Raw genomic sequence first — 72,089 nt, 5'->3', positions numbered from 1 at the left:
GTAAGCATCTATTATGTATCAAGCATTAGGGACTCAAAAACAAAAATAAAAGCTTCTGCTTTCAAAAAGCATACATTCTGCCTTAGGGAGACAATATATTCACAGATAAATATACCCAACAGTTATAAGCATACAAAAGTAAACTTGTGTATAAACATATATATAATATACATACAAGTATACATAAGCATAAAAAAAATAGGTACATGATAATTGCATGGAAGACTGGAAGCAGGGTGAACACAATACAAAGAAATGGTGGAATCAGAAGATAGAATTAGACTCAAGAAATGGCAGCAGTCATTTGAAGTAGATGGTATTTGAGAGATCCTTAAAGGAAGTTGAGAATTTCAAGTGACAATTATCATCGATCACTGCCTTTGACCAGAAAATTGTTGCTTCTCCGTGATGGTTTTATTTATATGGTCATTCTTTTGTTTTTGAAACTGTTTTGCTTACTATTTCATTCAAGTTTCTGAGTTCTTCATCTTATAGAGTGGTAATAATACTTTATTATATTGGTAAAACAGAATTTGTTCTGTCATGTGCTCGTTTATTAGGATATATTTTGTCTCTGGCTTTTTTTTTATTGATTATAAAATCATTGATTTAGAGAAACTTTAGAAACTATGAAGTCTAGAAGTTATTATAAACATTTTTATACATATGGATCTTGTATTACTCTCAATAACCCACTGGCAGAATATTTAAATCAAGTAGTAATAAACTTTCTTTGCTCTGCTCATTCTTCAGACATTTATGAAAGACCTATTGATGGAGGGAGGCAAATCCAAGATGGCTGAATGAAATCATCAAATTTGTTGAGATCTCCTAGTCTACCCCTCTATATAACCTTAAAAAGCATGTCAAACTGAATTCTGGGCAACAAAACCAACAAAAAGTCACATTGGGTTATTTTCCCCATGACAACAACTTAGGAAAACAGAAAGAAAGGTCTTTGGACAATGGGATGGGGGCTGGCCTGGGGCACAGCATGGCAGAAGTGGCAAACCTCCAGACCTTGGAGATGGTCACAACATAGCATCTAATGCCAGTGGTCAATGAGGAGAATGAACATATGCTCAGAAAGAGATTACAGGCAGACCCCTGTGCAGTACTGGTTAGTACCCAGTACACAGTTGCAGTTTTAGGGTGAAAAGAAGTGGTTATAGTTACAAGGAAGCAAAGATCCTAACTTGAGTAGGTCTAGAGTATTAACTAGGAAGGCAATGGCCAGATTAAGTCCTGAATCGCACCACTTTGGAAGCATTAAAAACGTACAGGCCCCCAGACTTATATGTAAAAACAGCAGAACATAAAAGCTTGAAGCTCAGGTCAGTTATCCTCTCTCAGAGGTGAAGAAAGCCCAATTCTAACATAAAGTCTAAAGTTAAGAAATAGGCTGGAAAAATGAACAAACTACAACAAAAAAAGAACCTGACCATGATAAACTAGCATGGTGATGGGAAGTTCAAGCCACAAACTCAGAAGACAATGTCTTGAAAACATCTATTAAATACCTATTTGTTTAAGTCACAGTGTTATGTCCTACAAGGTATACATAAGAGCCAAAGTCTTTGCCTTCAAAGAGTTTCAATCTATTGAACAATAAAAGGTTGAAACCAGAAAGAAAAAAAAATCTTTATTCAGATGCAATATGAAGAGATCATTATATTTTGTATTAATTTTTTCTCAGTGACTGTAAAGGAGAAACTTGCAAATACTTCTGAACATGACTAAAAGACAGACAACCAATTTCATTATTTTATAGACTCCCCTTGAAGGCAGAATCCTCTCACTATATTTTATAGATATGACTGGAGAGTGCACTGGCACATTCTATTATGAATTACCATTGGTCATTCTCTTTTCCTCTGGGGAAATAAATGTTCCCAACCAAAGGCTGTTAAAGGAACAACTTCTCAGCAAGTTTCTGCTATCTCTGTGATCATGAAGAAGTCACTGCAATTCTTTAAAGCATTCTCCTCTGCCAGATCAAAGAGCTGGAATTCAAAGATCCTTGCATTTTAAATGTCCAAGTGACAATCATATCATTTTTTACCACTTGAGCAAAAGGCAAGCAATGAGTCAAAATTTTTGAGATCTAACTCTACCCAGTCCCAAACTTCTTCTGTGACCACAAGCCTCTGTTCTCCCTGAGGGTAGTGTTCCTTTACTCATCACTTTTCTATGAGTAACATGTAAATTAAACAATTAAGGATCCTAATAAAGCTCCTGAGCTTTATTATTAAACTTAATGCTTCCTGGATGACAATTGGTCATTAGTATCTTTCTAGGAACACAAACTCAAAATATCCATATGTGTACATTACAGAAAACAAGAAATTTTATGTAGTTTTTAAGTTCAATGATTTTCTTTGGTATAGATCTACAATTTCATCAATATCACAAATTAATGGTTCCATGTCAGCGCTGGGAAACTTGAAAAGTTTTGGTGACCCATGATCACACAATAAGGACTCAAAGAAAGGATTTGAAGACAGGTCTTCTTGATTCTAATAATAGCCTTCTATCTACTTTCCATAATGCTTCTAAGGTATAATATCAACTCATGTTTATATAACTATTCTAAAGTTCTATAAACACTTGTTCTATATAATCCTGGAGATAAATAGGGCAAGATAGGACCTGGGCCTGTGCCTTCAGTTTAGGCTACTCCCAGATGAGGAAATTCTCCACCAAATATGTTAGCATCTTCTCTGAAACTTGTCTCAGAGTTGGTTAGAATTACATAGAGTCATATGCAGAGGCAAAACTTCCATCCTAGACTCTCTACCCATTATCACATCCTCTCTCATCAAGGATCATAACCTTTGTTTATCAAAGGAGGAAACAAAGTCAGGGAGATTAAGTTAATTGTCCATGATTACAAAGGGAGAAACAGAGCTAATACTTCAATATAGATTGCTTGATTCCTAAATCCTATGCCCTTTCCATTATGCTTTCTTTTCAACTACTACAAGGAAGCCTTAGTGTGATTTTTTTTATTAATATTTTCACTGTAGGATTATAAAATGAAATCTGTTTAAATCTAACTCTCCCATTATAGTATATTTGTTTCAGTGGAGGAAAAAAAAAAAACAACAGCTGTACCTCTATTAAACACACCCTAGGTAATTTGTTTTACTTGTTCAGTTTTGTGGTACACACATGACCCTGGGCACTGAAAGGCTGCCACTTGAATGCAAGCTCTGGAAAAGCTTCCAGTACAGGTACTGAAATATACTCTCTGGAGTCCCACACATCCCCAAGCTAAGCTAGAAAAGTTTATCACCAGGATGTTTGATGAATTTTTTGATCATGGAAATTCTTAAAGACCACCTGCCAAATCACATTGGTTTGTAGCAGAAAAAAAAAGTACCCATACTGGTAGTAAGAAGGTTTTAAATATTGCTGCTGATTTTTTTTTTTTTTTGGTAGCTGTCATAACTTTTTTTGAACCTGGGTCTCAAAGATGAAGCAGATTCTCCTTGAAAAAAAAATCATTTGTTGTTTTCAAAAAGCATGTCAAACTGAATTCTGAGCAACAAAACCAACAAAAAGTCACATTGAGGTATTTTTCCCACGACAACAATTTAGGAAATAGATCAATATTACACTTTAGAAAGAATACTCTTGTTCTTATTAGATTAGAAAATTAGAGACTAAAGGTAGATAAACTAGGAGTTTACTTAAAGATTGTCCAAGTTAAAGCTAATGAACACGCAACCTTTAGAATTGATGACCATGGATGTAAAGGGAGGATATAAGGCCCTGCAGAAATAAAACATGATATGATAATGGGAGAGAGAATGTAAAAAATTACTCCAAGGCTTTTATCCTGAATAAATGTAAAAATAGTTTTATGATTATTTTTTTTTTAAAGGGAAATCAGGACAGCTAGGTGGTGCAGTGGTTAGAGCACCAGCCCTGAAGTCAGGAGGACCTGAGTAGGACCTGAGTTCAAATCTGGTCTCAGACACTTAACACTTCCTAGTTGTGTGACCCTGGGCAAGTCACTTAACCCCAATTGCCTCAGGAAAAAAAGAGAAAAGAAAAGAAAAGAAAATCAGGAGGAAATTTTGAAAGGAATATTGGACATTCTGACTTGGAGTAACTTAGCTATGAACTAAATAAAAGTGTCCAATAAGTAGTCGAAGTAATTGGGAAAGATTAGGGCTGGAGATAATACAGTGAAAATTATTCACACACTGTGATATTTAAAGCCATAGGAGATGAGATTGGAAAGGAAGAGAGTATAGAGAAACAATAGAGGGTAGAGGAAAGGTTTGTGGGGGTACACCCTGATTTAGGGGATAGGCTTTTATTCTCTTAGAGAAAAATAGCTGGAGAAAGAAAGAATAGATGTAGTAGGAGAAGAAAAAGGAGTACAATGTCACAAAAGCCAAGAAGGGAGTTTCAAGAAGAACAGGGAATTCAAAAGGCTGCAGAGACTGAAGAAAATGAGAACAAAGAAAAGGACATTGGAACTGTCAACTAAGCCTTTGGTGACTTTTTAAGAAAGAAGTTTCAGTATAATGGTAATAACTAAAATAAGACTGAAAGGGGATAACCTAGAACATTGTAAAAAAGAGAGAGAGAGAGAGAGAGAGAGAGAGAGAGAGAGAGAGAGAGAGAGAGAGAGAGAGAGAGAGAGATAGAGAGAGATAAAATAGTAGTTTAAATTGTAACAGGTAGGGGATGTATTTGCTCTTTAATTATAAAGGAAGGGAACAGATAGGTGGCCCAGTGGATAGAGCACCAGCCTTGGAACAAAGACCTGAGTTCTAATTTGGCCTCAGATACTTGACACTTACTAGCTTTGTGACACTGGGTAAGTCACTTAACCCCTGATTGCCTCATAAAAAAGAATAAAGTAAGAGAAGCAGCCTGTTATTTTGGGAAAATTACTAGATCTGGAATCAGAAGAATTAGGGTAGACTTGCACATTAAATAGAGTAAGTCTGGGCATATTTGTTGGGCCAAAGAGAGTGACCATTAATTAGAGAGAAATTAAACATTTAAGAGAGAGAAACTAATGAACTGATGAAGCAATTGGATATTGGATGGACTAATAAAGCAAGAATGGGATGAAGAATACAGGGAGGATATTGTGTAAGGAGTTGGAAAAAAGAAGAGATAATTCTTCCTCTGAAAGATCAGGGAAATAATGGAAAAGATAGTATAATTGATAGAGTGTTTGACTTTGATTTGAAATCAATTAGATGAGACCTGGATTTGAGGATCAAAAACATATGTAAAATATTTTATACATACTAAAGCTATCAATTTTTTGAGAAATTATTTTTAATTTTCCCAATATGTTGAGACCACCAAAGTTGACAATGTGGGGTAGAGGAATAGAGGTGCTAACAGTAAAGGCTGTGAGCACTTTGCTGTCTTCCCCAGTAGGAATCCCAGCAAACTCTGGAAAATCATATGACTATAGCATCCAGTTTCAAGTCTCTGACCTTATTTGACCTATATTTCTACCATTAACCCACTTTTATTGAGCACTAATTTACTACATACAGAGCATTGTACTAAGTATACACAGAAGGTAAGCTGCTTATGTTATTTTTTTTTCACTAACATGTGTACTTTTTACGTGACCCATACTTGCAATAACTAATCTCCCAAAGCAGTAATAGATTTTGCAGTGGTCTCAATTGCACAACCAAGGTCTTGTCACTGGTTTTCATATAGTAGAAGAAATGCTAATATTTTATTGAGTGCTTCTGTCAATAGGACCATAGCCCAGGATAATATATGACTGACCACTGCACGTCCATTGGTCTGCACAGCCTTCTAGCAGTTACAAACACAACAGAACTGTTAAGAACAATTATGTTAGTTTTCTGTCTTGGTTGGATGAGATGCAGGAAGACAGAGAATTCATTCTCTTTAAGTCATAACTAAAGAAAACCTAATGGTGTAAATTTTTCTGCATCAAAAACTTTCATTTTCCATCCATCAGCAAACATTTATTAAGCACATACCAGGAACTGTAAAAATAAACTTTCAATAACTCATGCCCTCAAAGAGCTTTCATTCTACCTAGAGCTTACATTTCTATACTGCGATAGTAGGATGTTAGGAAACTGCTCACAGGTATTGGTGGTAGAGAGCTATAGTCATTAAGACTGAGTTGATATGAATCAAGTGTGATAGGTGTAAGCTCTTTCTTTGCAAAAGTTAGTACTCTTTAATGTTGTCTTCTTCAGGCTTGGCTAGTCCAGCCCAATCTAAGGAAGAACATAAGAGTTTTCCTTAAACATGAATACCAAAAGCAGAACTATTCTGAAGGGAAAACAAAATCAAGAAATTTGACTTTTAAAACAAAGAGGAGATGATCATAACAGTTTTGGATTTTTGAAAAAGCATTCATTCTTATTTAAGCATAATGGCCCCATTAATTCTATCCTCTGAATTTCTTCCAGGAGATACATACCAGTATTAAGATTTGGATCTAATGTAAACTGGACGAGGGAATGAAATAGAAAATTTTATTAAAACCATGTTGAGGAAGTATTTAAATACAAACAATTTGCTTTCCTCACAATCATCCTGAGAGGTGGGTAGTACAAATATCATTCTCCCTCCTTTTTGTATATCCTTGTACTCAGCAAACTAACAATTTTAGTTTCTTTTTAAGTGGTGTGTCAGAGTAGAAATACAATATGTTATTTAAAATATTTTAAGTAACCAAGGGAGTTTTATCTTGACTTCTCTATCCCCCCCCCAAATTCAAATTCTCCCTAAATTTTAAGACCCAGCCAGATCAGGTCTCAGCTTGATGAAGCCTGTTATGACTATTCCAGGTAAAATTGAATGCTTCCCCCAAGCAATGATCACATGTAATCCTTATTTAGCACTCACCAACTGCCTTGAATTGTTTGTTGTTGTTGCTGTTTTCAGATGAATTTGTCATCAATCCTTCTTCCCTGTCTAGCTGCTTAAAGGCAAGGAGTAATATTCAGTCTAGTTTCAGAGATCATTTTTATGGCATAGGGCTTACAATTAGTGTGGACTTGAATATTTGAACTGGCTAATTCAAGGGATCCCAAGTTTTAGGGTTAGCAGAACTTTCATACACATTAACCCAAAGCCTTTGGCCTTCAACATCATTTTCCAAGCCTGTGAAAACAAAGGATTTTCAAAGGACTTGATTATGAGAATCTCTGCTCTACCCTATCTTTTACCCTATCAAATTCTCTAAAAGGCTTTGCTTAATATGACTACAACTTTTATGTTTGAAAGACACAAAATACCCACATATATGGGGCATGTCACAAAAACCACACTGCCAAAGATGACCCAAGGTGAGGGAATATATAGGCAAGCTTTGGAGGGGAGTCCACACTCCCTGGCATATGAGCTATTTTACACATGTTGTCCTGTCCTGTTTTTCTAGGGGATGATAAACCTCCACCAATATCCTTCTCTGATGTCTCACTGTACGAGGTTTCTTTTTTCTTTCCTTTTTTTTTTAAAAGCTTTTTATTTTTAAAACATATACAAAGATAATTTGACATCGACCCTTGTATGATCTTGTGTTTCAGATATTTTCCTCCTCCCCTCACCAAGATGGCAAACAATCTAATATATGTTAAAATATATATTAAATCTAATATGTACTGATTTATACAATTCTCTTGCTACACAAGAAAAATCAGATCAAAAAAAGAAAGTAAGAAAACAAAATTGTGTAAGATTTCTTGATGAAACTTTGGATTCTCAAAGATTACGCCAATATAGCATGTAATCTGTATAGTTGTACCAGGTTGGAAAGGTATCAGCTATTGCTGGGAAACAAATTCTGTACCTGCAATAGGAGGACCTGTAGCCTAAGTTCCAAGGCTCATCACCAGAAAGCTAGTCACCAGGTATTTTATTTTTGTTCAGTGACTCATGAAAACCCACTAAAATATAAGAAGAGTTATAATCTTAATGGAGATAGGTACATTCTGATGAAATCCTGTATCTCAGCAATAAGTACTGAAAACATCTAGGTTTATTTGTATTTAGCTGGCTGAGATGTTAAGTGCCCAACTCACTTTGACCCCAACATCTCAAAATTGAATTAGTCATCAATAGATGACTTTGACATATCACCTTTGACATAAAAGGGGTTTCTTATGCTACTTTCTTCACAAAGGTTGAACAAAAGAAAATTAAAAAAAAATAGAATAGGATACAAGATAAATTCTGGCATCTTTCACCACTTCACCTTAACTTCATTGTCCAGATATCAGATAGGCAATCTCAGAAAGATGCTTTGCAACTCTCTGACTTGCTATCAACATTGGTTATGATGCTATCTTTGAAAATGCAAGCAACCAAAACTAATTTCTGAGTGAGTTCTCTATGAAGTAGGTACCATCCAGGACACAAGTTTCTTACTTTTAAGAAGTTCAGGATCTAATTAAGAAAGAAGATCATAAAAAGAAATAAATGAGTATCAAATGAATGGTCCCAAAAAGTTAAAAGAGACACACTTTCAAATGGCATGATCAAAAGTCAGTTTGATCTGTAATTTGGAAAATAGCATGACCTTTTCTGTGAAAAGAATGGCATGAAGAAGGGCAAAGATGTAGTACTATAAAGCATTCTTTATACAATTGAATGGTGCAGTGTCCCAATGGAATTAGAGACATAGACAGATTTGGGGATATAGAGTGCCATGACTGAACTTCATCCTTTATGTCACAAGGCACTTTTTAGGATTATTAACCAAAAGAGAAACAAAATTTTAAAAAATGCTTTGGCAATGTTAATCTGGTAGCAGAATGCAGGAAAGGTTGGGAGATGAGACTTGGAGAGATCAATTAGGAAGAAGCTACTATAATATTCCAGGAATTTAAAAAAATTTTGAATATTTCATTTCCCCCCAATTACATGTAAAGACAATTTTAGCATTCTTTTTAATATTTTATTTTCCCTATTACAAGTAAAATAATTTTTAAATTTTATTTTTAAAACGTTGAGTTCCAGATTTTCTTCCTTTGTTCCTTTCCAGCCCTAGCCTTCCTCCCCAGCATTGAGAAGGCACATGTGAAATCATTAACATTTTTTCCCAAATTTTGAGCCCCAATTTTTCTCTCTCTGTCCTTTGCCTTCCTCTCCCAGAGATAATAATACAATTTGACATGTACAATCAAGCAAAATATATTACCATATTAGTCATGGTTTGAAAGAAGATAGGCCTAAAGCGAAAAAAAAAAATCAGAGTGAAAAATAGTATACTTCAATTTGCATTCAGATTCCATCAATTCTTTCTCTGGAGGTGGATACCATTTTTCATCACTTGGAATTATCTTGGATCATTGTATTGCTGAGAAGTTAAATCATTCATAGTTGATCATGTTGCTGTTACTGTGTACAATGTTTTCCTGGTTCTGTTCAATTCACTTTGAATCAGTTCTTTCCAGGGTTTTTCAAAAGCATCCTGCTTATCATTTCTTATAGCACAGTAATATTCCATTACAATCACATACTATAGCTTGTTCAGCCATTCCTCAATTGATAGGCATCCCTTCAATTTCAAATTCTTTGCCACTACAAAAAAAAATCCTGCTATAAATATTTTTGTATAAATAGGTCTTTTCCCATTTGGGGATGGGTGGGAAGAATCTCTGTGGGATACAGAAGTAATAGCAGTATTGCTGAATAAAGGGTATGTACAGTTTATAGTCTTTCAGTGCAGTTCCAAATTATACTCCAGAATGGTTGGATCACTTTTTACAATTCCAACAACAGTATGTTAGTGTCCCAATTTTTTTACATCCTCTTCCTTCCTTTTCTGTCACATTATATGGCATGAAGTTGTACCTCAGTTGCTTTAATTTGTGTTTCTCTAATTAATATGATTTAGGGAACTTTTTCATTAATTTTATATATTTTTCACATAGCTTTGATTTCATCTGAAAATTGTCTGTTCATACCCTTTGACAATGGTCAATTGGGGAATGACTTTTATTCTCATAAATTTGACTCATTTCCCTATATATTTGAAAAATGAGACCTTTATCAGAGATACTTGCTGTAAAAATGATGTCCTGACTTTCTGCTTTTTTTCTAATCTTGGTTGTATTAGTTTTGTTTATGCAGAACCTTAATATAATCAAGATTGTACATTTTGCATCTAGTAATGCTCTTATTTCATTTGATCACAAATCTTCCCTTCTCCATGCATCTGACAGATAAACTATTACATGCTCTCCTAATTTGTTTATGGTATTACCCTTTATGTTTAAATCATTTTGATCTTTTCTTAGTATATGGTGTAAGATGTTGGCTATACCTAATTTCTGCAATACTGTTCTCTACTTTTTCCAGTGGTTTTTGTCAAATTATAAGTTCTTATTCCAAAAATTGGGGTCTTTGGGTTTACTAAACCCTAGTAAACAAAACCCTATTTGGGTAATTTACTACTGAGTTCTGTGTATCTAATCTATTCCACTGATCCACCACACTATTTTTTAGCCAATACTAAATAGTTTTGATGATTACCACTTCATGATACAATGTGAGAATTGGTATGGATATGCCATTGTCCTTCATATGATTTCATTAATTCCCTTGATATTCTTGACCTTTTGTTCTTCCAGATGAATTTTTTTTGAATTCTATAAAATAATTTTTGTAGTTTGATTGGTTTGTCACTGAATAAGTAAATTAAGGTAAAATGTCATTTTTATTATACTGGCTAAACCTATTCATGAACAATTAATATTTTCCCACTTGTTTAGATCTTTGTATGAAAACTGTTTTATAATTGTATTCATTTAGTTTCTTGGTTTGTTTTAGTAGACTGCCAATTATTTTATATTGTCCAGTTATTTTAAAAGAAATTTCTCTGTCACTAGCTGTTGGACTTATTAGTAATATAATGCTGATAATGTGGGTTTGTTTTTATATCCTGAAAAATTTATTATAAGTTATTATTTCAAGTAATTTTTAGTTGATTCTTTAGAATTCTTTAAGTATATCATTATATCATCTGCAAAAAGTTAATTTTGTTTTCTTGTGGCCTTTTTCTGTTATGGGCCAGAACTTGAAACAAGGTGCTAAGTCATTGGAATTGATAGATACAATGCTTATGTACTTAGTTCACACCTTTACAGAGCATATATAAACTAGGAGCCTCAACTGGGATTGACTTCAGGAGATTCACAAGTCAGAAACCCACAAGCCCACTCTCTCTGAGGTGGAGTCAGATTCATTCCATTATCCCCCTTTGTGCTGGCTGGAGGCTGAAATTGGCAGAGACAAAGGACTAGTGGCAAGAGCTCTTGGAACCAAGGAGGGAGATAGGCCTCTATTAAAGCTAACCAGGCCCCAATAAAAGAGAGAAGAATTAAAAGGAACAATCAAGGATTTGGACTTTAACTGCTGGCTGCATTTGGGGTAATTATTGAAACTGAAATGAAAGAAAGGCTGCTCCCAGAAGCCCCCCAAGAAACCTGCCCTTAGAGAACATTATATTTTAATGACCAGCAGGATGAATACAGAGAGGATTGGAGAGAACATGAACTGATACTGAGTGAAATGAGCAGAACCAGGAGGTCATTATACACTTCAACAACAATACTGTATGAGGATGTATTCTGATGGAAATGGATAGCTTCAACAAGAGAAGATCTAATTCAGTTCCAATTGATCAATGATGGACAGAATCAGCTATACCCAGAGAAGGAACACTGGGAAATGAGTGTGAACTGTTTGCACTTTTGTTTTTCTTCCCAGGTTATTTTTACCTTCTGAATCCAATTCTTCCTGTGCAACAAGAAATTTGGTTCTGCACACATATATTGTATCTAGGATATACTACAACACATTTAACATGTATGGGACTGCCTGCCATCTAGGGGAGGGGGTGAAGAGGAGGGAAAATTCGGAATAGAAGTGAGTGCAAGGGATAATGTTGTAAAAAATTACCCATGCATATGTACTGTCAAAAAAAAAAAGTTATAATTATAAAATTAATTTTAAAAATGTAAAAAAAAAAAGAAAAAAACACTATTATATTCTAGAGAAGAACATTATATTTTTCAATCCATTTTCCCTCCTCTCATTGCTATAAGTTAGTATTTCTAGTACAATACTGAATATGTGATGAAAATATTTCACCCTTGATCTCAGTGGTATCATTATAAATTATTTATTGATGGCTTTAGATAGATAGTAGTCATGATTTTAAAGAAAGCTCAATTTATTCCTATGCTTTCTGCTGTTAACAGGAATGGGTGCTGCATTTTGTCAAAAGCTTTCTCTATATCTGTTGAGATAACTATAGGATTTTTGTTGTTTTTGTTATTTATATAGTCATTTATACTGATAGTTTTCCTAAATATTCTAGGAACGAAGATGAAAAAGGACCAAACCAGAGTAGCTGGTGAAATTGTGAAGAAAAACCCTAAATATTTGAGAATTAGAAAACAAAGAGTTAAACTTCTCCAAATTTAGATGACTAAGAAAATGAGTTATAGACATTTTGGAGGTACCATCAACAGGTCTAGGTGGATCAGAAGGGGAAAAGAAATCTAGGGAAGCACAACCTCTTCTATAACCTATTGGTGCTTTTGGGCACAGTGGTATGAAGGTTAGAATTGTAGCATACTTACCTGATTTCAAATTCTGGCTCTGCCAATGATCATTTGTAATTCTGAGTAGTTCCTTTAATATTTTTAATATTGACTTTTCTCAGTTGTAAAATTAGGGGATTAGACTAGATGACCTCTAATGTCCAATGCACCTCTATCTATGTTCCTATTTTAAAGATATTAATTTTTAAACCATTTAATGTAGCATCTAATTTTCTTCAAGGAATCTGGGCTCCTATTCCTAAATCAGAAAGCCTTGATAACACTTTCCCCTGAAGTGCAATGGATCCCAATCCTGGTCACTCTGCCTACAATAGAGCAGTTTTCTACCTCTTGATATACTCCCTGCAAGGAGATGAGACTTGGAAACTGTACTGAGACTTCCATCTTTTTTGTGCACTCACTATTCTGTCTCAGCATATAATTAGAATATTTGCCTGCAATTCATTTGCAGTTTGAATTGTAGTCCACCTGTTGGTGCACACTAGTGTCATGACTAGAGGAAAGGTCTCATGTTTCTGCTCTTTCCCTTGCAGCTGTGAGTAGTTAATTTTAGGTAGTTAATGCTTCACATACTGTTTTCCTAATCTGTCTTGTTTCCTCACCTCACTTTATATATATATATGTACACACACACACACACACACACACACACATATATATATATTCATGAAGTGAGATATCCAATTCAAAATAAAACACTTTATCTTCCATTATGTGGACAAATTATATCAATTCCATAGTTTCCTTTCCATATGCAGATTAAAAACTATTATATATTTTACTTTTCTTAAATTACTCTTATTTAACATTTTTATTGAATGCATATTTACTATTATGGTAGAAAAATCTCAACTAGTCACTGGAATTCAGTTACAGTTCAGAATCCTGTTCTTTATTAAAGCCTTTAATATATCTTTAATCGGGTTTGGAAAAGATTTTTTAAAAATTACATTTAATTTTCCTACTCTCAAAAAGGTAATGCATTATATGAAAATGTTTTTTTATAATATTGTCATTGTACATGGTTGATGAAATGACATAGATTTTATATGACTAATAGGTATTAACAGGCAAAGTTTATTTTAACTAGGTGGAGAAAAAGTTTAATTCATATTCAGTCTAAATCACAACATTCACATCATATTTAATGTACTTCTATTTAGAATTTAAAATATACTCAGTCTCAGTGAGAACAAAACTGTAATTCTCATATTAGGCTCTCAGATACTGCCATCACTAACATTAGCTTTCCCTTACAAAGGTACATGACACTCCCCCCAAATGCTTAGTGATTTATTAGACAAATACTTATTAGTCAACCAAAGGGTAACAAGTGTTTCTAAACTTTTCTTGGCAAGTTTCACATTTCTCTTCACAGTTCAGAGATGATCCTTGCAGAGCTTTGAACTTGCATAAGGCTCCTGGGCAGAGAGAGCAGGAAGACTCCAAACCCCATGGAGGGAAAGGAAGGCCGGAGGGAAGAAGGTTCTGCAAAAAGTGCCCGATGGTCTCGCTGGGCTTCATGCAAGACCTGCTGTGGGAGCCTGAGAGCAGTGAATGAGATGAGGAGTGAGACAAATCCAGACACACTGAGAAACCTCCAAGTGAAGCCCAGGGAGGTGCCTGGAAACCGCTGTTTTGTGCCTTAGGCCACAGTGGGGGTTCATACAAGTTGAGTATATCCAAAAATTAGGTCGCAATGCTCGGGTGAGAGAGTAGTTCAAAGCTTGAAATGAAATTTGTTACTTCTGTGGGTTTACTCAGATTCTTAATATGTTATACATATGGGGCAGCTAGGGGGCATAGTGAATACAGCACCAGCCCTGAAGTCAAGAGGACCTAAGTTCAAATCTAGCCATAAACACTTCCTGGCTGTGTGAGCCTGGGCAAGTCACTTAGCCCCATTTGCCTTTCCTGATGTTATGGTCCAAACTCCAGGGTTAGATATTAAACTTCGTCTGGATATATTCTATGGAAATGCAGTTCTTGGGAGGGCTAAGATTCCACTTTCTTTTGAATTATTAAAAAGAAAAATGGAAATTCCCTTTTGTAGGCATGTATGCCCTTATATGACCAACTATGCATAGTACTGCATCTTTAATGAATTTCTAGGAAGGTTATTTTAGAGGTTTAAAAATAAGCGCAGTTTCATCCAAGATAGATGAAGGTGCATAGTTACTTTTATACTAACCACACCCAGAGAGGGGGTACTTCTGGTATATGGATTTACCTGATGTTTTGGAATACCATCTCCGGTCGTGGAGCATCCATTCTAAAATGCCCAAGTTGAAAAAATAAAACAAAATAAAATGCCCAAGTCGCTGATTCCTGGAATTGGGGGGAAAGTATTTTTAATAGTCCTGGCTTGTTTCCTCAGAGGCAGATGCTTCTCATATCCTGTGTGTATAAGGATAACTTTCCTTCTCCCTTGACCCCATCTTCATCTTTCCCATCAAGGTCTCCCTTGGATGTCATAATCTCTTCAAAGTCTTCCTAGGTGTCCCCATATGTCATTGGTGCGTCCTCATGTGAGCTAGATGATCCAGTGGTTAAAGCCCTAGACTAGAAGCAGGAACGTTTGACTCTCATTTATGTCTCAGATGCCTACTAGCTGGGTAATAAGTCACACAGGAAGAAGTTATTTCATCTCTGCTTGCTTCAGTTTCCACATCAGTAAAATGGGAATAATAAAAACACCTGCCTCACAATTGTGGTGAGGATCAAATGAGATAACATGTGGAAAGCACTGTGTTAACATTAAAGTGCTACATAAATGTTAGTTATCATTATTATTGTAGGCTTTTAGCTTTTACTGGTCATAAAATTAACCTTCAGGTTAAAGGAAATATAATTTTCTATCATTAAAAATATTTTAATTTATAAAAAAGTTTAACACCATCTTCAATGTATGCTGTTAACTTTTACCACCTTCAATGTACTCTACAATGTACTACTACCTTAGATAGCTATACACAGCAGCTACTCTTTGAATAATTAAAATATCTGTGACTTCATTAGTCAGAGTATCTCTTTTCTCACTGATAAATCCTAAGCTCACAGAATCACATATTTAGAGTGGAAGGGCATTAGAAGACATCTACTAGAAAGCCTTCATTTTACAGATAAGGAAACTGAGGTTGAGAGGAATCAAGGGACTTGTCCAAGGTCATACAGTAATAAGTGGAATTTGAACCTGAAATTTTGGATTCCAAAATTATGATTTGTATCATTATACAAATATGCAATATTCAAGTTGAAAACTAGATGGCTCAGTGAATAGAACCCAAAGTCTGAAGACCTAAGTTCAAGTCCAGACATTTACTAGCTGTGTGATCTTAGGCAAGTCATTGAACCTGTTTGCTTTCATCCACTGGAGAAGGAAATGGAAAATTACTCCTATCTTTATCAAGAAAACATCATGGATGTTATAGACAATGGGGTCACGAATATCTGGCCAGGACTGAACAAAACAATGACAATAAATATTCAGTGGGTATGTGGTTACTTCTAACAAAAAGCTAGGGTAAAAATCAGCATATTTGCTAAACATTCTATTGAATCCAGTGTAGAGTATTGAAAAAAATACTGGGTTTTTAAGTCTGGAGACTGAGATTAAAATTCTAGCTATTGCTCTTACTTCCTGCGTGATTTTAGGCAAGTCATCTTCTCATATCTGGGAATCAGTTTTCTCATCTGTAAAATGAGTTACTTGTATTAGATGACCTCTAAGACTGTTCCCAACTCTAAATCTATGATCCTATGTTCATAGATTTTCCATTTTACTATCTTCCCAAATTAAATGAAATATGGAAAGACAAAACAGATACAGAATAATACTATGTCCTATTCAGTTTCAAGTGTTAGTGAATAAACAGGATAGTAGTTATGCATGTGTAACAGCAGAAAAGAACCCTGAAATGCCTTTGAAATTCTCAGCTCTGGTATGAAGCAGTGATTTGAATTGTGTAATCAGAATTCTTCTAGGGCATGTTCTCAGAGGGAAAACTCCCTAGTTAGATGCCTGTTCCAACAGGTCAGTCTATGCTTGTAAAACTTGTAATATCCAGGGATATGTGAGGGAGAACCACTAACAACAACTTTACATATCTTTTAAAATAATCTGTCCTGGTCCTAACATATCAAACACTATTTGTCTCTGGTTTCCATAAGACATGGGGTAGGGAGAACGTGAATTCTACTGGGTAATTTTGAGCATATGTAAATTAAGAAATGTGACTAACTTCAAATGTAATTTCAGTTTTCTCACCTGTAGACTCACCTATATTATTTTAAGTATGTTTAGATTATGGGCTGAGAAACATTTCATCATAGGAATTTACTTTCTTCTTCTGTAGCAAGGTAGTCAAAAAAAATTAGGGTGTACATACAAAGAGGAAAATTTGAGAAAAGCAGGGTACACTAAATTGGGACACGAATTAATTCTGGGTCTACCAGTGTTAGCCTTGTATATCTAGGCAAATCAATTAGATTCTTTAGGCCACAAAATCTTCAGAGTTGGGCCTAAGAACTTAAAAATCTACCTAATCAGAAATCCCCTCTACAACAGTCTTAAGAAGTAAGGCATTTCAGGCAATTCAGCCTCTACTTGAAGTATTACATGCAAAGGGAAACTCGGGATATATATGTTGAAGCAATTTGCCCCACAACTCTATTAGATTCAGAAAATTCTTTCTGATGGCAAATGGATCAACTAGAATTTATTAAGCATGTACTATATATCCAGGTGTGGAGACACAAAATCCATACTGTCAAAGATTTTAATGAGGGAAGACAACATATATAGATGTATGTAAAACACAAAAGTTGATATATTTGAAATCTGCCTTTTTGTAGCTTCTTTTCTCATAGGATCAAGTAAAATAAGTCCAATCCCTCCTCTAATGCCAGTTCTTTAAATATTTGAAAACAATCATTATCTGCCCAGCCAAGAATTCTCTTCTATAATCTCTTTGTTAACGTATTCAAACAATTATGGCTGCTTTCCTCTAAACATAATTCAGATCATTTGTGATTTTAAGGATTTCCAATTATTTTTTGATTTGTTCAGTAGCTTTATGCTATATGAAATAGGTTTAGGTAAAGTTTGTCTTCTTCCTTAAATTCTACAATCTTTTAATGTATTTGAGTATTTTAAAATTTTATAATCCTTTAATGTATTTGGGAATTTTTTGAATAACCTGTTTTGTTTTTGTCCTTGTAAACCCAGAGTTTATTATAGTGCTTTGCTACAAAGTACTTAAATTCATGCTCAACAGAAACTTAAGAGCAAATACTGCATGTTTTGTACAGTGTCTAGCATCCATGAGAACACAGCAAATAATTTGTGGGAGCCAGATTACTATCATTACCAACAGCTGATATATGACTAAATGCCAGATACACCCTGCCCAGGGGCATCTCAAAACAATGCTACCCAGCAGATGGCTAGCTTCACTATTTGTATTCTCTAAAGTAAAGTTAACCCCGTTAATTTTTTATTTAAAAAATTGTCAAGGAAATTACTCAAAAGAGATAATGGCTAGTTCCCTTCTTTGGAAGAAAAGGTATGATTTCAAGGCATTATGTAAAAGGAAAGGAAAGGAAAAAAGCAAGTTTGAATCACTCTATAGAGCTGTGTGTGTGTGTGTGTGTGTGTGTGTGTGTGTGTGTGTGTGTGTGTGTGTGTGAAGCAATTGGGCTTAAGTGACTTGCCTAGAATCACAGTCAGTAAGTGTCTCAGGTCCTCCTGACTTCAGTGCCAATCCTCTATCCATTGCATCATCTAGATGTTCCTGAATCACTCAATTCCAATTTATTTGGTGGAGGAGAGGGAAATCCATGATTTTACTTTAATTCATTTCAATTCAATTTTAATTTTCTTACAAAACTATACTCATTAACAGTTTGCGAAAACAAGTATCCCCAAAAACTAGAACTAGAATAAAGATCCATAGTTTTAGAACTAAAAGGGAGCTGAGAGATCATCTATTTCAACCTCTCCTTTTACAGAAGAGGAAATTATCACAAAGGTCAAAAGTTCCTCAAAATCCCATGCTGAAGAACCTGGAATCCAACTCCAAAAGCATGGTTCTTTCCACTGTACTCACCCAACTCATGTTCTTTGGCTCCCTTGTAACTCACACTGATTAGGTGTACATTTTCTAGATTATAATGCCTACTTGTACCTCTTTATAACTTAATCATATCACCGCAGGTAGGCATTATGTGTGTGGATGTTTACACACACAAGTTTAAAACTACTATTAAAGAGATAAAATTTTTCATTCTGTCTAGATAGCTGTTACTCTTTAAAAAAAAAAAAAAAGTCACAGAAATACTATTTATGGCAAGGACATGATGAGATAAATATGTTGAAAAAGAAACCTAAATCATATGTGATCTTATTAAAGACTGAACAAACTAGTGCTATGATCTTTGTATTTTATTTCAGATAACAGGTAATTTCTAATGTAAATATTAACCTGGCAGACAACTACAAAACTATGACAATAATAGTAATGTCCTGTCTTTTAAAGGTAAAGCCTAAATCAGTTTAAATTTGAACTTAAATATCAGTTTACTAAATAACTATTGTTTTCCAAAGGTTTCATGATGAAAAATGCTATCCATTTCCAGAGAGAGAACTAATGAACTCTGAATACAAATTCAAGAATAATTTTTTTTCACTTTTTCTTGTTTTTAGCCTAATGGATAATATGGAAATAAGATTTGCATAATTTCACATGTAGAAATAATATATTGTTTGTTTTCTGCTAACAAAAAAAAAAAAAAAAAAAAGTTATTCCTGCCAGGAAAAATATGATACACATTGTAATTTTGGTTTTTCTATTCCTTCAAAAACTTTCCATTACTGCTTTTGTTTTGTGTTCAGTGAATTACACTATGTAGCTGATTTTGTAATCATCTGTTAAATAATTGAAAAAAAAAATACCATCTCATCAAAATATTTTATGGCAATACAAGGTTTCTGAGCAACTATAGCAAACTTTTGCTAGGAAATAAACAATAGCCTACATGTAGATTTAACAGTTTTTATAATGCAGAACATAAAAAAATTTTTTTAATCTGTAGGGAATTTGGCAATGCAATAATGGTCGAACAAGCAATATTTTTAAAAAGACAGGCAGTTGTGTAATCATGAACAAACATTATTGAATAACATGTTTAGTACCTGTTAAATTAATTTTAGTTGATTCTCCTATTATTCTTGTAAAGAACAGTTTCACAGACTAGAATTTGGGGGTGCCTTTAATAATACTGTGCTTTTTTTTTGTATTTTGAGAAATATGCATTTTTCCTTTAATGAAAAAGCTTATAAGTGAAATAAAAACACAAAATTAAAAAATAATTCATTGAAAGTCAAGCATAAGCATGCAATAGTTCTGCAATGACCTTTTTGATTGATAAAAAAGAGAAGCTGAATGAGGCGATTTAAGGCAATTTCAATAGATTTGTGATAGAAAGTGCCATCTAGAAAAAGAACTGTGGAGACTGAATGTAGATCAAAACAGTACTTTCACTTTTTTTGGTAGTTGTTTATTTTTTCCCTTTTTGAACTGTTTTTTCTTGCACAGCATGACAAATATAGAAATATATGTATAGAAGAACTGCACATATTTAACCTATATTAGATTGCTTGCTATATTGAGGAAGGATGAGATGGGTAGATGTAAAGAAAAATTTGGAATACAATATTTTGCAAAAGTAAATGCTGAAAACTATCTTTGTGTGTATTTAGAAAAAATAAAATACTATTTAAAAATGAGAGAAGCTGAGACTATAGAGGTTAAAATTAAAATAGATTAAAACAAACAGTACCACCAATTAATTTGTAGAATACAGTTTTATTGCTGATATTGTAAGGTCATTTAAATACTTTTGTTTTAAACAAAGCCAATGTAAACCATGGGCCTTATTATATGAGTTTGCTAAGGGGTCCTCTATCCATTTTTTGCTGTAAAGTAACACTGTAGGGGAAAAAAAACACTATGATTTCAAGATACATTTTATAGAATATCATTCTACTTTCTGTTTTGAAAGCCTGTGCATACAAAAACACAAGCTTTTACTCAAGATAAACATGAACAGAAATGGCCAAGATCTATTTTAAAATCAATTTCTACTTGGAATAATCGTTTAACAATATTCAATTTGTAAAGTCATCAAAACTTACTACAAAATCATATTATCATTTGAGTTTGTTCATGAAGACTTCCTAAAAAAGAAAAAAAAGCTGGCCAGGAAATAAAATGGTTAATTGGCTTTTCTGCCTCCTCTGCCAAGAATTGGGGCTACAATCTTTACATCTTTGTTTCTGTTTGTTCTGAAGCATGAGAATTCCTATAACTTTTGGTCCAGATACAACTAGAAGAAACTCTTTCCCCTACCCCCTCCAGAAACCTTGTGGAAATGGTTACATTTTGCTTTAATTGAAAAGGGAGAAAAATCTTAATATTTGAGTATAAAAGTAAACTGCTATTATAAGGTTCTTGTAAAATATATTTAATAATAACCAGGACAGACTCAATTAGTTTAACATATTAAGAGTTAAAATTATAAAATATCTTGCATTGGTCTCTCTTTCCAAAGCATGATGGTATGATGTTATCACATTCTGTTCCCAACCCTACATACTCACTTATCTCAATTACTTGATTCAAGTTTTGCAAATAATGAAAATAACTATTCTACTGATTCAGAAAATGATCTCTGATGTTTGAAGAAAAGTCACTTCATTAAATTGGAAAGCTGCCTCCAAATATTTCCAATTAAAAAAGAAAAATCCCCAAAAGACTGATGTTTCTTCTCCAAATATCAAAACAATCACTATATGCTATCTTACTGCTAATGGTTTTTACTTCAGTATTTAGCAATTCTTAAAGAAAATGGATTCCTAGATTGTGAATTGTTTCAAATTATTCCTCAAACCATTCTTTTTCATACTCTTCCTTTTTTTTTTTCTTGCAGATCTGTAGACAATTCATGTTCAATTTTTTTCTTCTCACCTTTTCTGTTTTCAGTCAAAAAAGTGTGAAATATCATTTCACATAAATCTCTGGATTGTGTTTAGATCAAATTGAGGCAGGTATAGAAAACATAACAAAGGCAGTCCTCAGTTTGGAGATAGTTCATATACTTTATATGAAAAGCAAACAAATCCAAATGTAACAATAACCTGTAGGAAAATACTGTTACTTCAACTGACTTCTGCAAAAGCATGAAAACATAGTACAACAAAATCTACCTGCCTTAGTACAAAACAAACAAACAAACAAAAAAATCAAAAAGAAGGAATAATAATATCTTCATTCCAGACTATAACAATTTGGCTCCTTTGTCACACATCTCTATGGAATATTAAAAATCTATTTCCTTGTATAATGCTCCCAAAAGGCATGTGAAATCCTTAAAGGACAAAGTCCAAATGAAAACACAATTGTGATACTGAATTCTAGAAATGTTAAACACAGTATTTCAGTTTATATTTTTCATAATCAAGGTGAAGGAATAAAATACTGAAAAAACTAAGAAACAGAAGGTAGGTATCTGAGGTCTGACTGGCAGTGGGAGGAAAGAAAACAAGAAAATGGAGTAGCAGAAAGATAACAGGAAGCTAGATTTTTACACAGCACCTTCACACAGAAAACAGAAAGCAGCTCCTGCTTACACGGAAGTTTTGGCAGGAAACTAATTGTGGATCAGGCTGAGAAAAGAAGCAAGTAAAAGTCATAAGACCAAGAGTCAAAGATACAACAATAACAAAGACTTAAGGATTTTTGATTTATTAAGGAAAGAGGGCAAAAAAGCATTTTACATTGATTTGTAGAGAATGTGCTATAGTTTAATTTCTGCCAGTGAAATGTAGCAGCAATAAAGTGCACAATAAATTGCTTGATCTTCCTCCTACAGAAGATGAAGAGGCTGAAGAACTCTTTATATTCTAAATCACTAAGGAAAATAAATTATTGCTTGATTAAAAAGATGCTTAAAAGGGAAAATCAAGAGGAGAAAAAAAATCTACAGAAGAATTCTGAGCTGTACTGGAAAGCCAAAACAATGAAAACATGAAGCAAAAAGGAAAAATTACTAAACTGTTGGCACTAAGAATAGCTTTATGAAACTTCCAAAGAAAGATAAAAATTACAAATGTTTTTAGGCAGGAAGAGCTTCTCATGTCACAGAAAGGTCTCAAGAATCTAGAAATGTTTTGAATATAGTAGACACTTAATATTAGTTGAATAAATAGGATTTTTCACAAGTGCTGCCAGGAACAGTTCATATTCTAGTCAAAGGAAGAAGTGAAGTATAGGGACTGGGGGAGGGGTATGTGTGCTAAGACAGTCATTTCTACACTTGGTACAAATAAAGAGAGAAGTATGCCATTTTTCAAGGGGTTATGCCAAGAATTCAAGTCGGGAATTTAATATAAAATCTCCCAACATCTGTCAAACACAGTTAATTGTTATGCCCTACTGGTAATTCAGGTGAGATAAAGCATACCACCAAAGAAACCTAGAAAAAACATTCTTGGGATAATCAAATTTTGTGTGAGAAATTTAAGAACTTAGGGACATTAAGTGGTATTCTCATTACCATTGCCAATTGAAAATAGGGACTTTAAAAGAAAAAGGTAAAATTGGGAATGGTCTCCGATTAACATGATTTGGATCCTGGAACCTGGCTTTATGAAAATGATCAGCTCTTTGCCAGGCCAAGAACAGACACAAATAGGACTGGCAAAATATTAAGTTGGTTTTTTTTTTTTTTTTTGAAGACTTGCACATACAAGCAAGAAAACTTTAAATAGAAAATAAAAGATAAAAGGAAAACCAGCCATATCTTTATTTGAATTAATATCGTATACTATCTTTCTTTCAAAAGTAAAATATGACCTCCTTTATCACATACTCCATTAGTGTCCCGAACTATTATATCATATAGATTTAGATATTTCTTTAAAGTTTGCAAAGTATTTTGCATGCATTGTTTAATTTAATCCTCACAATGGGAACCTGTGAAGAAGGTGCTATTATTAGCTCCATCTTACAGCTAAGGAAATTAAAACAACTAATAATATAAGACAGCACATAACTAATAAGTATCAGAGATATGTGAACCCTGCTCTTGTTGAAGAACAAGTCTAGCACTCTGTTAAGAAGGTAGTGACAGAGAATTGTACACCAATATGTACTCATGTAACTAAATCCATGAATCAAAGTGGGGAGTTAGTTATGTGTTAATAAACATTGGTTAAGGATCCAATAAGATATTTAATAGGGATTTAAAAAAACCAACTACCACATAAGTACAAAATGGGAAAGACATAATTATGCTAATTTATGTGAAAAAATATTCAAGGGTTTTTAGTGGATTTGAAGTTGAGTTACTAATGTAACAGCAGACAGAAAATTTAACAGTCTTATGCTGCATTAAAAAAGGCATAGTATTATAACAAAGGAGATAACTAACAGTCTACATTTTCCACTGATGATAGCATAAAAAGAATGTTTTTTTTATTAAGCACTTACTATGTGCTAGCAACTATGCTAAGCTCTAGAATTACAAAGAAACACAAAACAGTCCCTATGTTCAAGGTGCTTACATTCTAAAGAGAGACCTGTACACATACAAGTCTATACAGAATATATATAAATATATATGTATATATTTATATAAAGAGGTATATATACACATTGTGTGTGTGTGTACACATGTATACACTCACACACATATTTATATATGTCAATCCATTTTAGTTTGAAAGGAATCCTAGAAAGGCTTCATGGAGAAGGGGGCAATGTATCTGAGTCTTGAAAGAAAGCAGGGATTTCAAAATCCAGAAGTGAGGAGGGAGTACACTGCAGGCATTTAGGAGTGGGGGTTTAGAGGAGGATAAACTTGTAAAGGCACAAAGCCTAGAGATAGTTGCACCAGTGGAATAATAGGTAGGCCAATGTATCTAAATCAGCTATGTTGGATATATATGAGGATAGAAGTAAAACATTACCAAACAGGAAAGGGAGGGGACCAGGTTATGAAAATCTTAAACATTGGCATTTACATTGAATGTAAGAGATAATGGGGAGCCATTGAAGTTTGAGTTGGGGGGAAAAAGTTAATATGATCAGACCTGGACTTTAAGAAAAGTGCTTTGTTGGATGTGTGCATGGACTGGAGTAGACAAAGACTTAAGTCACCAAGACCAGGGCTCTTGTAGTAGTACAGGTGAACTACGATGAGGCTCTGAACAAGGTGAGGGATTGTGTGAATAGAGAGGAGGGTAAGTATGTCAAAGATGCAGTAGAGAAAGAAACAAAAGGATTTGGCAATTTACTGGCTATGCAGTATGAAGCAGAAGAGCAAACCTGGATGCTTTTGAGTGTGACAGAGAAATCTGGAAGAGGTCTGGGAGAAAGCAGAAGGTGAGGAAGCTAAATATGTTTTGGACCTAGTAAGTTGAAGTACTTATGAAATGTCACTTCTAGATGCCACATTTTAATAAAAACATTGACAAAATTGGGCAGAGGCAGGAGAACAGTATAGTAAAGGAATTACAGACCTTACCAGAAAATTCAGCTAAAGGAAATGGGGATGACTAGTGTAGACAGAAAAAATAAAATGGAGGAGGGGTCTGGGACGGGGTGGGCAGTGTACAAACTACTGTCTGTCTATTTTAAGAACTGTCATGAACATGAAGGCTGTGACTTTTGCATGGACAGAAAAGTATGAGGAAGCAGCTTTTGGCTTGATACAAAGAAAAACAATTATAGCTATCCAGAAGTGACTGCTGCAGACCTTGGAAGTAGTACAAACTGAAGACCCACAATTTCTCAGTTTTTCAGCTATGATTCCCTGGGAAATTTGAAAAAGTTACTTTAAGAATAGAAGAGATCTTACAGGGTAGAACTAGGAACAATGGGTGAATGTAACTCAAAGGCTCATTGATAGAAGGAAAAACTTTGCCTTGATTAGAGCTATTTAAAAATAGAGGGCCACTGAAGGTAGTGTTTTTTAAGAAATAATAAAACTACTTCTCAGAGGTGCTCTTGAATGAATTTCTTTCTACAATTTGTGTTAGATTGTCTCTGAAGTCTTCCTTCAGCATTCAAATCTGAGTTTCTATGACTCATTTCCAAGATAGAAAGTAGGTGCTGATTAGAGTCCCTTTCCACTTAAAGCAAAAGAGAAATGGAATGCCAGCTTCAAACCTCCGATATGAATTAAGTCCTTCTTATAAGTACCAACTTCACTACTATACTGAGATTCTACCGCAATGATATATATAGGGGCTAAGATATGGCAGATCATGCTGTGAAATGAAATTCTTGAATCAATAATGTAGCATAATAGATGATAAATTTAAGGTCATCTACTCTTAAGTGCTACTAATTATATAGCCCATGTGTAAAAGTTTGTCTATGGTCTAGCTTTCAGGATAGATTCCTAATGATCTCAAGTCAGATTCTGGACTAGTTAATGACCTATTATATTCATATTAATTAGAGCAATACAGTGCTGTTAACCAAAAAGCTGCTGTACATCATATAATCATTAAAAGTTTGGAGATGTTCTCTTCAATCCAAAATTATAAGGTATTAAGCTTCTTTAGATCATGCTACAAGAAAAAAAAAAAAAAAAAAAAGGCTTTATAATAATGATCAAATTAGCATGAAGCTTGCTAGAGAAAAAAGAATAGTAAATCCCTACTAGCAGATGTTCAGCAAAACTATTTCTAGCCAAAGTAACCCACAAGGCAAAAATCTATTTTGAAATGGATCAGACTAGTTGAGTCAGCTGCTTAAGTTGTATTTATTATTTCTTAACTGACAGTGGCATCTGATATTATCATAATTTTAAATGAGAAGAAAGCAACTGGTTTGGAAAGATTAAACTTTAATGCAGTGCTATCAGATTTTAATGAAAACTTTCTTCTATTTGTGGCTCTGAGATTGATTTAAGTATCTAAGCAAAAAACTAAGAATGCTGATAATGTGAATTATGCTTAAAGAGCACAATAATTTAACCTGTATTTCCGTAACATATTATTTATTTTCTCAACAGTTTTCCAAATGTAAAAATATTCTAAAGTAAGATTATTATTTTAATAACAAAAGATTCCGTAACAAATTAAGCAGCAGTTCTTTATAGAACTTAGCAGAAGTTTGTTTCAACTAACATCTAGGCTAACTTTTCAGTAGTCTCAATGTTTGGTTGCAAAAATTTATCATCTTCCCAAAAGGAATATAGGTAGCACATATGCAAACTATTATAAATCTCAGGAATCTCTATAATTTTTAATATGTAAACAGGGTCCTACTAACATTAGACCATTTTTCTTAGCCATTATATTCCCTGCCTTATAACTTTTCATGCGATTCTCATAATGATCAACTCTTCATGACATAATCTACCCAAATGAACATGATAATGGTAAATCTTTAAATTTCTAGTCCCAATGACTTGCTGTAAAATTAAGAAGAAAATTTTAAAAGATGGAAATTTGGCCCCTAAATAGGGAGGAATCTTGTGTAGTCCCTAAATTCTGTATAAGATATAGCCAATCTGCTAACATTGATGGTGTTCAACAAATGGGCAACAAATACACAATTGTCCAAATTTAGGTCAAACAATGTTTGAACTATTTATAACTACCAGAATACTTTGCAAACACTTTCTTTGGCTCCTTCTGGAATACACTTTTCTAATTAAAATTACTGAAGCTGCACAGAACTTAACACCACCAGAAGTATTTAATTATACTTGTTTATCTAATACCTTTCTTTCAGCAAATTTCAATATCTGAGAGGTAGATTCTGAAATAAAAAAATGGAGTGTGGGCTACTCAACAGTTTTTACTTATAAGATCTTCCGGCTGCCTAGACAGCTTAGAGTGTTTAAAGTGGAGTGGTAACACTGGCATTCAAAAAGTCTGAGTTCAGGAATAAGAGCTCTCATCTTTTTTCTTTGGGGGGGGGGGGGGGAGAGGAGGGCCAGTAATTACATTTTTTAAAATTTTGTATATTGTCTTAGAGATAATATACACAATCTTATTTTTACTTAAGATCAATTAAATAACATCTATTAAAAAAGGAAAATACAATTAAAAAATACTTTGTTCCAAGCAAGGATCAACATGGCAATTGTTTTAATAAAAGTAGTATTCACAAAGTGCTGTCTTTGGTATCCAAAGACACTACTGACTCCTTAGAGAATATATACTTTTGAATTATTTTTCCAGAAATGACTGCTTTATGCTGAGCTATCCAAAACTGGTACCTCTTGTTAACAAGTTTACCAATTTTGGAAGACTGGCAGGGGGGCACTCAATCCAGTTATCCTTCTGTTAAGCTAACTATTCTAAAAAAGGATCAAATCTCCATTCTCTAAATCTCATAAGTATTAAGTTCCAATCAACTGACTAGTTATCTCAGATTATTTGTTCAACCAAAACAATAATTACAAGGGTAATAAATAAGAAATATAGGAAATTAATATTTTCTTATCTCAAATGTGTAGATTATTAATATTTACTTCCTTCTCACATCTTGGGGGAAATTTTTCCTTTTAACATTGCAGAATTTGAGTAAATGTGGAATATTTCTAAGTTAAAGACTCAACAAAAGCAATGATCACAACAGATTATCTACATTGTGTATATGTGTATGTGACATAACTGCACAATAAAAGCATCCAGAGTCAGTGAAATCTTACCCTTTAAAGTAAGAAAGATGCACATTCAATGTTCACATCAGTAGTTGATTGGGCAAGTGCTACAGATTTATATTCATGTCCATGAGGGGACATTTCAGAAAAAAATGATTTCCCAAAACTATTTGGCCAGTTCACTATTAGGCTTATTCTGAGTTGGTGGTATATAAATTTTCCTATCCCTACCTAATGGTAATATAAAACACAATGACATGTCATGGAGTCTTAACACATACCACTGTTAAATCATATCAAAAATGAGTTTGTACACACCAAGAATATATATGAACCCCATTTCAAAGCAACCATTAGAGGAGGTAGTATATCAATTATTTGGATGGAGAATATAAGATCAACTTTAGCTGTAAACATTTCTAAAACATTAGACACTACTATCCAAAACACAAATGATTAGAATTTAGAAGACGTATGAAATTATGTGAATTAAAAAAACAACAACAAAAAAGAGAAACATTTAGTATATTTACTCAAATAAAAGGAGTTTAAATGATTCAGAACTGAAAATAATAGAAATCCAAATATAATTTTTTAAAAGTGAATATAAATTAACTAATTCCAAGGACATTTCCAGTTAAGCATTCATCCAATTAATAGTCAGCTTTTTATATTCACACACACATACACACACACGCACACACACGCACACGCACACACACACACACACACATGCTGGCAAAAATCAGAGAAAAATATCCTCAAGTTTTTCAAACTATATGAATTAGGTTCCAAAACCAATATTCTACATGAGTGTAAAACCCCTGATTTCATGCCTGTATGCATGGCTGTTTTAAAAGATATAAGTAACATAATACATTGGCTTCTTCAAACATACTAATAATTAAGGCATCTTGCTTTACACAGTATCTCAGTGTGAAAAAATTGTCCATCATTTGCTATGTTGTTTTAAACATCTTTAAAGTCTTTTCAATATGATCACAAAGTAGCTGCACACATTTTAGTGGTTTGTTTTTTGCTTTAAAAAAAAAAAAAAAACACAATCTTAAAAAATATATATTAATGGTGATTGGTCTTCGTGGTTCTTAGCAAAATGTCTTGCCCATTTTATCTTTTCACGTCAGTATAAATTACATTTTTATGCAATATGAAGGACTGCAATAAGACACAGAAGCATTTAAACAACTTTTCCCCAAATAACCATACAAATCCTAAACGCAGCAAAGGCGTACAATTTTCGTAGTGCACTTTCACCTCATTGAAGTCAAAGATGCTCCGTGTGGTTATTTTTCCACTTCAATGTGAAGTAGATTGTTAGGATTTCACTAGTGGTTTAATTAAATGGCATTTTTGGAAGATTTCACTTCCCTCCTTGGTTCATAGTTCTCAGAAGAGACCTCTTTCTGGAAGCTACAAAATCCAGGAATATTCTGAACAAGAATGTCCTCTTCAGGTGGTAGTACTTCTCAATGTAATTGTAATAAATAAGCATCTACGTCCTTAAAGAATAAAATAAAACTATTAGTCAATATTTAGCACCCCTCCATTTCTGTTTACATATACATATCCCTTCATTTAACTCAAGTACTTACTTCTAATTAAGAACTTAATAAATTAACTTTCTGCTTAACTAACAAATGTGACAGCTATCCTTTGTGCTTCATCTACATTACTGTATATCATTCAAAATATATTATATAAAATATAAATTTTTTAAACTTATTCTGGATATTACAGAGCTTTAAAATGACAATTCTGAATATCAATTCTCATAGCACACAGCTATACATACTGTGATATAAAAGGAGTAAGAGATAAGGGGAATGACTTGGACCCAGAAAAGATTTTAGAAATAATTTCTATTAAACTTTTATTTGTCTCATAAAAGTAAATAAAAAATATCAACTGCATGATTTCTATGCTCTCTGAATGCTCTTTCCCTTCCTTTCCCCTTTGCCTCCTCCATATGTCTTAGTCTCCTCTAGCTTTTATTTTCCAATTCTTACAGACTTTGTTTTTGTAGTTTCCTGGGTCATTTGGCCAACCAATCATGATATTTCTTGAACTCTGTTTGAGGTTTTCCACCCTCAAAAAAAAAAAAAGGTCAATTATTTTAGATTTTTGATGGTTGGGGTGTTTAGGGTTAGTTTTATTAAAGCATTTTCCCATAAAGAAACTTGAGAATTATACATATAACTTCAAAACTAAATCAGTATTATTTTCAACAATAAAGATAACATCTCTGGCCAAATTAAAACTAAAACTTCTCTGATTTTTATAAATGTCCTATGAATTGTTGCCCACAAATTTTCGAAAATATAATACAATATAAATACATATTCTAAATTATAACATGTCATTTTCTAAAATCTATACTTCACCATGATAAATGAGAAAACATTTTGAAAAAGTTTTGATAGCAATATATTATAAAAATTCTATATGCTGCTTTAATTGTTTAAATGTACACTAAATCATTTTACCTTTCTTGAAGAAATGTGAGAAATTCTAACAGTAAGATTTTTTTGTTAAAATTGAAGGTAACCTTAGACTATATTGTAACACATGTAAAATGTATGGGATTGCCTGTCATTGGGGGGAGGGAATAAAGGGAGGGGGAGTAATTTGGAAAAATGAATACAAGGGATAATATTATAAAAAAATATATATATAAAAAAAAAAATAAAAAAAAAATTGAAGGTAACTTAATTCCCAGCTAATGTCGTCAGATATTAGGCAAATTTTTTTAAAGTGGCAACACTCCCAACAACAAGGTGCTTTTAAGAATTTTCTTTAAGGCAGGCAAGCTTTTTAGATGAATGTTTTTCTAGAGTTTAAAGAATATATTATCCCAAATTGCAGCTTTTGTTTTCATTTAAGAACATAATAAAAATCAATGTTAAAGATCAATTCTGGTGATAAGCTCATTTTATAGTTTAATTGCATATTTTTCTCAGGAGGCACAAAAGAAACACTTGGAAAATTATACAGGTTTGTCATTGCAGGGTTTGTTAAACTGTAACTAGTGTAATTTTTATCTAGTATCAAGTTTGTGGTTTCTATAACCTTTACAAAGACATCTTTGCATCTTAGAATTTCTAACTAAAAATGCCATCTTCCCCCTTTGGGGAAATATAAATAAATCAATATTGCTTGTTAGAGAATTTATAAAAGCATACAAGATCTATACATATTTGCATTAATAATTAAAGCTTCTTTTCACGATACTTCTTTTTTTGCCACAGAATTTATGCTATTATGTGAGACAAAGAATCCCAAAGAAAAAAGTAACAGGATCTTATACATAAAGTCTTTGATTCTCATTTGAGAAAACAGACCAAGACCATTTTCCTGGAACTTTTCCTAAACTCTCTGGGAAGATTCATACTCATGTCTATTTGCTAGTATTGTGGTTTTTTGCTTTCTTTTGCTTTTACTCTTATTAAAACCAGTCTGGAAGTTTTCTTCTTTCCTCAATTTAACTTCAAAAATAAGTGTTCAACTGGGCCCAAATGACCACAAAGAACCAAATATATAGATAAGGTCCTCCATATTCCCCATTAGTTAAAAATAATCAGGAGTAAATCAGGAAACACTAATTTTACATTTTTATTCTTTTCAATTTATTACTATATCTGATTCATATCTGGAAGCAAAGGCAGCAGATAATGCTTTGCTATGCACCAATCACCATCCTGCAACTCGAAAAAGGAAGGAATATTTCTAATATATCAGAAATTTGACTTTTATTATACAAAAAGAGAAGGCTGGTAGATTATCTTTATAGCTTGACAGGCCAGCATCTTAATCTTAATGTTGCATTAGCACTCTCATTCTACTCCTTTATCCAGATAGAGGAGTGAGTCAATAATTAATAAATTTCTTTTGGACACAATTATTGTGTCTGGATTTCTCTAATGCAATTGCTGAATTAACACATAATCCTTCATTTGGAGAGGCATCTGTCACTAAATAAAAGATTTAAATGGCTATGAGAAACTGATTGTTTCCTTATCATTTTTAAAACTCTTCATACTTACAATAACATCCTTAAGACTACTATCTTTTAAAGAGCATCTGAAAGACATCCAATGGGCTTTGCTCCCTGACACACAATGAAATGTTATACCTATACCCAGAGTATTCTGGCACTTTAGGAGGTATACTTGCTTTCAGAACATTATAATATCATTTACTTAACTAGCTAAATCAATTACTGACTTGTTTAGCAGTTCTACTTTTACAAATCCATCAGACTAGATTATTAGATATTTTGAACATCTAAAGTCAAACATTTGATAACTTTGGTTATACACATACCTTAGCTATATTACCAGTGTATCCTGGGACCAAAGTAAGATGATTTTCTTGTTTCCACAATCCACTTAATTGTTGTTTTAAAATATGAACATTTCTTAAGTTTAAAAAAAAAAAAAAAAAAAAAAAGAATTTAAGCAAAAATTTATTTGACTGTTTATATATAGTCCAGTGTAATACACATACATTCAGAGAAAGATAATTGAATAAATTTTAATATCTAAGAATTTATCCTTAAGCAACATGATAGTGTAACTCAAATGAATTATTTATAATCATGTGTCAGTTATTCATAGAGATTATAGGTTGCTCAATTACCACAACTGCTTAAAAACAGTACCTATACAATATATGGAACAGCTGAGTCTAAGAGTCTTCTAATTCCTTAGGAGAAAGTTAGAAGTTACTCAAGATTATTAGTTTCAATCTGTAGAATAATGTATATATTTCCAAAACACACCACACACACTGAAATCTCAATAAGCTGGCTACTAAAAGTCCATAATATGTCCTCATTCTCACCCCAAAAATCTGCAACTTCAGAATGCCTGATTATAGTATTGTTATCCCTGTCTTCTCTGCAAAATTCCAGAAAAAGAGGTGACTAGTTCTGAAATTCTACATATGAAGTATATTGTTATGTCTACATATGAAGTATATTGTTAAGCAGTCACTTAAATAAACTAAATCTATTAAAAATTAAATTTTTAAGCAATTATCTTAGAATTTTTTTTCATAAAGACGTCACAGTACCTTAATAATAGCAGCTTACATTTGTTATTTTTAAGATTTACGTAAAATAGTTCATATTTGATCCTTAGAAAGTAGATAGCCTAAATATATTGTTATCCCTTTTAAAGATGAAGGAACACATTGGACAAATAATTTCTGAGTCCCAGTCACACAAGTAATAAGCAACAGATAAAATTTTAACTCACATCTTCTAGTTCCAGGTTAACTGCATGCACTAGGTTGCCTTCAAAGTTTTTTCTATAAATTTATAATGAGTATAACATTTCCTTAAATCCTCCCCTATTAAGAAAGGGAGTGAATGACATGTTATAGTCACATAGATGAGAAGCAACCTCACCTGGGAGATGCTTCTGCTCCTGCACCCTCTCTTCTAATTGGTGAATCCTTAAAAGAACCACCATTTCATGAATTGCTCAGGCCATCCATACTCAGTTCTCTCCTGGCTCCATTCCTCACTCTCTGTAGCTTTCTCATCTTGAAGATATCTTTGCTTTTGCACCATTTCTTCTGATTGCCAAGTCCCTAGCTAGTCCCCACGTCATGGAATGCCTCCGTCATTCATGTTCACAGTCCTCCTGGATCTCTTGACTTTCCTAACTCCTTACCAGCAGGTTTGTCCATTGTTCTCCAACTCCACCCTTGCTCCTTTTCTAATTCCCTTTTCTAAATTGTCTTCCCTTATTAAAATGCAATTTTCCTTGAGTACAGGGAACATCTTATTTCCTTACATTTGTATTCCTAGTGCTTAGTGCAGTGTTTGACACATAAATAAAAGCTTAATAAATTCTTTTTCTCTCTATTTTTCTATCTGCTTCTATCCTGATAATACAATTTTTACCAGCATAGTAGTATATTTGCAAAATATAGAAATTCTAATACTTACCCATCTTTTGCAATTTCTGTATTAGCAGACAGTTCTGACCACCATCTTTTTATGACTGCTTGAAGCCAGTTCAAACCAACTATCACATAGCTGAAATAAAATTTTGTGTAAAAACATCATGCTTTTCCTCACAAAAAAACTTTACTGATTAAATACAAACTTCTTCCATTTGCTTTTAATTTTTTCTCAGCACTTGACAATACCATTAGAGTTGCTGACAAGATATCATTTCAATTTTCCCCAGTTATTTCACATATGTAAAACTTATTTCCCCAACTAAATTGATCTTATCTGCCATAGAGCCTAATTCTGTACTATGTATATAATAAAACCTCAATAAATGTTGATGAAAATGAAAAATAAAAATTCACATAGATACTTACTCTTCAAATTTGCTTTTAAGTAGTGATTTTACTAGAGGCAACAGATCTACACAGCAGCCAAGTGAAATGTACTGCTTTTCTTCCTGTAAACTAAAATATACATTTGATTACAAAAACTTGGAAATCATGATTTCTAATCTTCTTATTAAAAAAAAAAAAAAAAAAAAAAAAAGTTCTCTTTTTACCTGCTGGTGAGCACAGGAAGGCAATCTACCACTACTCCAAGATCTTCTATCCTATATAATATTAAGAGAAGCAAAGGTTAAGTAGCTAGCTATTTTCATATAAGTCAGGAAGATGATTAACACAATTAGTTTTCCCCCAAAATCAACAGATCATCTATAATTTCCTTTTTAGATATGAGGATTTGAGTTGTAGAGATTATCAAGTTCAAAATCATACAGTAAGTAAAGATAAAACTAATGACTCTGGATTTTAGTTAACAAACCTATGTGACACTAACTTTGGACATTATTATTCTTATTAAAATTAGGTATAGGGAATTAAAATTTTCTGGTCAGCAACATTATCACAAATTGAAAAGCTAATCCTAGACTGCTATTCCTGAAGTTGGATGCTATAGTTTTGCAAAACTAAGAATGGGAAAAAATTATGATTTACCTCACCAAATAGGCTACCAGTTCACTTATACTTCGCTTTCTCCAAAAAGTTAAAGCTACATTCAACCTCAGATTTCTACTGAAAAGAACTTGTGCCATTGTCTCATGGTCCTGAGAAACCTGAAAGCAAAAAAAACAATATTTAAAATTGGAAGGCATCAGAGATATTATTTAATCCAAAGTTTCATTTTATATATGATGAAAATGATGTTTCAGGAGGTGAAAAGAACAGACCAAAGTTGGGTTGCTGGCAGAAACAAGACAAAAATCTTCTGACTATCAAGTCCAAAGTACTTTACATTTGAATCACAAATGCATATCTTTGACAAACAGCAAACTAATTAGTTAAAGGCCACACTGAAGGGGAAAAAAATAAAAGAGATCTGAAGCAGTTATTCAAATAGATCAGATCAATGTAGACAGATTAATTTTAACTTATACAACAATGCTAGTCCCTTTTCCCAAAATTAAAAATCCTTATCAGCTTCATTCATAATTTAGAATAATAAAGCATTTGAAGAAAATAAGTATCAAGCAGTCTGAAGCATCAGTATCCTTTCCTCAACTATTACTACTCTTTCTTGTTGTATGAGAATAAAGTCAGAAAAGAAAATATTTTACTAGACCAAGCTTCTCTCTTCAACGTTTTGGCATCAATTTAAAATTTTTTAGGATTAAAAAAGCCAATTAAAATTAAGTATGAGTAAAGTAAGATAAGTTAGTAAGTTAGCCCTTTAACAATAAAGCATTAATCAATAAACTTTTGCAAATTACAGGGGAGATGAGACCCAGAGAAATAAGCATTCCTTAAGAAAGAGGTTTAACTATGAAGATGCAAAAGGAAAGGAGAAGAGATTGTGTAGTCTTTTACAATATAGCAACAACTAAACTGTATTCTACCTAAATAACCACATGTGAGCCTTTAGTTTATACTTGGGTCATCAGTTGTTATAAACTATATCACTGTCATCCCTCAAAAAACCAGTACCTCTATAATGGAGATAGTTACATTTTTCTCACATTCATTAAAAAGAAATACAGTCTTATTTCATCCATTCTCTAATTCTTATGCTGAATGACTGTTATTTCATAAAGAATTAAAAAAAAATTTTTTTAACTTCCCACCAGTCTCCCAGAAACCTTGTTTCTATTTTTCTTCCCTGTCATGATTTTTGTCTAATATCGATTTATTTTCTGTTTCTCTAGAACTTCTATTCATTATTTTCCAAGGAAAAAGTGAAAGAATCTTGCTAAATAATTCCATTATCATTTCAAGTACCCTCTGTGAGACATCCTGTGTTTCCATAATCCAAGATCTCTTTCTAATAATTCTGAATACTTGTAATCATTCTCTTAACCATCACATTGATCTTCTATCATCTATGCTACCTTAAATTAATTACTTCTTGAAAGTAATTCTATAGGAGCTGTTTTTTAGAAACAAGACACAAATTTACTATATCATTCCTCAAATGACCACTTTGGGCTAAGTTATTCTACAGTATTATAGACAATACCTACCACACTAGAGTAATTAAATCTTTAGGACTCCACTGAACTACAGGACACAAGAGAACTCTGATTCCTGTGTCTAAACAGAATAGCTCAATTTTAAGATCTGATCTTTTCTCTCTCCCTGCTTCCTCCAATCTCCACCTGTCAATGTGTGAATCTGGATCCTGCAGGAGATAATAATACGTTAAATCTATTCTACTTATATGGAAAAATACAAACTTTAAAAATTGGACATAACAACCATTTCAAGTTTGCTTGATTTGATTATAAGAAGGCACCATTCAAGAAATTCCATAGACAAAAGGATAAGAAGTACTCTGAAGATTGAAGAGAACATCAAAAGAAAAAAAAATATAATCATACTAGATAAAAAAATTACCTTGTAGAGTGACCTACCTCAGTAAAAAATCCACTATATTTTGATGATGGGCTTTCTGTCTGTGAAGAACTAGAATCACTGGCATTAAGTAAAAATGTACGACCATCATGGCGTAATTTTTCAGGCAGGTGGCCTGCACATGCCAATTCATTTTCTTTATTTGCCATGTCACAGCTCCTGCTTCTAGGAAACTGTTTTCTTCTGTAACAAGGATTTGGAAAATAATGATGAACTTTCTTTCTATAATATACTTCTTTGTGCAGTTTGTCTGGACTTTTCACAACGTATCCAACTGTTCTGTAAAAACGATTAGCTCATTTAAGTAAAAAAGGAAATAAAATCTTATGCTATAATAAACAAATAATAAATTTTTAAAAAAATATTAAAGGTTAAGGCTCCATTCTGCAGTAAAATTCTGGTCATCTGCTATCCATCCAACCAATTCTTAAGTACTATATATACATTTAAGTTTACATATTTCTGACAACATAATTTCAGGACTGAGGAAGGAAATACACACCACAGATTTGTCATAAAAGCAATAACTGATCTTTCAAAGAATGTAAAATCAAACACAGGATCCAATAATTTGGATAAAATTATATATAACTGTCTAACCTCATTTTACAGATAACATGTTTAATATACTTTCCTATTTTTAGCCATCCCTTGCTTTCAAGATTTATTGCTTCCCCCAAATTTCAAAATATCTCTTACCTATTTGTATAAGCAGCCAAATGTTTTGGAGATTTCTTTCCCTATCAATAAAAGCAGAAAATTATTGTTACCCAAGAACAGTATATCTAGATAAAAGTTTCTACTAACAGAATTGTAAATAAACTAAAATAACTGTAATGGAATTATAAATAAACTAAAATAAGCGAGTGACATCAACAAATCTACAATTCTTTGTTGTTCTTATTGTTTGGAGGTGAGGGAAAGATTAGAACTCTATTTTTATTCAGCATTCTCCTATTATTAAATTCTAAGATTTTCCTACTTTCATCTTTAATAGTCCAAGTGATTTCATTGGTATATGGCAATCTATCAATCTCCACTCTCATTTAGAATGTATTTTATATTTTAGAATATATTGACTAATTTTTTTTTTTTGTTTCCTAATCATTATGATCTAGGAGAAACTATGCCATGGCTATTAGCATTGTGTATAGAGAACACTTTTTTGTATGCTAAATCATTACCCTCCTATTGTGTAAAAAGTTAACCAACACTCACTAACACTACAAAAAGTTTAGATTCTGTGACATTTTATCTGTTACATGTTATTTAAGAAATTTACAAAAACATTAACATACCTCCTTCATGTTCTTATTAGTGAAATGAGAGCTCCTTTTCCTAGGAAGATCAATGGAATGGCCCTCAATATGCAAAAAGTTCCGTTTTCTATCATTGTGAGCTTCAGATGCCATAATCTCTTAAATCCCTAGTTGGCAAAATTTGAAAAAATTAGTTTTGACTACACATAGTAAAATACTGTCATTATTTCTATAACACACACACACATATACACATACACAATCCTATTCTACTTCATTCACAAAATAAATTCTACTTTGTTATTTACAAAGCCTTAAATAGTGAGAGCATATCAGACAGAAAAATCAAGAAAAGTAACTGAGAATCAAATCATTAGACCAATGGAAATATATAATAGTTACTTTTAAGTTGTGTAAAATCAGGAAAGACAAAGGCATATGAGATAGAGAAATCAAGAAAAGTAACTGAGAATCAAATCATCAGACCAATGGCATTATATGATAGCTAGTTTTAAGTTGTGTAAAATCAGGGATGACAAGAAGTCAATAAGATTTCCTAGTGGTACAACTCTGGCTCTCTCTTACTCTCTCACATTCACCAGACTTTAAATTGGAATTAGAATTTGATGCCAGTGAAGTCATTGGTCATAAACATAGTAAGAAAGGGAGATTTTTCCTCTTATTTGCCATCTTTTACAATAAAATTCTATAATCCATATTTGCAAATAACAGTGCTCCTCACTTATGAAGACAGTCAGGCCTCAAGCTATCTGTCTCTGAATTAATTCTCCTAATAATCTCCAACCCACGCTATACAATGCTACTTGATTAATTTCCCTAATGCACAGCTGTCATAAAGGTTACCAATCTGTCACACCTTATTCCAAATAAGCTCAAATACTTTGATATTTAAGGCCCAAATATAGATTTGGTCTGAATTTGTCTCGCCAGTTACTGCCTTTCATGCATCCCACAAATCAGCTATTTCTTACTTCCCCACTTCTACACCTTTGGGGACAATTATTTCTTTATTTGGATTGCTCTCTTTCATGTTCTCACTGCCCATCTTTCCCCAATAAAGTCCTACCCCAGCTTCAAGGGCTAATTCAAATCCATCCATTCTCTTCAATGAATTCTTTTCTGATATCCTAGTTGAATGTAATCTCTCAGAACTCCCACATTCTCTCACTGCACTTCCATATTCTACTTTGTATTGTATTTTTACCTATGCCGCCTCATCTTTATCATGCTATATGCAGGGATCATGCTCTAATCATCATTATCCTCCCACAGCAGCTAGCATTGCACCAGGAAGAGTACCCAATCATTGTCATTCAGTGAATATTAACTTCCTTACACTCTGATTTTTCCAAATCCAAATTGTGTATTTGGAAAGTAGTGGATTTATTTCACAATCACTCAATCAAAAAGTATTTATTAAGCCCTTACAAAATGTAAATACTGGAGATCCAAAGACAAAGTCCCCTGATTCAAGAAGCTTATGTTCTACTGGGGAGACAATATCTATATAAGTAGATATATAGCAAAAGTACTCCCGTTGAATTTAAAAACAAAAACAAAACAAAACAAAACCCACAATGTGGAAGGGGAGGCAACTGCAAGTGGAAGCCCCCTGCAAGAAGTCGTGTTTGAACTATATATTAAAGGAGAGCAAGGAGATTCCAGGAGATTCCAGGAGATGGAGGGAATACATTCCAGAGATGGGGTAGAAGTGAGGAAAGCGGGAACTAACCAATATAAAGGCAGTGATAGAGGAAATGAATTATCATGTGAAGAACAGAAAGTAGGCCTAGATAGCTGTATTGGAAATACTGTAACAATGGATAGGTAGACTTCATACTTCTTAGATTGGCTAAGATGACAGGAAAAGATAATGATAAATGTGGAGGGGCTGTGGGAAGACTGGACACTAATGCATTGCTGGTGGAGTTGAGAAATGACACAATCATTCTGGAGACCAATTTGGAACTCTGCCCAAAGGGTTATCACATTCCGATCCAGCAGTGTTTCAACTGGGCTTATATCCCAAAGAGATCTTAAAGGAGGGAAAGGAACCCACATGTGCAAAATTGTTTGTGGCAACCCTTTTTGCAGTGGCTAGAAACTGGAAACTGAATGGCTGCCCATCAGTTGGAGAATGGTTGCCCATCAGTTGAGAGAATGGCTGAATAATTTATAGAATATGACTGTAATGAATTATTATTGCTCTATAACATTGTACACAGCAACAAGAAGATTACGGTATGGTCAATTGTGATGGACTTGGCTGTTTTTAACAATGAGGTGATTCAAAGCAATTTCAGTAGATTTGAGATGGAAAATACCATCTGCATCTAGGGAGAAAATTAAGAAGACTGAATATGGATATTCTCACTTTTTTGGTTTGTTTTCTTTCTCGTGGATTTATTCCCTTTTGATCTGATTTTTCTTATAAGTGGAAGTATTGTTTAAAAGAATTGCACAGAGGTCATTCAGACCAGTTTCAATGATTTTGTGATGGAGAGAGCCAGTGGAGACTGAGTGTGGATCACATCATTTTATTTTTACTTTGTTGTTTGGTTGCATTTTGTTTTCTCTCTCATAAGAGATTTTTTATTTGATTTTTCTTGTGCAGCATGATAATTGTGGAAATATGTATAAAAGAATTGCACATGTTTAACATAAGTTGGATTACTTGGCGTCTGGGGAAGGGATGGGGGGAAGCAAGAAAAAATTTGGAACACAAGGTTTTACAAAGATGAATTTGAAAACTATGCATGTTTTGAAAATAAAAGGCTTTTTTTAAAAAAAGAATTCCATATATTTAACGTATTTCAGATTACTTGCTGTCTTGGGGAGGAGCGAGGGAAGTGAGGGAGGGGGAAAATTTTGGAACACAAAGTTTTACAAAAATGAATGTTGAAACAAGATTATATATGATGATCAATTCTGATGGGCATGGCGCTTTTCATCAGTGAGATGATTCAGACCAGATGATCTTGTGATGAAAAGAGCCATATCTACACCTAGAGAGAGGACTGGGGGAATTGAGTATGGATCACAACATACCATTTTTGCTCTTTTTGTTGTTGTTTGCTTGCATTTTATTTTCTTTCTCATTTTTTTCCCTGTTTGACTTGATTTTTCTTGTGTAGCAAGATAATTGTATAAATATGTATGCATATACTAGATTTAACATATATTTCTACCACATTATCATATATTGGATTACTTGCCATTTAGGGGAGGAGGGATGGAGAAAAGGAAAGGAAAATTGGAACATAAAATTTTGCAAGGGTTAATGTTGAAAAATTATCCATGCATATGTTGTGAAAATTAAAAGCTTTAATTTAAAAAAATGAATGTTGAAAACTATCTTTACAAGTACTGGGAAAAATAAAATACTACTGAAAATAAAAGAAAGAAAGGATAGGTAGGAAGAGGCCAAGTTACAAAGAACTTTAAATGGCAAATACAGAAGTTTATATTTGATCACACAAGTAATAAAAAGCTAATTGAGTTTACTATGGGGAAAGGAAAAAAGGAGTTTTACATAATTATAGTCAGGACACACCTATACCTGTGTTTTTAAGAAAATCACTTTGAGATGGACTGAAGTGGGAAGAGGTTTGAGGCATGGAGAATAAAGAGGAATGTATTACAATAATACAAGTGTGGGTTATGGGAGCCTGAGCTAGAGTGGTGGCTGTGTAGGAAGATGATGACATGTGAGAAATGCTATGGCAATAGAAAAGACTAGATATGGCAACTGACTGAAATGTGCAATTAAATCAAGACACCAAATTACTTCACTGACTGGAAACTACAATATTAGGTAAGTGCTGGGAAAATGGGGAGGGGTTGGGAAGAAAGCTGTAGATTCTATTTTGAATATAATGAATTTGAAATGCATGTAGTATATTGTCTGAAATGCAGGTTTGATGCTTTCAGTTTGAAAAGTCATTTGTGATACAAGACTCTAGGTAAGCAAAAGCATCTCTATATTTGAACTGGAGAAGCTGGTTCAATTCTAACATTAAAAAATACTAAATAGTTACTAATTTTTAGGCTGTACTAACATTTGACCTGTTTTTCAAAAGTGGAACTTTGAATTTTTATTGGATTTTACTAGTACTCATACTACTTTGCTTATAAATTAATTTTTTGATTTTCAGCACCTTCAATATAATGGATGTTTAACATTTACTCAATTGGAGTTCAAAGATTACAAATGTGTTAGCAAGAGTTTAGGTTAAATAAGTAAACTAATTTGTAAAAGAACTGAAAAACAGAACTAAATCTAAATGGTAACTTCCATTTAACTCAATTCTGATCCTCTTAAAAGGAATCACTTTTAGCACAAAAATTTATAACTGAAAAGGCTTTTCAGATTATCTAGTCCAGCTCAGTCATTTTACAGATGGGGAAACTGAAAGCCAAAGGAATTACATGGCTTCCCTAAATTCTTAGGTATTAAGTAGCAGAGCTGGGATTCAAATCTAGGTTCTCTAACCCTAAATTCAAGAATTTCCCTACTACAACACATTGCTTCTATCAATTTATATGGTATAGAAGTTCACTGAGAGATTGTATTTACTTGAACATATTTGAATACATTTCAACAGATCTTTGTCATTTAACTTGCCACAATAATATGTCTTAACAATGTCTGGTACATGTTCAAAATCCACTGTATTTTGTTCTTTCTTCCTGAAAGCTGATACAAAGCAAAATAAACAGTCTATGGAATATTGCATGATGTCAGATTTTTCATGTATCAGTTTGACTAAATTTTTCCTTTTTTATTCTTTGTTATGAGGATTGGCTCTCTGGGAGATTTTAGAGCAAAAGATATATTGATAAATATTGGTGATATTAAAAAAAGATAAAAAATATTTTTTAAAAACATAATGGTTTGGGCATTCAGTAGATTCTTAACTAAAGTGTCTCAATGTAACTGGGTCATACATTGAAACTCTACGGGCAAAAATATCTTATTCTTTTCCTTATTCATCTACATATTCTAATAAATTTGACATGATAGATGTGAATCTTTTTAAAAAATTAAATAAATAGCTCTCAACACATGAGTAAATATAGAATAGTTTCTCCTTCCATGCAAAGTGAAAATATCTATAGTAACCTAATTGAAGATAAACTGGTCTTAGTTATTTTTGAAAAAGCTTTCTTGTATTCCTTTTTAGGTTTAAATTTGATAAATTGTGAATGATTAACCTAAGCTGACAACAGTCTTAATTTCCTAGCACTTAATTAAACTGATTGAAAATCATGGCCTAAACCTTTTAGATATAAGGGGGTAGAAAACAGCTTACTCTTAAAATGGCCTAGGAAATCTTTTGCTGAGGCAACCACAGGTGATAAGCTGAAAGCTAGATACAACCATCTTCCACTGCTTGAGTTCTAGACGTATGGCCCACAAATGATGTTATAAATATCCAAATGGCCTTTGGCAGGGGGCAGCTAGGTGGCGCAGTGGATAGAGCACCAGCCCTGAATTCAGGAGGACCCGAGTTCAAATTTGGATTCAGACACTTAACACTTCCTAGCTGTGTGACCCTGGGCAAGTCACTTAACCCCAACCTCAGGAAAAACAAACAAACAAATGGCCTTTGGCAGAAAAAAATGATTCCTCATCCTTGTTTTAGATCAACATTTTTCTAAAACTAATTTGCTCAAGGAATAATTTTAGACCTGAAATATACTCATGGAACTCCAAAATGCTAGATTCAATCAATGTGGGGGGATTGAGGAAAAAAGATGGGAAACAGGATATTTTAGAGTGAAATAGAAACAAAATTTTTTAAAAATAAAAACATAGTTACACAGGGAATAATCTTGAAATTGTCACAAAATTCTAATTTAACACACAAAAATAAAGTTTGTATGGAACAACTTATGAATGACTATTCCATACAATTTTTGGTATACCTTTCAGTTGTATACATAGAATTATAACTACAAGTGATGAGAAAGACCATTTAATTCAACTGCTTCATGTTATGCATGAGAAAACTGGGCCTCTGGCATTAGTGACCTGCCCCAGTCACATGGCTCCTATGTGTTAGAGGAAGAATTTAAACACAGATCTTCCTGGCTTCTAGTCCTAGTGCTTTATTCAGTATTCCACAGTGCCTCTCATTAACCTACAATTTCGTTTATGGCCACTATATCATTAGTTTTATTTAACTGCTTTACTATGTTACAAGGGACTTCTCACTAAGTGGGAGTACTTTGCAGATTAAAAAAAATTGCATAGAACTTAAACTTTATAGACCCACTAATATATAGATAGATCAAACTGAAACAGTCTAAAACAAAAGCCTCCTTTATAGCTGGAAAACCTGCATCTCACAAATATTTGTAAGTCTTAATTTAAATTAGTTAAGCAAATAATCAGCTTTAGATTAAAAACCAAACAGACTAATTTTCTTGAGGTAGAATTGCTGATCCTGGTATATATAATAGCTGATATATATTCAAATAGATCTATGACTACATTAATTTGGCAAAGCTCTCCAAGTGATGCAAATTGCAAACCATCCATGCATGTTCATCCCACATGGCTCACATAGAGAAATCTGCCACAGAAGGTGTACTCAATGTGGTAGGCAGGGCCACTTTTTGTAATGTCCCATAGCTAAAAATGGTTAATACATTTTTAAAAATAAAGTTTACTGTATTTAAAAATGGAAAGATCATTTTAAAGTTTACCACAGGCCCTAGCTTCTTATCTGAGATTTCTTTACTTTCTCCTATCACAAGTGATAGCAGTGTAACATTCTAGCTGTCCACCTGTCAGCCCTCCCCTTTACCATGTGACCAGTCATATAGACATCTTTTATACCAGTTCTTCACATTTCATAATTATTTATATCCTGCAGTCTGCTCACACACACTGCTGGACCGTTCTATTGCCTTTTATAGGTGGTAGAGTAAGTAAAAAACCAGACCTGAAGTCAGGAAGGCTACTCTAACAAAATTTAAATCTGGCCACAGAAACTAGCCATATGATCCTGATCAAAAACAAAACAAAACAAAAAAAAAAAAAAAAAAAAACAAAAAACACCATTTGCCTTAGTTTCCTCATCTGTAAAATGAGCTGGGAAAAAAAATAGCAAGCCAGTTCAGTATGCCTGCCAAGAAAACCCCAAAATGGGACATGAAAAGTTGAACATGAATAAACAAGATTGCCCTTTATGTCAATAGTAGTTTTAAAGATTGTTTTATTCCATAGCTCTTCCATATAGCAACATCATTAGAATATTAGTATTAACAATACAGATTTTGCTTTCATGGGAAACAAGGTCATTAAAGGAGTTCTAGACTTTTCCAAAAGTAATAAAGCCTCTTCTCTTTCTTCTGTTCAATTTACTGTCCAGTTGTATTTTATCAGACACAGAAAATGAAAAACAAACTCTATAGGATGTCCATCCTATAGAGTCCATATGTTGAAATCAGGGAAATGATGAATAGCATCTATGCACTTGAATCTTTCCTGGGTAGTGTTAAGATTAAATTCTTGAATTCTGATCACTTCAAAAAGCCTTGATGCAATTAGCTGTCATCTACACACAAAAAACCTGGAATATGTCACCATCTACAAGATAGTCTCTTAAACTTGAACTCTTTACTAGACATTTTTCATTATTGTTTTTATTGATTTGAATAAAATTTTTCCTGATGTTTTATCTGTCATGGAATCTTAAATGATATATAGGAAACACTTTGCTAAAAAAAAGCAAATAAAAAAAACTATAAAGTAGCATTTTGTTTTGCTGAATAAAAGATTTTTCATAATCAATAATTTATATGGCATCTTATATTTTCTTTCCATTAGTTGTGAAGTAGTAAAAATATTTAAGTTTTACTTGCAAAAGCCTGCTATTTTCCTTAATAATAACTATTATCAAGGGTTCCTTCATTTTATGCAGAGATGATTCCCAAAAAATTTTGTATAGAATGGAAAATATATATGACAGTAGTTACTGATATCTTTTCAGGTGCCTTTTTTTGGTATTAATAATGTCAGAAATTTCCCCCCTACGCTTTTGGTATCTTTCTCTCCTAAAGATACAGCCATAATACCCTCACAATTGTGTCAATAAGCCAATAAGTATTTATTAAAACCTTATTATGCAATAGAAACTATGCTAATATCTGGGGATACAAAAACAGAAGTGAACCAGTTCCTGCCATATAGTTTTTTACATTTCCAGTGGAAAAGATGATGTCTACATCCAAGGAAATTTACACAGAACATATAAAAAATGAATACAGAGCAGTTTTGGGAGAGAATTCATTAGCAGTTGGGGGAACTAGGAAAAAACTGCATAAAGTGGCACTTATGCTGAATCTTGAAAGAAACCAGGGATTAAAAAGAGTCAATGTATTGCAGGCATAGGATTTATCTAGTATATACAAAAGGCATAGAGATTAGAGATGGAGCATTATACGCACAGCATGGTATAGGTCAGTATAACTGGTGCACAAAGTGGAAGGAGCAGAGCCAAGTAGAAGAAGATTTAAACTTTTGGACAGGGCCAAGTTGTGAAAAAATTTACTAAGTAATGAAGTAACATGATCGGATTTACACTTTAGGAAAATCACTCTGGAAGTGTATGAAGAATGGCTAGAATGAGGAGATGCTAGAAGTATGGGAATCAAAGAGGAAGCAACTACAATAATCCAAATGAGATATTATGAACACCTGAACCAGGCTAGTAGTTGAGTGAGTGGAGAGGGAGGGACTATGTGGTAAATGTAAAAAAGGAACAAATGCTATTGGCAATTGACTGTATGGGTATGAGAGAAATTTAAGATACCAAATTTTTAAACTTTGGTGACTGAAAGGATAATGGTGTCTTCAAGACTAGCAGAAAAGTTTGGAAGAATAGTGGTTTTGGTGAAAGATAAGTTGCTGAAGAATCAGAAGAACACTGTACACAAGAATAGCAATATTGTATGATGAAGAACTGTGAATGACTTGGCTCATCTTAACAATATAATGATCCAAGCCAATCCCAAAAGATTCACAATGAAAAATGCTCTTTACCTCCAAAGAACGAACTGATGGCATCTGAATATTGACCGAAGCACATTATTTTTCCACTTCCTTTATTTATTTTGAGGTTTTTTTTGCACCAAATGACTGCTATGGAAATGTTTTTTATGTGATTGTACATGTATAAACCTACATCAGATTGCTTGCCATCTCAGGGAGGTGAGAGTAGAAGGGAGAGATAGAATATAGAAGTCAAAACTAAAAACAAAGGCAACAAATGTTTTTACGTGTAATTGGGGTGGGGGGAATAAAATAAATATTTTTTAAAAAGCAAGATAAATTGCTGAATTTCAGATGACCGCAGGACATTTAGCTGGAGATGTCCAGTAGTTGCAGAACTGTAGTTACTAGGATTTCATGTAATAGGAATCAGATACACAGATACACAGATGTAAATAAATGCACAGGAGCTGATGAGGACACCAACAAGTTGATATAGAGAGAAATGAAAGAGGGCTTTGGGAACATAACATGGATGATGAATCAACCAACTCAGAAGGAAAAGTAAGGCAGGTAAGGAAGACAACAGAAGAGAACAGTCATGAACTTAGAGAGAAGAGTGAATTCAGAAGACAGGCAACAGTATCAGATATTGAAGAAAAGGCAAGAATAACTACTTACAAGAGTCCATTACATCTACGGAATCTAGCATGGACCTTCTCCATACATATTTGGTTTAATCTGTCTGTTTTTCTTGTCTTTGTTCTCGTTAGTGACATTTCTACCATCTCTATAAACACATCTAAACATATTGGTTTCACTATCCTTGATGAGGAGTGGAGTTTGTTATAATGATTTTTACAAATCTTCCTTTTTTCTTCAGCTTGTTGCCTTAATTCCATTTATCTATAATGTCCTTAGGATGTCCTAGTGTTGTATATCTTGTTAGGCTTTCTTTAAATTGACTTTACCTTCTAATGTTCCTACCTTTTTTATGAGATATTACTCATTATGATCCATCATTCTTCTTTGTAAGATTTTACAAACAAGCTTGTATTATACCCTGATGTTGACTGTGGAAGCTGTCTGTCTTGACTGGCAAGTCAGTGAGCTATTTGCTGATTAATATGCTTTCTGAGATCTTTTGGCTTTCTTGTAGCAATTAATTTATGCTGGTTAAACTCTTACAAAATTATTATGGTCTTTGCCATTCTATTGTCCATTTCTCATTTATTATTGTAAAGTAGTTTTTAAGATCGAAAGGTTAAGTTGTTTCAATTGTATGATCTCTATTTTTCTTCTTATTTTTGTTAATTCTGATTTTAGCTCAATGGTATGGCTGTACACAAACAAATGACTTGGGGAAAACTCCCACATCAATAACAAGCCTTTTTGCTATGTTAAAATAGAATATAATTCATTCTTTAAAGCATTACTTTATGCTTCCCTTACACAAACTTTTAATAAATGCTAAACAAATTAGCAAGGAACAGGTTTATCATATTCTTGAGAAAAGGCCACGCACAAACTCATCAACTAAATAAGCCTATATAAAGCATTTGACAATAAATTATTTTACATTCACAATCAATATTTGCATAGAACTTTCAAGGTTTTACATATTATACATACATACATACATACATGATTTCATTTAAGACTCATAACAGCTTTGCAAGATCGATATTACAAGTTATCTCTTTACAGATGAGAAAATCTCTTTGGGGAGTTTAAGTTGCTCATTAAGGTTATTTGGCTAGTAATTTTTTTTTTAATTCTTTTTTTGGTGTGTGAGGCAACTGGGGTTAAGTGACTTGTCCAAGGTCATACAGCTAATATGTGTTAAGTGGTTGAGGCTGGATTTGAACTTCAGCCACCCTGACTTGGGGAAGAAGGGAAAGCCTCTATCCACTGCACCCCCTAGCTGCCTCGCTAGAAATTGTTGGAGGCAAATTTAAACTCAGATCTTTATGACTCCAACCATTAGCCCTCTTTCCACTAAATAATTCACATAAATCTTAATACTAGGTTCGTGAAGGCTCTGCCAGTTGACTTCAATCACTGGAAGATTTTACAAGTAGACAACTTAAATTCAAAGTTTAACTCATGAATCTAAAACTGAATTCATTATTTTCCCTCTAATGTCTACCTCTAGAGTTTACTATTTCACACCGTCATTAAAATGTTTTAGCATTATAATCCTCACAATGTTTTAAACTCTTCACTCTCACTACTCACTTCTGTCACACACAGGACTAGTCACATGCCAGGTCTAGATATCTACAAAGGTTCCATGCTTCCCTAAATAGAAATCTAACATTCTGTTATTTGACCATTGCCTCATTTTATTACACTTCTCCCTATGCTTCACCCCATCCCTTCCTCATCTATTCTTTGCCCTAAGAAACTTTCATTCCTTTCCCTCCCCTCAGAATTTCTGCAGGCTTCTACCACTTCTCTGTTACCTTTCTTCCTTCTCTAACCTCAACCTTATAGTCACCCATTTCAACTCAGTTCAGTCCTTTGCTCTTGAAGGCCTTGCTCATTTGTCTTATTGCTGTTTCTCTTACAAACTAAATACAAGATTACTCCCGCCATCTACCTCTACTACCCCTAACTCATTAGCTGCTGCCTTTAACTGGAAAAGTTTCACAACCATGCTGACTGGTACATAACAAATTCTTTTATCCAACATCAACTGGTCCCTCATTCCGACAAGGCAGTCTTTTAGTCTTCCCTTACTAATTCCCTATTTTACTTTTCAAAGAAGTTATTCTAAATCCCTCTTAATTATACTACACACCTCCTACTTTCTTTTAGTTGAAAATCTTGTCTTTTTACTTAAAATAAAATAAAATAAATTTTCAATTTGAGCTCCCTCTTCTAGTCTCTTCATTTCATTTGATAATAAAGATGGAGATAATCACATCACCATCCTTCCAATCTCTCAGGTTCACAATCTCAACATTATCATTAACTTTTCACTCTTCTTCAACCCATATATACAACCAGTTTCCAAATCTTACTGTTTCAACATCAATACCACCTCTCACATTTGACCTTTTCAATCCACTCATATAACTAATACCTTAAGTCAGGCCCTCCTCACCTCTCACAAATATTGCTGCTCAGTTACCAAAACCATTTTGTACTGGCTAAGAAACAGACTAGTTGATCAGTGAAATAGGTTAGGTTCAAAGGACAAAATAGCCAATAATGTTAATAATCTAGTGTTTGACAAACCCAAAGATCCCAGCTTTTGGAATAAGAACTCAGTTTGACAAAAATTGCTGGGAAAATTGGACATTAGTATGGCAGAAAGTAGGCATTGACCCACACTTAACACCATACACCAACATAAGGTCAAAATGGGTTCATGACCTAGGCATAAAGAATGAGATTATAAATAAATTAGAAAAGTATAGGATAGTTTACCTCTCAGACCTGTGGAAGAGAAAAGAATTCATGACCAAAGAACTAGAGATCATTATTGATCACAAAATAGAAAATTTTGATTATATCAAATTGAAAAGTTTTTGAACAAACAAAACTAATGCAGACAAGATTAGAAGGTAAGCAATAAACTAGGAAAACATTTTTATAGTCAAAGGTTCTAATAAAGGCCTCATTTCCAAAATATATAGAGAATTGACTCTATAAGAAATCAAGCCATTCTGCAATTGATAAATGGTCAAAGGATATGCACAGACAATTCTCAGATGAAGAAATTGAAATTATTTCTAGATTCTCCAAGTCATTATTAATCAGAGAAATGCAAATTAAGACAACTCTGAGATACCATTACACACCTGTCAGATTGGCTAGAATGACAGGGAAAGACAATGCAGAATGTTGGAGAGGATGTGGGAAAACTGGAACATCGATACATTGTTGATGGAATTGTGAATACATCAAGCCATTCTGGAGAGCGATTTGGAACTATGCTCAAAAAGTTATCAAACTTTGCATACCCTTTGATCCAGCAGTGTTTCTACTGTACTTATATCCCAAAAAGATTTTAAAGAAGAGAAAGGGACCTGCATGTGCAAGAATGTTTCTGGCAGCTCTCTTTGTAGTGTCCAGAAACTGGAAACTAAGTGGATGCCCATCAATTGGAGAATGGCTGAATAAATTGTGGTATATGAATATTATTGTTCTGTAAGAAATGACCAACAGGATGATTTCAGAAAGGCCTGGAGAGACTTACATGAACTGATGCTGAGTGAAATGAGCAGGACCAGAAGATCATTATATACTTCAACAACAATACTATATGATGATCAATTCTGATGGACGTGGCCCTCTTTAACAATGAGATGAACCAAATCAATTCCAGTAGAGCAGTAATGAACTGAACCAGCTACACCTAGGGAAAGAACTCTGGGAGATGACTATGAACCACTACATAGAATTCCCAGTACCTCTCTTTTTGTCTGCCTGCATTTTTTATTTCCTTCACAGGCTAATTGTACACTATTTCAAAGTCTGATTCTTTTTGTACAGCAAAACAACTATTTAGGCATGTATACATATATTGTATTTAATTTATACTTTCACATATTTAACATGTATTGGTCAACCTGCCATCTGGGGGAAGGAGGGGAAAAGTTGGAACAAAAGGTTTTGCAATTGTCAATGCTGAAAAATTACCTATGCATATATCTTGTAAATAAAAAGCTATTAAAAAAAACAACAACAACAAATATTCTGCTACTACTTTTTGATTGTTCTCCCTGACTCAATCTCTCCATTCCAGCATATACTACACAAGTTTGCCAAAATAATTTTCCTTAAATGTAGATCTAATAATGTAACTCTTCTACCATCAAGTTCAACTTCCTATTACCTTTAGAATTAAATATAAACATAAATTCCTTTACTTAACTTTTAAAGGTCTAGTGAGAACCTAGTTCCAACCTACTTTTCCAGACATTACTCTGGACATTATTATCCTTCCTTTGTTTTGAATTCAGCTGAAATAGCCTCTCCCACATGACACTCCTGTCTCCAATAGTATTTGCTATTTCCCATGTCTGGAGTGCACACTCCTTTCTTGCCTCCTCCTCAGAGCTCCTCTCTTTCTTTAGGCTGTTCGTTTGATCTTTCACATGAAATTTTCCTGTTCACCCCAACCATTAATGCCCTCCATGACAAGAAGTTTTTATTTAAAAAGAGGAAGACAAAACAAAACAAAAAGGCAGGGAGGGGTAGCTGTGAGAGAGCAAGTCAGTTGGTATATAGTATGGAAAGTAAATTGAGCTGAGAGTATAGTGAGGAGCACTTCCTCCCAGAAATAGTGATCCCAGCCAGGAACTAACCAATTGATATAAGAGGGATTAGAACAGGGTCATCCAAAGTGAGTATAGTAGCTGGTGAGGAAGCAGAGGGACAATCAGGTAAGTGAACTGAAAAAGAAGTAAAGTGGAAATAGAAATTGTTGCATTTTTAATACTTTTATCTTTAATACCAAGTACAGTGCCAGACACATGGCAGATGCCAATAAATAAGCAATGCAATAAAATTCTAACTAAAACTAATATTCCTATAGTTTACTGTCCTTCAAAGAAAGTTTTATTGCTCTTCAATACTTTAACAGAAACATCCTAACTAGTTCACAGCTGTTACATGCAAATTCTCTTGAATGAATTCAAAGGCTTTTTGAAATTTCTATAGATTCTAGAGTAAAGTGACTCATTTAATAATTCTCACTTATAACCGAAACACAAAAGAACTAAAAATTTCCAAGCAGAATTAAAACTGGTGCCTGACTTTTCAACCATAGTCCCTTATTTCCAAATGTCTGTGAACTATCCATTATCCTTCCAAAACTTAAAATTAAATATTTGAAAAATTGAGTTAATTTATCTTCCCTTCCTCAAATTCTCTAAGAGATTCAGAATGAAACAAGAAGAATGAAGTTCTGCAGTGACAAGCATAAGGTACCACACCTGGGGGAAAAGAAATACTGTTTAAGCTAGAATAAATGATCAGTAAATGCATGAAATGACAGAAAAACTGTCAGGGCTGGTGCCATAGATTTGACAATCTCTGCCAAGAATGCTACAGGGGAATAAAGTTTGTCATTATTGAGTATTATTCATTTCCCCCAAAATCAGCAATCTTTTTATCTTTAAAATTTAAAGTTCATAAAAATTTGATTGATCTAATTTACATTATTCCACCACTGATTCTTCTAAATTTTTATTTATTTTTTTTTATTTTATTTTTTCAGGCTGGGGTTAAGTGACTTGCCCAGGATCACACAGCTAGGAAGTGTTAAGTGTCTGAGACCACATTTGAACTCAGGTCCTCCTGAATTCAAGGCTGGTGCTCTATCCACTGTGCCACCTACCTGCCCCTCTTCCAAATTTTTAGACTCTAAATCAGTGGAAAACTTCTAATAAACTGTTGGTGATATATGACTTGAGCTCAGGAGAGAGAATAAGATGGGTATATAGATCTGGGAGTCATTTCAGAGATAACTGAACCCACTTTAGTTAATAAGATCACCAAAAGAGAGAGAGAGAGAAAAGAGAAAAATCAAAGGCAAAATTCTGAGGTATATCCAGTTAGAAACTGTGACATTAATGATCTAGCAAAGAAGAAAGTGGCCAAACAGGTAGAAAGAAAACCAAGAGAGACAGTATCATAAAAAATCAGAGACAAGAGGGAATATAAAATGTTGCAGAGGCCACAAATGTTGAATAGTAATGAGAAAAGATAATTGGATTTAGTTATTAGAAGATCAGTGATTACAGCAGTAAGATAATAATGTAATATAATAATATAGTAGTAAGAAAAATAATATAAATGTACTACAAGGAAATAAATATTTGGGAGTCAATCTATCGATGCACACTTGCCTTGCATTTATCAGGTTTCCAGCAAGTTATATAATGGACTTGACTCTCATGATGTTCTTTATAGAGGTGAGAATGCTGCACAAACTTTCAGAGTTTACTAGTTTTATTTAATTATTTTTGTTTTGTTATGAGAGACTTAAGAAAATAGGAGTTACCTATAAATGTTTATAATATAAAAACAAAAGACATCAATAAAATGGAAAGAAGCCCTCTCCTCACTAATCATCTCCCAGTCAAGCAATATATTCAATAAAGTGGTGAAATGATGGAAAATCTTTATCTCAGAAGAACCCAAACTATAAGCAACACAGAGACAATGGCAAAGACTGCCATTGGTGAGCTTTTCATAGTTCCTGCCTGACAATAAACACTAAAATTCAGATTAAGAGGTCTTGGGTCTATCTCCCCATAAGGACACCTTGCAACTTTTACACATAATGGTGTCATGGCTGTTTCTGTTTCCCTTATATTTTCCAGCTTTTAGATGAAGGAGATTGGAAATGGTTATAACCATAGTTCAGGAGAGCAAGCTACTAATAATCTGGGAGTGGAATCCATTCTGGAATTTGTGGGAACAGTGGTAGTAAGGAACCAAATCCCGAATGGCCTCCTTTGTCCAGTCCAACAATAAGCTGAGATACAAGCTCATCCACCAATAAGCCATGCTGCATTTGCAAATGAACTTGGTGGGTTGAGCATTATGTACAAATTGAAATCTGCCTGCTCTCAGCTGCAACGGCAGTGATACAGAGGAAAATGTACCCCTAGGTTTTTGAGGGCTACCATCCTGATAAACCTTGGTAGTAAATATCCCTATGTAGAAGCTAACTAATTATTGTTAAATAAATTGGAATGCTAATCACTGGCAGCTAATGGAAGGGATATTACAAAAAGAGATCTTTAAGCATAAAGTATTAGAAAAGACATCTCAACTAGAACTTTGCTAAGGAAAAATCTACTACTTTGTTCTCAGAGTATTACTATTAATAAACTTTATTAAAATTTTTAATTAAATTTTAAAAATAAAGCTGTATGGCAGGGATACATATATGTGTAAGACAATATTATCAAGGATAAATTTACAAAAGTATAACTTTAAGGATTTTTACAAATGGCAAACGAGGTTGTCTGAAAAAAGAATTAGAGAAGACATAATAGCCTTTGTACTACACTGATAACTTCTAAAAATAAAAAGAACTAAAAAAAAGATCTGCACATTTCTTGGGTAAGGAAACTTGGAAATTACAAGACATAGACAAGAATTTCAAAGAATAAGAAGGCATCATGAGATTGATTCAGAAGTTATCTGTGTGACCTTCTGCAAATAAGTCATTAAGTAGGAATCATGACTAGCAAAGTAGGGTCCTCAACATAGGGATAGGTGTATGTGAGTTTGGACAATGTAGGAATAGGTGTGTGTGTGTACATGTACCTTCATGTATGAAAGAGAGCATTTTGTTTTATTTTGTTTATATTTATATTTTTGTTAATTTTATAATTATAATTTTTTGGACAGTACTTATGCATGGGTAATTTTTTTTTTTACATTATCCCTTGTATTCCTTTTCCAAATTTTCCCCTCCCTCCCTCTACTCTCTCCCCTAGATGACAGGCAATCCCATACATGTTAAATGTGTTACAGTATATCCTAGACACAATATATGTGTGTAAAACCAAATTTCTTATTGCATGATAAGAATTGGATTCCGAAGGTATAAGTAACCTGGGTAGAAAGACAATAGTGAAATATTTTACACTCAATTCCCAGTGTTCCTTCTCTGGGTATAGCTGTTTCTGTCCATCCTTGATCAAGTGGAACTGAATTAGATCTTCTTTATGTTGAAGATATCCACTTCATCTTCAACATAGAGAAGAGCCAATCCAATTCCAATTGATCAATGATGGACAGAATCAGCTATACCCAGAGAAGGAACACTGGGAAATGAGTGTAAACTGTTAGCATTTTTTGTTTTTCTCCCCAGGTTATTTTTACCTTCAGAATCCAATTCTTCCTTTGCAGCAGCAGCAACAACAACAACAACAACAACAACAACAACAACAACAACAACAACAACAACAACAACAACAACAACAACAAAATTCGGTTCTGCACACATATATTGTACCTAGGATATACTATAATATATTTAATATGTATGGGAATGCCTGCCATCTAGGGGAGGGGGTGGAGGAGAGGGGAAAAATTCGGAACACAAGGGAGTACAAAGGATAATGCTGTAAAAAAATTACCTATGCATATGTATTGTCAAAAAATGTTATAATTATAAAATTAAAATTATAAATTATAAAATTACAAAATTTAAAATAAAAAAAAAAAAAGAAGATATCCACTTCAATCAGAATATATCTTCACACAGTATCATTGTTGAAGGTATAGTGATCTCCTGGTTCTGCTCATTTCACTCAGCATCAGTTCATGTAAGTCTCTCCAAGCCTCTTTATATTCATCCTGCTGGTCATTCCTTACAGAGCAATAATATTCCATAACATTCATATACCATAATTTACCCAACCATTCTCCAATTGATGGGCATCCATTCATTTTCCAGTTTCTAGCCACTATAAAAAGAGGAGAGCATATTTCTTTTAGACCGTCAACTTAGTTTTATATTAGTTTTTGCTGTTCCTAAGCAGTTCAGCAGCTACCTCCACAATCTTCTCTTTGGAATCCACTCCCTCCCAGCACGAGTCCAACTACAGTCATACTATTTTCTATGTCACTGACCCTCTCTCTCATTCCAAACTCTTTAAAAATTTAAAATAACTCCTCAAAAAACAAACAAAACACACACACACACACACACACACACACACACACACACACACACACACACACACACAAACACACACACACACACACAATGATCAATACAAATTTCGGAGCAACAGAATAAAAAAAAGGTCAGAGAAGACATTTTCCCTACCTAAGACAACTGTAGAGGGTTGTAACACTGACATGGGGGCAGAACAAAAAAAGCCAACAGGAACCACAGTGGTGGATTTCAGAAGAGGCCAGAATAGAAGCAGCAGCTTCAGAAGCTCTCAATCCAGAGACAGTGGGTCAGGTGATTAGTCAGAAACAGATCATAGAGGACCTTTTGCAGGCACTGTTTGGCAACTATTACCTATAATCAGTTCTGGGTCACAGTGTCAGGGCAGAGAGAAGCATCAGCATGTGTTGTAGAAGAGCAAAAGACATCTGGTCACAGTCCCAGAGTCAAGAATTCTGTTAATGTGTTTGCAGGGAAGCAGGGGCTCTTCCTGGGTGAAGACCAGAGTGCAGACCAGAAGAGTAGTGACTACATTTCTCCCTGCATCATACACCTTTGGAAACACAAAAAAACTTGCAGACCCCCAGAATTAGCTCTGAAAACAGTAGGATGAAAAAGCCTGATGCTTGAAACAGTTCCTCTTCACTCTAAAGTCAGCAGAGTCCAACTTCAACAAAACATGCAAAGTCAAGAAATGGGCAGGAAAAATGAACCACCACAAAATAACTTGACCACAAAAAGCTAAGGGAAGCCTAATATAATAGTATGAAAAAAGCTACAAGCAAAGTCTCAAAGAAAAATGCTAATTGGACACAAGTTCAAAATGAATTCCTCGAAAAAGAGAATTAGCCTAATAGTAATAGTAAAAGAGGCACAAAAATTCACTGAAGAAAAGAATTCCTTAAAAAAGCAGAAATTGAATAGAAATAGAATAATAATTCCTTAAAAATTAGAATTGGGCAAGTGGTGGCTAATGACTTACATAAGACATCAAGAAACAATAAAGCAAAGGCAAAAGAATGAAGAAAATGTGAAATACATCACTGGAAAAACAAAATGACCTGGAAAACAGATCAATAAGAAAGAATTATTGGACTATCTAAAAGCCATATTAAAGAAAAAGCCTACACATATTTCTTCAGATTATCAAGGAAAATTGCCCTAACATCTTAGATCTAGAAGGTAAAAACAGACATTGAAAGAATCTGCCAATAACCTCCAGAAAGGGATCACCAAATAAAGATTCTCAGGAATATTATCAAATTCCAGAGTGGCTCCCAGGGTAAGGGCAAAAAAAAAAAAAAAAAAAAAAAAAAAAAAAAAAAAAAAATGCAAGCAGCCAGAAAGAAAAAGTCAGATTCTGTGAAGCCATAGTCAGGATCACACAAGATTTAGCACCTTCTCATATTAAAGGAGCCAATTGGAATATAATATTCTGGAAGGCAAAAGAGTTGGAATTACAATAAAGAATAGCCAATAAAGAATCTAAGTAAAATTCTTCAGGAGAGAAAATAAACATTTAATAAAATGGACAACTTTCAAGCATTACTAACAAAAAGACGAGTTGAATGGAATATCTGGCATTCAAACAGAAGACTCATGAGAAAGAAGCCTTAAGGTTAAACATGAAAAAAAAACAAAAAAAAAACAAAAGTAAAATTAAACTATTTACATTCCTATATGGCAAGATGATACCTATAACACCCCAAAATTTTATCATTAGTACTATGGTTAGGAGGAGTCTACAAATACAAAGGACATGGGTTGATTACACTGTGATGATTAAAAAATAAAAATAAAAATGAAGGGTTAAGAAAGAGAGATGTGCTGGGAGAAGGGGCAAGGGAGAGATCGAATAGGTAATTTTTCTCACATAAAAAATTATAAGAAGCATTTATTATGTGCCAAGCACTGTGCTGAGTGCTGAGGAAATAAATATATTTTTTCTTTTTTTCTGAGGCTGGGGTTAAGTGATTTGCCCAGGGTCACACAGCTAGGAAGTGTCAAGTGTCTGAGACCACATTTGAACTCGGGAAAATTCAAGGCTGGTGCTCTATCCACTGCGCTACCTAGCTGCCCCTGAGGAAATAAATATAAAGAAGAAAACAAAAACCAAAAAAACCCAAAAAAATCCAAAACCAAAAAACTCAAATCTAGTCCCTGTTTTCAAGGAGCTCACAAGTTATATAGGAAGACATACACAAAAGTAAAAAGAAAAGGAGGTGTATAGAGAAGATATGGGGACATGAAGAGAAGTCAGAAGGAATGTAGCCAGGTGGGAAAGGAGAGATGGCTGGCCTAGGTCACCAAAATAAATCTACACAGTGGCCAAGTCCAAAAATGCATGTCTCTATACTCTGCATTCATCATGTCTCTGTTGGGTGGTAAAATACTTCTATAGGTTCTTTGTACACATGTTAGGTCATAGCCTTGAATAAACAGGTCTTAAGCCTTTCAAAGTTGTTTTCTTTATGAAGTTGCTATTCATGTTTAAATTATTCTCCTGGTTTTTCTCACTTCACTCTGACTTAGTTCATGCTACCCAGATTTCTCTTCAATTACCTTTCATCATTTCTTAAATGTATAATAATAATTCCATTATAATTATATATCAGAATTTGCTTAAACATTCTCTAATTGTCTAAGAATCAGTCTAAAGCACTCTTTTGGATGCAAGTTATTTTCTTTTCTCCATTCTTTTCCTAACCCTAAGGGGGGCAATTTTTAATGAAAGGATAAAAGTAATCACTGTATAGTGCCTTCTTTTCATCTCAAGAGAGGAGAAAAGAAGATAACACATATAAAAGAGTGCTTTAGATTGTTGAAATGAGAGAGCTATAAAGCATTACTTTTTTTGTTTAACAACCATACCTGTGAATTTATTCCTAAAGGGAAAAAAAAAGAAAATAAAGGGTAGAGGAAGTCCTTCAACAATGCAGATCAATAACTTGTCCAGGGCAACTGGTCATACAGCTAAGGTATGTGAGGGGAAGGATATGAATCCTAGTATTTCTAATTCAGACTGATTCTCAAAATAAAGCTATTGTTATTGCCTGATAGTTTCAGTCTTTCTCATACACGTGAGAAGAAAAAAAAAAGATATCTACAAAAAGCAGAGGAAAAAAATCTTTTGTAAAATTAGGTTTTGCATTGGAGTCAAAATGTGGTCCTAAAGCCCTAGAAACATAGATCTGAAAGGGGTCTTAGATAAATCTTCTAGTTCAAATCAATTTAAAGATGAAAAAGTAATTCCTACAGAGATTTAAATGAATTGCCCAACATCCCCTACAGAAGCAGACAAGTGAAAGATTTAAGACAACAATCCATGACTTCTGAAGTGTTTCCAGTCAAGTCCATTTTCTACTAAACTATAATGCTTTCAAGGACTGCTCTTCCTTCCCACCTATTTGACTATGAGCATTTTCAATGTGAAAAATATATTTTGTTTATATATGTTGGATTTAACATATATTTTAACATGTTTTTTAAAAATTATAGTTTTTTATTTACAAAACATATGCATGGGTAATTTTTCAACATTGACTCTTGCAAAACCTTCTGTTCTTACTATTCCCCTCCTTCCCCCTCCCCACCTCCCCTAGATGGCGGATAGTCTAATACATGCTAAATATGTTAAAGAATATGTTGAATCTAATATATGTTTACATTATTTATACAGTTATCTTGCTACACAAGAAAAATCGGATCTAGAAAGAAAGAAAAAAACTTGAGAAGGAAAACAAAAATGCAAGCAAACAATAACAGAAAGAGTGGAAATACTATGTTGTGGTCCACACTCATTTCCCATAGTTCTCTCTTGGGGTATAGCTGACTCTCTTCATCACTAAACAATCAGAACTGGTTTGAATCATCTCATTGTTGAAGAAAGCCACATCCATCAGAATTGAAAATCATATAGTCGTCTTTTTGCCATGTATAATGATCGCCTGGTTCTGCTCATTTCACTTAGCTTCAGTTCATGTAAGTCTCTCCAGGCTTCTCTGAAAACATCCTACTGATCGTTTCTTACAGAACAATAATATTCTATAACATTCACATACCACAATTTATTCAGCCATTCTCCAGTTGATGGGCATCCATTCAGTTTCCAGTTTCTAGCCACTAAAAAGGGCTGCCACAAACATTTTTCGTGCATATGTTTTGAAAATAAAAAGTTTCAATAAAAACAAAACAAACAAACAAAAAAGATATTTGACCAAAAAGGACTTTTTCATGCAACTTTTAAAATATAAATCTTTTTGCCTCCTACCCTTGGGAATTGGGTAGATCCAAAGAAAATTTATCAACCCAACTTAACATTGTATACAAATAACTTCAAATTTTCCTCTGTGTAAAATATATTTTGTGAAAATTTTTTAAAATCTACAAATTTATTTCTGACATGACTCTTCTATATCCAATTAAACTCAACAAAGATTAAATACCTGTTGTGTGCCAAGCACTGTTAGATTTTGAGAGATACAAAATTTAAATAAGCTCCTTTATCTCCTGAAGCTTAAATACAGAAAGGATAAAAGAAACAAACACAAATAATCATGTACATTTAAGTTTCTCCAACTCTTCAAATCCAGGAGCCACCATCTGTACTTTATTCCTGTGCCCATTGGATCTAAGTATAATTCTGGAACCTCACCAGCAAAACTATTCCCTCTAAGATCTTAAGCTTTTAAGCTTTTCAAAATTCTCTATATTTTCTCATTCTTTTACCCTCACACAGGCGTTAACTTTTTTCTAAACTTATTTTTATTCTCACCATACCTCTAATTTCTTGATCCCTCCCTCTTCCATTGAGCCCTAACATTCCTGTTTGAGATTTTCTTGCCCAACCCATATCTCACTCAATAACTAGCTTCCTTATTTTTTATTTTTATTCTTCAAATCACATTCTCATTCCTCTGCTATTCCCACTCAATCTCCAGTACCAGATAACTCACACCATCAGACATCTCTACCCCTACACCAGACTATATCAAAAAGTAATAAAATGAACCTAATTGGATCTATTACACAAGGTTATCCCATTTAATCTCAAATGAGTCCTCAAGGATACAAGGAAAGCTTTTGTAATTCATCTCTTTATTCCCCCTACAAATTCACTACAGGAATTACTCAAACACAAAATTTCATTCCAATTTCACTGCCCCTTTAGCAATGACCTTATCTAATGAAAAGAGAAATAATTTACATTTATGAAACACTTTAAAAAGCACTTTCAGCATCTATCAAAGAAAATGTTCTTATATTATTCCTGTTACATGAGAAAACTGAAGTTCTGACAGATCACAGAGCCGTCAAATCTTAAAGGTAGCATATAATTTCAAGTCCCATAAAGACTTGATTCATTTTGCATGGTTTCAATTACCACCTCTAAATAAATGAATCACAATCTGTATCTCTAGACTTAATCTTGAGTTCCACACTTTCATTTCCAACTACCTAGACAATCCTGCCATGACCTCAAATTTATTATTTCCCAAATTGAACTCTTCTTCTCAAAACATATTCCCAATTTCCCTATCTCTGTTGATGGTACCAAAGACAGTTCTATCAGTCATCCATGCTCTTCAGAGGCAGCTAAGTGGTTAAATGTCTGGACATAAAGTCAAGAAATCTGGAGTTTAAATCCATCCTTGGAAAATTATTTTAAAATTTTTTAATTTAATTTTTTATTATAGCTTTTTACATACAAAACATATGCATGGGTAATTTTTCAACACTAACCCTTGCAAAAATTTCTATTCCAACTTTTCTCCTCCTTCCCCCCACGCTCTCCCCCTAGATGGCAGGTAGTCCCATACATGTTAAATAAGATAAAGTATAAGTTAAATCCAATATATGTATACATATATATACAGTTATCTTGTTGCATAGGAAAGATTGGATTTAGAAAGAAGGTAAAAATAACCTGAGGGGGGAAAAAAATGCAAGCAAACAGTAACAGAAAGAGTGGAAATGTTATGTTGTGGTCCATACTCATTTCCCAGTGTTCTTTCTCTGGGTGTAGCTGGTTCTATTCATTACAGATCAATTGGAACTGATTTGGATCCTCTCATTGTTGAAGAGAGCCATGTCTATCAGAATTGATCCTCATATAGTATTGTTGTTGAAATGTATAATGATCTCCTGGTTCTGCTCATTTCACTTAACATCAGTTCATGTATGCTTGGACAATTATTAATTGTACAACCTAAGTCATTTAGCCTTGGCCTTTCTCAGTTTCTTCAACTGCAAAATGGGGACTTACTTCTCAGAGTTGTCATAAGCACAAAATAATATGTATATAAAGTGTTTTGCCAACATTAAAGCTCCATATAAACACTAGCTATCATCTTCCACTTCTCTCTCCTTCTTAAAGTTTCCTCTCCTATATCCAAGCAGCAACCAAGTGCTATCATCTCCCTCCTCTAATACTTCTCATATCCATTCTCTCCTTTTCCACTTCCATTATAAGCAACTGAGTTTAGTATTTCATTACCTCTAAATTAAACTAAACTTAGATAATAGCCTCCTAAATGTGCTCCTTTCCTCTAGCCTCTCCCCTTTCTGCAATCTAGCCTCTTTACTTTGATGCCATAATAATTCCAATGCACAGGTCCAACCATATCAATTTCCTGCTCAAAAAAATCTTCATTGTCTCCTCACGACAACGAAGATCTTCCATAATCTGGCTTTAACCTGCTGGACTACATACTGCTCTTTACATAGCTCTCCATTCAAATCAAACTCAACTAAACCAGTTACATTTCACTCATATACAATCCCCTTTATATGTAAAATGGTCTCTTCTTATATCTCTCCATCTTCTAATCATTCTCAAATCTATTTATTCAGCCCTTAGCAGATCTCCATACCTCTAGACTCATCTCCAACTGTTTACTGGACATCACAAATTAGATATCTGATTAACATCTTAAATTCAACATGTCTAAAAGAGAACTCATTATCTTTCCCCCAAAATACTCCTCTCTTCCTAGTTTTCCCATTACTATCCTCCAAGTCACTCAGGCTCTCAAACTGAATGTCATCCTCAACTCCAAACTCTCTCTCACTCCACTCTCTCCCACCCAACCAATCAACTGTTGCCAAGTGCTGTTGATTCCATCTTTGCAACATCTCGTTTGTGTCCCAATCTCCAGTTACCATAGTGGTATAAATTCCTATCACCTCATTTCTGGCCTACTGCAAAAGTCTGCTGGTTGGCCTCCCTTCCTCATGTCTATGACATTCAAAACCCTTTGTAACCTGGTCCCTTCTTCCCTGTCCAGTCTTCTTTCACTTACTCCCAGTGACACTTGCCTTCCCATGTTCTCCCACTCAACACTCCCAACTCAGTGCACTTTTATCTGATAGCCTTCTACGCCTGAAATCCTCTCCCTCATTTCCAGTTAGAATATTTCTTGGCTTTCTTTAAGTCCCTAATAAAATCCCATCATTTACAGAAGGCTTTCTCAATCCCTATTAATACTAGTCATTTCCCTCAGTTTATCTCTAGTTTATCCCCTGGGTACCTTGTTTGTACATAGCTGTTAGCAAATTGTCTCTCCTATTAAGACTGGAGAGTTGGTACCATTGGGGGGGGGGGAAGGTGCTGTATCCCCAAAGCTTAGCAGTGCTTAGCACTTAATAAATGCTTGTTTACTTAACTTTGCTTTCCTCACAATACATTATATGATCTGGGAGTAGGCTGGCTTTTTGTTGTTCTTGTTATTTTTTTTAGAAAGTTATTCTGGGGCAGTAGGTGGCTCAGTTGGTAGAGCATCAGCCCTGAAGTCAGGAGGATCTAAGTTCAAAATCTGGTCTCAGACACTGCCTAGCTGTATGACTCTGGGCAAGTCACTTAACTCCAATTGTCTCAGGGGGAAAAAAAGATATTTTTATAACTGCCTTTTATTTAAAATAGCAAAAATTATTTTCAATTATGGCTTAAAAATACATTACAATAATGCCAAATTCAGTGTGGTAAGTGAACAAAAAAATTGATAGGGTGTCTTTTTTTTTTTAACAGCTACAAATAAAACAAAAACAAACAGATAAAAGCTATACATGGCTGTAGCCTTTCATCTAGCTTTTACAAAAGCTACCAAAATGTACTAAAATTGGTAGCTGATCTTTGCATTCTTTCCCAAGATTAAATATAGACATGGGTCCCCAGCAAGATCTTTCAAATTTCTCTCTATGAGGAACTAGTTTGAAATTCAATTCATGTGATGAGGGGTTCCATGAAACAATGTATATAATAATATTTAACTTTTAATATACTAGATATCTGATCTTAACCATAACAAGAGGTTGTTATATATACTTAACAACAAAATATTATGTACTGTAATTTAAGATGTGAGAAAAGGCTTATTTTTTCTACGCTATCTCCAAATTTCCTTAATTCTCCTCCTTTTTCCTAGAAGTTTACCATGTTCCTATATCAATGTATTTTAAGTAAAAAACAGTTTCATGACCAAATTAATCTGGGCAACACTGATAAAAAGACATTTATAAATAAATCAAGAGATAATATTTGTAAAAGTGATTAGCACAGTACCTAGAAAATAATAAGCACTATATAAATGCTTTCCTTTTTTTTTCTTTCACCCTCCCTTTTAATTTAATCCCTATCTTCTAATAATCTCTTTAACACAGCATTAATCTTGTGAAATGTAGAATAGATTAAAACTGCAACTCACAATCCTTTTTTTCCTTCTTTTGCCCAAGCATTCATCATTTTTTTAAAGAAAGAATCTTTAGACACTACTGAAATAGCATTTGATCCTAAAACCCATAAATTGAAAATCTGAGGATATTTCCTTTATAACATCTAGAAATTGAACATTTTTAAGCACTTTGGCTAATGGGGGAGAGCTCTGAGCTAGGGGAGAAAAGAGATTTGACATAAAGATGCCAAAATTCTGTCAAAAATAGGGTAACAATTTTTCATTGAGGGGCAGATTTTTCGGTAGGGGAGGGGAGAAAGGGACCGGGGAGGGCCAGGACAATTCTTCTAGGTTCCACTCTCCCACTAAGAACTTGATTTGCAAGAACTTGATGTTTTGAATAGTGGCCTAGCCCAAAGGTAAACTTATTCTGCCTTAGAGTAAAAATTTAAAAATAATGACAAAATAGTGAAAGCAAAGTTAAAAGAAAAAAACAAACTATATAAACACTGTCTTTCGGGAAAATTAACTCCTTTGTCAATTTAAGTGATTCAAATCATGCTTTGAGAAATAATCCATCAATTTTAAAAACATTCTGAAGATCTTTTAAGAGTATAGAATGTTTATCAGAGAAATGCAAATTAAGACCACTCTGAGATACCACTACACACCTGTCAGATTGGCTAAGATGACAGGAACAAATAATGACAAATGTTGGAGGGGATGTGGGGAAATTGGGACACTAATACATTGCTGGTGGAGTTGTGAAAGAATCCAGCCATTCTGGAGAGCAATCTGGAATTATGCCCAAAAAGTTATCAAACTGTGCATACCCTTTGACCCAGCAGCGCTACTACTGGGATTATATCCCAAAGAAATACTAAAGAGCGGAAAGAGACATATATGTGCCAAAATGTTTGTGGCAGCTCTTTTTGTTGTAGCTAGAAACTGGAAGATGAATGGATGTCCATCAGTTGGAGAATGGTTGGGTAAATTGTGGTATATGAAGGTTATGGAATATTATTGCTCGGTAAGAAATGACCAGCAGGAGGAATATAGAGAGGCCTGGAGAGACTTAAATCAACTGATGCTGAGTGAAATGAGCAGAACCAGAAGATCACTGTACACTTCAACAACAATACTGTATGAGGATGTATTCTGATGGAAGTGGAAATCTTCAACATAAAGAAGATCCAACTCACTTCCAGTTGATCAATGATGGACAGAGGTAGCTACACCCAGAGAAGAAACACTGGGAGGGGAATGAAAATTGTTAGCACTAATATCTGTCTGTCCAGGTTGCATGTACCTTCGGATTCTAATGTTTATTGTGCAACAAGAAAATGATATTCGCACACATGTATTGTACCTAGACTATATTGTAACACATGTAAAATGTATGGTATTGCCTGTCGTCGGGGGGAGGGAATAGAGGGAGGGGGGGTAATTTGGAAAAATGAATACAAGGGATAATATTATAAAATATATATATATAGAATAAAAAAAAATAATAATAAACTTCCTGAGACATAAAAAAAAAAGAGTATAGAATGTTTGACTTATTACAAAAAATATAAATCTAGATCAGTTTTATGATTTGCTGTTTCCTTTTTTAACAGGAAAAACAATTTCACTTTCCCAAACCTTAATCTATTTTCCAATAAAAATCTATGTTCCATTAAGTGCTAAAGCTAATAATTAAATATGCTAATGTGATATGTTGGAAAATTTAGTCAAAGGATATAAGCTTCAGAATCATTAAAAGAAATACTGTAAAACAATTACATTCCATTCTCACATGATCAAATTAAGGCATTCAAAATATTTTTAGAATTTTTTTTCTTTAATCAAAGCAAAGAAACTAGAATCTAATATATGTAAACATTTGCAAGAAAAAAAAGAAAAAAAGAAAGCTTCTTAAATAAAAAGGCTTGGAAGAATGAATTAAATAAAACAAAAGCAAAAACTCATACTTTATATGGGAACAAAAGAAACCATAATTTTTAAAATGTAATTTTCAGGGAGGGGGGGGGATTTGATCTAAATAATTACTTATTCTTTTAATATATTGCAATGTTATCTAGGCGCCACTGGTGGTGAATAGGAGAATAGAGAACAGGGTCAGGCTTCTGGAAAACCTGAGTTCAAATATGATCTCAGATAGTTATTAGAGGTATACTCCTAAGCAAACCATTTAATCTTTATTTATTTCAGTTTCTAATGATGGAACCTATCTCCAAAGGTTGTAGTGATCTAAATGAGTTACTACTTATAAAGCATTTAGCATAGTGCCTGGCATATAGCAGGCACTTAAATGATCCTTTCCTTCCTTATTTAGTTATAAATGTTTTGAATAATTCACAAAGAACTAAAACTTTGAGTTTTCCGTGGAAACTTAATAAAAGCATCATGGTAAAATCTTTTTGTTCCAGGTTGTAATATTCTTTAACTTTTTCAGAAAAAAAAAAAAAAAAAAAAAAAACTTTAGTCATTCAGCTCTTTATCTTCTATCAGCAATCTGTCACCAATTTCTGTCATTTCTTCTTTCAAAAATATCTCATGGATTATTCTCTAATGATATTGCTACCACCTTAGTTACCTTCTCACTTCAAATCTAGCCTGCCACTTATTTCCTATCCCTCAGTATCAGGGTCAGACTAATTTTCCTAAAATATCACTTTTTTCACTCTTTCCTACTCTTGAACCTATTTGAGTTCCCTATTGCCTATAATATTCTAACTCAAAACATCAGTCTAGAGCTTAAGCCTAACGTTTTGTAATGGAAAGAGCACTGGACTTTAAGTCAGAAGATTGAGGGTCAAACATGGGTTCTAAAACATAGTACCTAGGAGATCCTTTTCCTCTCTGATCCTCTACTTCCTAATAAAGTGAAACAGATAATCATTTAAGTTCCTTTTCCTTAAAAAGAAGTTCAATTTCCATATATTATATTTATTCATTCTTAGAACTTTTATTTATTCTGTCCATTCCTAAACTTCTCATTAATTCCAATCTATCACTTTAGGTTCAATTTAAATGTTATCTCCTTCAAGAAATCTTCCCTGACTACACTTTTCTCAAGTGCTACTCATTAATCCAATTTATGGAAAGGATCTCCAAAGGTCATCTAGGCCAGGGCTTCTTAAACTTTTTTCATTTACAATCCCTTTTCACACAAGAAATTTTGACACCACCCTAGGGATATAGATACATAGAATAGGTATATAAGTCAAACATTTACTGATGATAAATCATAAAGAAATTTATTTTAAAACACTTCTTTCATATACATATATAATTTTACCATTTATTAAAGATGAAAGCAAATTTGCATATTCATGAGATGGATGTGCCTGTTTATTTTTATATAAAAATTAAATTTAGTAGGTTATTTGCTATCTTTTACTGTTGTCAAATTTTTAGGTGACCCATATGGAATCATGACCCAAAGTTTAAGAAGTTTTGATCTAGATCAATCTTCTCACTTTATAGATGAGGAAATAGATTAGAGTTGTGCAGGTTCACAAAGGCAAAGCTGGGATCCAAAGTAAAGTCCCATCACTCCACTTTCAAAGAAAAAGTTCATCCCCTTTTACATTTCATCAGCTGTTTCTAAGATTAGCACTTGTCTAATTATTTCATGTCCAGTGGTCTTATTTCTACAATTAGATTATAAACTCCTTGTAGAAAGGTCTCATTCTTTAAGCTTTTTTGTGATGCCAAACACTGTATTTGGCAAATAGCAGACCAATGGTTGTGCAGCATATAATCATATTTAAATATTCAATTTAAAATTAGGTGTAAAATTTTATTCTTTTCTTAACCTGGGACTCATGTTATTAAAAAAAATTGATAAAAGTATTTCAATATACTATCTTGTATATGTATTTTAAAATATTCTGCAAAGGAGTCAGGTCCAGAAGTGTCATCAGACAGCCAAAAGAGTGCATGACCAAAAAAAAAAAAAAAAAAAAACAATCCAAAAAACAATCTCTGTACTTTTCATATCTTGAAATCACAATGCTATCTGCATGAATACACAAACTATTTAGTAAAACATACAATAATATTTCATACGCAAAAGTAGGAAGCCATAAACTACAAACATATACATATATGGCATTTCTTAACCTATCTGAATCCTATCACCTACATTCACCTTGGAAAAAACAATAATAGAATACTGATTAGTGTACTAAAGTCAGGAATTGTCAATAACAGGTCCCTGACTTCAAAGAACAACTTAGCCACATGCATGTTCTTTCTGAGAATTCCTTCACATCCAATCACCAATTGGAGATTAGCGTTCTGATTGGAGTTTTTTGGCAGTTTGCTAAGGGCCTTTGTACTTCTTTAATATTTTAACTGAAATAATGGTAATTAAAACAATTAACTGCGTTAAATATTTTAAGTTACTAAATTATACGTAGTCTAAGATTCCAGGGCATTATATTTTGAGCTACTGAAATACGGATTTCAGACCATTTTTAATGGTTAAAAATAAATCTCTCTTCGAGGTGTGTGTGTGTGTGTGTGTGTGTGTGTGTGTGTGTGTGTGTGTGTTTTTAAATCCCACAGTAAGTAGCTTGGACGCTTGTTTTCAAGGAACTTCAAAAGGCAACAAGAAAAGAAAGACAAAACAACTCTTTGTTATCTCTATATTTAAGTCACCTAAGAAGATACCATGGCCAGTACTGTAACAGAAGAACAACTTTTCAGAAAATACACAATGGGGGTTTTCAAAGGCTCAGTCAGCAAATTTTATGCAACTATTCCAAGTTTCTCTCTTGCAAAACAAAAGCTTAACTTTAAAAAGCAGGGAAAAAAAAAAGATGCCCAAGTGCCCCCAGAGAAATCCAGTGTGTGGGCCACAATGCACTCACTGCAAGTTCACTGATCCTTAAAGCTGAAGCAGCTTTGTCTTTCTCGTTTCGACGCACAAAAGTTTTGGGGTTTTTTTTTTGTTGTTTTTTTTAAAGCACCCAGGAGAAGCCAGCTCCACTCAAAGGATCACTTAATATGTGACAGCGGGTCTCGGTTTCTCCCCGCTCGCCCGGCAGAACGCTGCCCGAGGAGCGGCCCAGCAGCCTCTCCCGGGACGCCCCCAGGTTCCGGCCCCAGCAGGCGCAGCTCCTCGCCCCAGGGCAGCACTGACGGGTTCCGCAGCGGCACCCATCCCCGACTAGTCCTCCCCCTCCCCCAAACCAAGAGGCCAGGGAAGCGCACGGGCCCGCGCTCGCGCTCCCGAGACGGAAGGGAGCCTGGAAGCTCCAGCGGCGCCGAGGAAGAGGGAGTCGGGCCCAGGAGGAGCGAGGCAGCAGCCTCCGGGCTGGGCAGCACAGAATTCGGGAGGAGGCCTTCGAACCTGGCAGAGCGGAGCGGGTACAGCAAGGAATAAGGAGTGGAGGGCGAGTAGTCACTCACCGGCGGCTCATGGTACGGCGGCGCCTCCTCAGCAGCAGCCCCGACAGCCTAGAGCGTCTCCCCGAACCCCAGAATGCGGCCCTCAGGCAGCGCCATTCAAAAGCGGCCGCGCAGCCAGCTGGGATAGCAACTCACCCTCTCCCGCCCCGCCCTCGGACGGAGGGGAAGGGCGGAGTCCACATTTCTCAAAGTGCCCCGCCCCACTTCCCCCTACAGCGCTCCCTGGCGGCAGCCTTTGCGCACTGCAGGCGTTTTGTTCTTTTTACTCCTAGGCCTGGGGGAGCCTTGTATCAGTTGTATTCAATTCAATAAACATTTATTAAGAGGTTACTTTGTACCCGGCACTATGCTAAATGCGGGAATAAAAAGAGGCAAAAAGCGGTTCCTTCCTTAAGGATCTTACAATCAAATGGACCCTTTCCATCCCTAAATTCCTTGTGGCAACCTTCTGCTCTCCACACCACGACGCTAGCGCCCAAAATACAAGTTGTGCTCTGTTCGTGTGGATGAGAGCTTCCCGTGCTCCGATTGGGAGTGTCTTGAAGATGGCCGCATCGTCCATTTAGAGGTGGGAGGGGGCCTAACAGTCTCTAAAGCAAATACCTCTTCTTTCGGATAAGGAAATGAAAGTTGGGACGTTGAGTGACTAGTCTAAGATTACAGTACAATGTAAGAGACCAGATTGGAACTAAGGACCTCCATCTTTAAAGCGATAACCCTTGAACGGAAGGGACCCTTCTCCAGATCCTGAAGTAAGCGGAAATTCTTTTTGAGGTTCTTTCGACCACCAGAGAGAACTCACCCAGAATTACATTTAGTGCTAGGAGAGCGCTAGGAGACCATCTGCGCCATCCACTTCATCCTATAACTGAGAATTGA

General features: G+C 34.0%; 1 protein-coding gene across 2 annotated transcripts; it reads right to left on the bottom strand.

Annotated features, from left to right (window-relative positions):
• Positions 1-28,801: 28,801 nt before the first annotated feature.
• Positions 28,802-71,369, bottom strand: KATNBL1 (katanin regulatory subunit B1 like 1). Of its 2 annotated transcripts, none has more exons than XM_074289176.1 (10): positions 71,211-71,369; positions 38,480-38,607; positions 37,881-37,921; positions 37,181-37,460; positions 35,271-35,389; positions 34,835-34,885; positions 34,650-34,739; positions 34,267-34,356; positions 32,634-32,727; positions 28,802-29,812 (listed from the first exon to the last, which is right to left on the bottom strand). In XM_074289176.1, exons 2-10 carry the CDS (start codon positions 38,591-38,593, stop codon positions 29,780-29,782), a joined length of 912 nt encoding a protein of 303 aa, XP_074145277.1. In that variant the 5' UTR covers positions 38,594-38,607; positions 71,211-71,369; the 3' UTR covers positions 28,802-29,779. The 2 variants fall into 2 exon arrangements, with proteins under 2 accessions (XP_074145277.1, XP_074145278.1); XM_074289177.1 differs by having other exon boundaries at positions 71,152-71,318.
• Positions 71,370-72,089: the final 720 nt, after the last annotated feature.

Source organism: Sminthopsis crassicaudata, chromosome 2, assembly GCF_048593235.1.
Source record: "Sminthopsis crassicaudata isolate SCR6 chromosome 2, ASM4859323v1, whole genome shotgun sequence".
Lineage (NCBI taxonomy): Eukaryota > Metazoa > Chordata > Mammalia > Dasyuromorphia > Dasyuridae > Sminthopsis > Sminthopsis crassicaudata.
The sequence above is the reverse complement of the archived record's forward strand: the minus strand, read 5'-3'. Positions and strand labels throughout refer to the sequence as shown.

Coding starts and splice junctions, on each gene's coding strand:
- KATNBL1 (XM_074289176.1), bottom strand. CDS start 38,593: ATGGCATCTGAAGCTCACAATGATAGAAAACGGAACTTTTTGCATATT. Junction 34,357..34,649: donor CTTAAAAGCAAATTTGAAGA/GTAAGTATCTAT, acceptor ATTTTATTTCAG/CTATGTGATAGTTGGTTTGA. Junction 29,813..32,633: donor ACACTGGTAATATAGCTAAG/GTATGTGTATAA, acceptor TTATTCTTTAAG/GACGTAGATGCTTATTTATT.